The sequence below is a fragment of the Hordeum vulgare genome, chromosome 4H (genome assembly GCF_904849725.1).
Source record: "Hordeum vulgare subsp. vulgare chromosome 4H, MorexV3_pseudomolecules_assembly, whole genome shotgun sequence".
Lineage (NCBI taxonomy): Eukaryota > Viridiplantae > Streptophyta > Magnoliopsida > Poales > Poaceae > Hordeum > Hordeum vulgare.
Window position 1 is genome coordinate 91,247,646 of NC_058521.1, and position 72,089 is coordinate 91,319,734.

A 72,089-nucleotide genomic window follows, 5' to 3' on the forward strand; every position below is an offset into this window, starting at 1 on the left:
TGGTTACTCATAAAATTGTCAAGATAAGCGTGAGTGTCGTGGACGGCATTTCCGTATGGAGACGGAATGATTCCACGATAGTGTATTGTTGTGGTGTTAGTGGACTCGTGTGCGAGAAATCAAGCTGTCAAAATTATTTAAAAATGCAAGTTGTCTAGCCACGAGTCAAATGCTGGCTTTCCGCCTGAAACCCCACAATACCTTTTGATACCTTGCATGAGTAGTTAGTTCTCCTGAAGTCTTGCTAAGTACCTTCGTACTCATGTTTGCTTAATAAATGTTGCAGAGGTTGCTAAGGACCCTAACGGAGGGTTCTTCGTAGACATCGACGACGACGAGTAGCTGGTGTCCCAGCTACGATCTGGCCCTACGTCGGCTCTGTAGTATAGTCAGGCCATGTGCCTTCTAGCTGCACTGTCTGTACCCAGACAGTTTATAACTCTTCCGCTGGCTTGTATTGTATGACTGCTATTATGGGTCGTGAGACCCTTAATGTGTAATATTATGTGTGTGGCTCTTCCGAGCCTCTTAAATAAAGCTTGTATTTTTATGGTTATGTTGTGATGCCATCGATGTATCTATACATATCGGTATGCCATGCGTACGTGTGTCGTACTTGATATGTATGGGGTTCGAATACCTAGTCGTGAACTTTAGTAGCACTCCTTACAAGGAAATGCCCCTTTGTGATCCAATGAGCCTTGGTAGTTCGCTAGTGCTCCGGACACATTGGTTGACCGGCATGTGTCCTTCTTAGCTGTTGTGTCTGTCCCCTTTGGGGAAATGTCACGCGATGTAATGGAGTCCTTGTAGCTTGCTATGACTCGTCTACATTCGTCGATGACCGACACCTGCCTTGTTGGGTCATGTATGCCTGTCCTTGTGTGGTACTGCCACTTTGGTTTATGACTAGACATGTCGATCCGGGTTCTTTGACATTGGATTGCTAGCGACACTATCGCATACGTGAGTCAAAAGACGCAAACGGTCCCGGCTAAGGTAAGGCCGCAGCCGTGGAGTTAACCGTGCATGAGACCACAAAGGGATGCGATGTGTTACAGGCTAGATTCCTATGGCTTAGGATCGGGGTCCCGACAAGGCAATTATTCTTTTTTGGCGTCGCCTATTGTCTTGGGCAAGTCCGACATTGATTTGATCCTTGGTATGGACTGGTTGGCCATGAATAAGTCATCAATTGATTATGAAGCTAAAGAAGTGAAACTTACCCACTCTTCGGAGGATGTGATTATATTCGCGGGGCGCGAGGACACAGTCCGCTTGTTCTCCTTGAATGAAAAGGGTGAGATCAATCCCATTGAGCAAGTTCCAGTAGTCTGCGAATATCAAGATGTGTTTCCTGAAGAGCTGCCAGGCATGCCTCCGCACCGCGAAGTGGAGTTCGTCATTGAGCTTGAGCCAGGCACAGAACCAGTGTGCAAACGGCCGTACAAGCTGGGTCCAGAAGAGTTGAAGGAACTCAAGAAGCAACTCGATGAGCAGGAGCGTTTGGGTTTGATTAGACCAAGCTCGTCTCCGTGGGGATGTGGTGTTCTGTTTGTCAAGAAGAAGGATGGTTCAGACCGGCTGTGTGTCGATTACCGCCCATTGAACAAGAAGACAATCAAGAACAAATATCCACTTCCGAACATAAATGAGTTGTTCGAACAGTTGAAAGGTGCTAAAGTATTCTCCAAGCTTGATCTCAGAATGGGCTATCATCAGATTCGCATTCGCGAGGAAGACATTCCAAAGACGGCATTCAGGACTAGTTTTGGCTCGTATGAGTATACGGTCATGTCTTTTGGTCTGGCTAATGCTCCTCCGACTTGTTGCCGATTGATGAACTATATTTTCTCACCATTCAAGAATGAGTTTGCCTTGCTCTATCTCGACGACATTCTGGTCTTTTCTAAGGATGAGGAAGAACATGAGAAACATCTCAGGTTGGTGCTTGATAAACTAAGAGAATACAAGTTATATGCCAAGTTTTCCAAGTGCGAGTTCTAGCTGAAAGAAGTGGTTTATCTTGGGCATATTATCTCTGTCGAGGGCATTAAGGTTGACCCGTCCAAGGTTCAAGCCATTGTTGAATGGGAACCTCCGCAGAATGTGAAGCAGCTTCGAAGCTTTCTCGGTCTTGCCGGATATTGCAGAAGATTCGTTGAGACTTCTCCAAAATCGCCAAGCCGCTCTCTAGTCTTCTTCAGAAGGGTGTCAAGTATGTTTGGTCTCCAGAGTGTCAACTGGCTTTCGGTACACTCAAAGAGAAGCTTACCTCCACTCCGGTATTGGCCCCTCCGGATGATTCCAAGCCGTACCAGGTCTTTTGCGATGCTTCTCTCCAGGGTTTCGGTGCAGTCTTGATGCAAGATAGGAAGGTGGTTGCTTATACCTCCAGGCAGCTGAAGCCTGTGGAGAAGAACTATCATGTGCACGATCTCGAGCTAGCAGCTGTTGTGCATGCCTTGATGACTTGGAGACATCTCTTGTTGGAACGTAAGGTTGAAGTTTTCACCGATCACAAGAGCCCCAAGTATATCTTCACTCAGCCTAACTTGAATCTTCGGCAAACACGTTGGGTGGAAATGCTCCAGGATTTTAATCCGAGTGTTGAGTACACGCCAGGCAAGGCAAATGTTGTGGCAGATGCTTTGAGCAGGAAGGCATATTGCAACAGTCTGATTCTGCAACCTCTCTAGCCGGGTCTTTCTGAGTCTTTCAGGAAGCTCAATCTTCAGCTGGTTCCTCAGGGTTTTCTTGCGAACCTTCAGATCTCTCCTACCTTGGAAGATCAGGTCAGAGCAGCTCAGCTACTTGACACTATGGTGAAGAAGGTCAAGATTGGTGTGGGAAAGAGTCTTCCCAAGTATAAGTGTTTCACTGTTGATGCCAGGGACACTTTGTTTTTCGAGGACCGCCTTGTCGTCCCGAAAGGTGATCTCAGGAAGGTGATCATGGAAGAAGCTCATAACTCTCTGCTCTCTATTCATCCTGGAAGTTCCAAAATGTACCATGACTTGAAGAAGACTTTCTGGTGGACTCGGATGAAACGTGAAATTGCACAATTCGTAAACGAGTGTGATGTATGTCGAAGGGTGAAAGCAGAACATCAAAGACCAGCAGGCCTCTTGCAGCCTTTGCCGATTCCCGAGTGGAAGTTCGATCACATTGAGATGGACTTCGTCACCGGGTTTCCGAAGTCCAAGAAGGGCAATGATGCTATCTTCGTCGTCATCGACAAATTGAGTAAAGTGGCGCATTTCCTTCCAGTCAAGGAGTCCATTTCAGCAGCTCAGCTGGCAGAATTGTACACCTCCAGGATTGTCTCTCTGCACGGTGTACCTATGATGATCTCATCAGATCGCGGAAGTATCTTCACTTCCAAGTTATGGGACTCCTTTCAGTCTGCTATGGGCACGAAGATCCGCTTCAGCACAGCGTTCCATCCTCAGACTAGTGGTCAAGTGGAGAGAGTGAATCAAGTTCTTGAGGATATGCTGAGAGCCTGTGTTATCTATTTTGGCATGAAGTGGGAAGATTGTCTGCCTTTCGCGGAGTTCTCATATAACAATAGTTATCAAGCTAGTTCTGGCAAGGCTCCGTTTGAAATTCTCTATGGCAGGAAGTGTTGTACTCCGCTCAACTGGTCCCAGACAGGCGAGCATCAGATCCTTGGCAATGATATGATAGAAGAAGCTGAGGAGATGTGTCGGATCATTCGCGACAACCTCAGAGCAGCTCAGTCCCATCAGAAGAGCTATTACGATAGCAAGCACCGTGACATGTCGTATGAGCTTGATGATTTTGTCTATCTCAAGGTGTCACCTATGAAGGGTATGCAGCGTTTTGGCATCAAAGGCAAGCTTGCGCCTCGTTTCGTTGGTCCGTTCAGAGTGGTTGGCAAGAGGGGAGACCTCGCGTACCAGCTTGAGCTTCCGTCAACCTTTGCAAATGTCCATGATGTGTTCCATGTTTCTCAGCTCCGGAGGTGTTTCAAGAACCCCGAGCGCACTTTGCATCTTCAAGATATCGACCTTCAGCCTGACCTTTCTTATCGTGAGCATCCAGTTGCGGTTCTCGAGGCGACTGAGCGCAAGACCCGTAACAAGTCTGTCAAGTTTCTCAAAGTGCAGTGGTCACACCATTCCGATAAAGAGGCTACGTGGGAACGCGAGGATCACCTCTGTTCCGAATTTCCCGATTTCTTTCAGTCTTAGATCTCGAGGGCGAGATCTTCTTTGTAGTGTGGGAGAGTTTGTAATGCCCCAAGTGTAAACCTTCCCTATTTGGAACCTATTGCAAGTGGGTCCACCTTGTCATGGTTATGATGATGTCATTTTGAGCCATGATTTCATGTGTTGTCACCTTATTAATGTCTCTCCCCTGCATGCATGCATACCATGTTGTTTCATGCCATGTGTTCTTGTTGTTGCAATGTGCTCTTATGATTCCATGTGTTGCCTTGTGTTGTGTGCATGTGATATATAGCTTGTGTGAGGTGATGCATGTGATAATATATGCTTAGGTTTCAAAAATCATCATCACCCCTCTCTCTATTTCCCCTATGTCAAGATTCTCTTCTTCCTTTCCTCTTTTGAAAATGCTCATGTGTTAGCTTAGGGTTATGGTGGATGAGATGTGTGATTTTCTGATTTTGATCAGGGGTTTAAAAGGGGTAAGCAACTACAAACAGCCCCTACCATGGGTGTTTTGTTAAATAAATGCTTGCTCCTAAATTCTTGTTCTCATTTTTATTACATAAGTCTCGTTTTTACATGTCCAGAACAAGTGCTATTTTATTTTTAGCACTTGTATTTTTTCCTTGTGCTTTTGTTTTCTCCCTGTCATTTATTTGTTTCATGTAAATGGAAAGAGCTAGGGGAGTTCCTCTCCCCTATCTGGCGCCACCCTGTGGGCTTCTAACCACAGGTCGGCCCACTTCTCTCTTTCCCTCACGCGCTAGGCCCGTGGCTTTTTCTCTTCTACTTCCTAACGTCGTCGCGTCCAGCTCGCCTTTCCGTCAGGATCACAGAGAACTCGGCCGACGCCGTGAGCAGCAGCAACGTCGAGGCCCCCCTTAAATTGCGTTGGCGTCCGTGCCTCCCCTCTCCTAGGGTTCCTCTTCCCCCCAGCCGCCGCCGCCACCTCTCCCCGTCCCCATCTCCATCTCTTCTTCTTCTTCCCTGGTAAGTTTGTAGGTTAGAAGCAGAGAGAGAGAGGAAGAAGCTCGCCGCGTCTACCCTGTCATGGTCCCTGAGATCTGATGGTTTTGGGAAAGTTTGTGGCCTTGTATCTTCTAGAGTTTAATTACTTTTGCTGTGATTCTTGCTGGTGCTTGTAGTGTTCTTGGTTGGCAACAGCCACATATATTATTTGTCATGTTTGAAGACCTGTAGCTATGTTGCATGCAGCTCCCAAATAGCTAAGATGCAGTTTATGGCAGATTATGTAGTTTTGTCATTTTGATCAAAGTGTGTGCTTAATCGACGTTGTGGTGTTCTACCTTGCTCCAATTCATTCATGTTGGGTTGTTACATGCCTTGGAAACCTGGGAATACCAGATTTGTGCCAATTGTGAGTGTGGTGTTGAATCTTTCACGTAGAGCTTCATATCTTGTTTCGTTGATTCCCGTTGATCCGTAGCTCCGTTTGCAATGTTATTTATATGGTTTTGCACCATTTTCACAAGCCGCATCTGTTCATGTCATTCCCATGCATGTCAAAATAGCTTAGTGCACAGTTCTGTCCAGAAACTTGCAGTAGTTTATTTTGCTTGTGCTAGTGATAGAAATAGTGGTGCATGCTCAACTTTCATCTCATGCATCATGTGATTGTTGCATATTGTGGTGCTGCTCTTCATTGGCTGTTATTATTATGTTGGGTAGCACCGGGAGCGGAGAACGAATACGTGGAGTCAGGAGAGTACGTGCAGGACGATCCAGAACCATTCCAAGTTGAGGATATCACACGCAAGATGATATGACCTTGATTCCATCTCTAGACTTGTTATGTTAGTTTCGCTTCCATGTCATATTGCTCGCTGCCTACCACTGAAATTAAATTGCCTCTACTTATGCCATGAGCCCAAACACCGTTCTCCTTCCTAGCAAAACTGGTGTGGCTAAGTAGGCTTGCTTAGCTACTAATGTTAGCATTGCTAGTTGCAGGTGCTTTGCCTCATGTGATAACATGAGCTTGATATCATTATCTTAAATTATGTTATTTATTTAATGCACCTATATACTTGGTAAATGACGGGAGGCCTAGCCTTTTGCCGGGTGCTTTGTTCCGTTATTGTCGCCTTAGTTACCGGCTATCGGTGTTTGATTCCAGAATGATCGCTCCTAACACGTTCGGGGTTGTTATGGGGACCCCCTCGATAAATCGCATAGTGCTAAGGCTTGTCCGGTAGGACCCGACATTGGTGTTAATTTTCTAAACAACTTAATAATAATCTACATAGGGAGTAGCTACCCCGAGGACTAATCAACAACCCGGGCCAGTGCTCCTCATGAGTGTTGGTCCAACCCAGAGCAGCTTATTACGCTCCCCGGGGCAACTCGGTGTTTTGGCGTGGTAACCATCGCTCATCCCGCGTGTCCTGAGACTGAGATACGCGGCTCTTATCAGGGTCGTCGACACGTTGGGAGGTCCTGCTAGTCTTGTCTTACCTTAGCGGTATATCTTGCGTATAGGAATCCCAGTGAAGCTTTGGTTTCCCCCAGAGTTGAGGTTTTCCTCTAAGGAATCCGACGAGGTCACGAGATTCGTGATAGAGGATGCCTTTGCGGCCTGTGTTTGTTTGTGATGGACTAGTTGGAGCACCCCTGCAGGGTTTAATCTTTCGGAAAGCCGTGCCCGCGGTTATGTGGCAACTTGGAATATTTTGTTAACATCCGGTATTAGAGAACTTAAACATAAACTAATAAAACTGCCAACTGTGTGCGTAACCGTGACTGTCCCTTCGAAGATCTCTCTTCGATCGGGAACACGGTGGGGTTATGAATGCCGTAGGTAGGTGTTCAGGATCACTTTCTGATCAAGTAATCCCGACCGTTAGCAGACCACCTTCACTTCTCTTTTGCGTAAGTTAGCCACTTATTCAAACATAGGTTGCAGCAACCTGATACACTTCTCCCTTCCCTACCCAATAACATGACTAGTTCTGGCACCAAGGTCTTAGATTGCTGAGTCCCCGTGGCTCACGGATTCCTTCGAAACTCCCAGCAGGTACAGGTACCTCAGAGACAGATGATCCCGACGGCACCCAGCTGGCGTGGTAGTACGACGAGGAGACAGACCGCCTCTACGTGAACTATCCAGAGGACTGAGTCGTGGTCGTGATCGTGGGCCTGCAGCAGGGTAGCATAGCATTTTCCATGTTTTGTAGTCCGTACCGGAACTACCTTGTTTGTCTCTGTGTTGTACTCTGAGTTTTTAATAAGAAGACAGTTGAATCCCGAATTGTCTACTTGTATTATTATTTTGTGCTATGTTACTTGCTTGCGAAACGCTTAGATGCGCTTCTTTCCTATTCGGGGGCCTCGACTCCCAGATCGGAATGGACCGCATCTTGGTCGTTACAGTAAAGTACTGAAGAACGTGTGCCACTTCATATTTCCTTGAAATCAAATTGCTCCCGAAGTGGTTCCCCATGTTCTGAATCCATATATCAGCCTCCAGCTGGGTCATTGGTCCAGAGATTAGAAGTCCAGCTTCATACTCCATCTGGTAGGGTTGAGGTTTTGGGGATGAGATGGGTAAGAGAGAGAGGGAGATACACACAATACAAACAATATTTTTGATAATAGGTTTTATTTGTGGCTGTCGGAAAACACACACCAATGACGGCTCACAAATCATCGTATCTAACGTGGGTATATAACAGGGGTTTGGACTTCTAATGGTCATATAAATATTCGAATGCTTCAGGGTCTTCGAATTCTTCGAGTCTTGAGAGTCTTCAATTGGTGCAGCTTCAATTCTTCAAATGCATGTCGAAATCCTCTTTACTTTGAAGTAGAACTCAGTTGACCCTTCATGTGGTCGAATGGGAAAGGGTGTTGTCTAACTATTTTGAGGTGAGAAAGAACAATTGGTGAAATCAGAAGAGATGATAAGTAAAGGATGTTCTTGGAAATAAAATTTTAGAGAGATCCTATCCAAAAAAATCCAGTTTCTAGGGTCACGTCCTACAGTCAACATGTGCTCTGATACCATATCTGTAGCGACCCGACTCGAAACGAGTCAAGCCTCTGTGTATCTGTGCCATCCCTGGATCAGTATGCTAGCACACACAGTACATCAATGTATATATCAAAGTGCAATCACATGTAAATAACGTAAAACTGATATATACCTTAAAATCTCAGCGGAAACAGTCAAGGGAGTGGAGTCCCAGTAAACATCAACGACAAGTTGAGTGTAGACCGTAACCCTGAATCGTACTCTTACTCGTCGAAGAAAGTATCTGCAACATAAGACGTTGCAGCCGTGTAGGTCAACATATTGAATATGCCGGCAAGTCACAAAGGAGAGGGGTAAAAAAATATCATTTATACTATATGCATATATGGTAGGTGGGGCTGTAAGTTTTTAGCGGAAAGCAAAGTTTCTCCTACAACAAGAGAGGGGCTAAAAGCAAAATATTACTACGTTGTTGGTTGTTAATGAGATGGTTCCGCCAACCAGTTCTCATACCCAAGTTATCAATATTACCCACATCAAATATATATAATGGTGTTGAGAATTTCTGATGGTTTCAGTTCCTTTGGCTCAAGTTGTCCATGACCGTGGACACGGCTAATCGATTAGATTTGAGTACTCTGTAGAGTTTTGCACACATTCCCCACAAGATTTGATCGCCTCCGTGTATGTCCTCGCACTTCAGGGTGTTTGAAGTCCGGATGATCAAAACATGGTATTTCAACGGGTCCCTCTGATCCCCTGTCGGTGCCCATCCAATCCTACTGTTCTTCTACATCTGCTAGCACCGCCTGTCCAGAGTCGCCACATTATCCAACCAAGCCAGAGCCCATAATGACTTGTGGCTGTGCAGGTAAGCCTCGGGTCTTGAAAATATCCGTCCGTCTCTTTCAGCCTGGGTGAAGCTTTCCGCAAGATGTCATGGCGCTTCCCCATGCATCCCGGGTCGTCCACTGGCTTCTCTAGGGAGCCCATCTAAATCGTCCTTCACACAGAGGTATATTTCATTATGAGGTCTTGCAAGTCTTGGAGTCTTCAGGTCTTGATTATTAAATTCTCACAACTCTCATGGTAAACACTCAACCAAAACCCCGTCTACTAGGAGCATAGCATGATCCCGTCCCGGCCAAGGTAACAAGGGGGTCGGTGCCTACCACATGATACTACATCGAGATCCAAAATTTCCAAGTACCTACTTTGCATGCAATTGGGTGAAGAAAGGTAGAGCTACAATGCATATAAAACATAGGTAATAATATGATCAACGTGACTTGCCTGGTGAGGTTGATGAAGAAGAATTATCGCTCTCGAGAAATACGTGATAGAACTATTCGTCACTCTCCGATGAAATCTATATAATCAAACATAGTATTCACATAAGCACTCACACTAGAAATCATTCTAGCAATCAAATAACAAACAACAATAAAAGTTTATGCAATCAAAAATCAATAAGAGAGAGCGGATAAAAATTCAAAGAAACTTTCAAAGAAAACTAGGGAGTCTTCTACTACATCAATCACTAAATAGTTTTTGTTCTAACTGAAAAATAAAACACGAAAATAGTAAAATAACAGAGAATAAATATAAATTTAATTAAGATAAAATAAAGTATTTTTCATACAACTATTTTGAAAGTATTTTCAAATGAGAGTAAACTAGTAGGGAAATCAATTGCATTTTATTAGAGAAATAGAATTGATTTCATGATAATAAATAAAAATAAAATTTTGTTTTTGTTGAAAACCTACTGTTATCTAACAGAAAACAAAATATAAACTTTCTCAAATATAAAAGAAACTAATTTCAAAACAAATATAGAAAAAGAAATATCCATAATCCTAAAAGAACTAAAACAGAATCTGTTTTGGTAAAAACCCCAAGTAAAAATATTTAAAAAAATTGAAACTTAAACTACTGAAAGATATTATCACTAGGAAATAGTAGCAAAAAGAATTAATTTAAAAGCTATTTTAAACTCCCGGTATAAGGAAAACAAGATTTAAATCAAATCTGATCTAATTCAAATTTTATAAATCCAAACATAGACAAATTATATATTTTCGGAAACTACAAGAAATTTGTGATCTAACGCAAAAAGAATCACCTAATTCGGAGTCATAGACTTATAGATATGAATTTTCTAAGATTGCACTTTTTTGAAAAAAACTGCAATACGGGATTTCGTGGATCTCACCGGAGTTGGAGAAGACGGCGGGAAGGTTGCTCCGGTGGCTGGCCGAGGCGATGGAGGGGTCCACGCGATAGAGGAGGGCTCGGGCCGAAGGTTGGTGGCGTCGGCGGGGCATGGGGGCGACGGGAGGGAGCAGCAAGAGCTCCGGCGAGTTCCTGTTGGAGGCGAACTCCGGCGAGGTAGGGGCTGCGTTCCGACAAGGGGAGAGGCTGGGCTATGGGGAAAATGGGAGAGGAGGTTGAGGGGAGTATTTATAGGGGCTCGGGGTGCTCAAAGAAGGAAGGAGCAAGGAGATCGGCAAGGTGGAGATTCCTCTCACCATGGCTATGGAAGTTCCTCGAAACGTGAGGAAGGAGAAGAAGTTGTCGGGCCAACTTTTGGAAAGGCTTTAATGGGCGAGAGCACAGTTTCCAAATAAATGAGATTTCTTTCCTATTTTCGAAAACCGGAAAGTAAACGATTAAAAAGGAAACCAAATAAATTTGGAATAAATAGTTTTTATATACTAAAATTATCAGAAAAATAAAATCTAAATGATGGACATTTTTTCGTGAACAAAATAAAAAGTTTTAAAAAAATGTTTTTCAGAAAATCCCCTAAATGCTTTATTTATTTTGCAAATAATTACTCAGATAAATCTTGGGTGTCATGGCTCAAATATTTCAAATAATATCCCCAGGTTTGGAGGGTCATGTTTCTCCTCTCTTTTTCTTGCTTGACAAGATATGGTTCCCAGCATTCCGTGAGTGAAGAAGAAACAAAATGCAAAGCAAAATCGAAAGGAATTCCAATGCCACCTTGATTCAAATTCTTTATAGTTGAAGAAGTCATGCTATCTCCTCTCACTGGTTTTAAAAATATGAATTTGAATTCGCAGGAAACAGGGAAAGTCATTTTATTCCCTCTCATTCAAAACTTTTTTTAAAAGTTTCAAACTTCACTCAAGTTTCAATCACTCAAACAAACAAACAATCAATCTAATAATTATATTAACATTCCAAAATTTGGGATGTTACAATTCATGCTTGATCTTTCAGTCTCTTGTGTTCCGAGGCCATGTATGCACATGCTAGGCTTGTCAAGTTTAACTCGAGTGTTCCGCGTGTGCAACTGTTTTGCACCCGTTGTATGTGAACAGTGAGTCTATCACACCCGGTCATCATGTGATGTCTCAAAACGACGAACTGTCACAACGGTGCACAGTCGGGGAGAACAAAATTTTATCTTGAAATTTTATTGAGGGGTCACCTTATAATGCTACCGTCGTTCTAAGCAAGATAAGGTGCATAAAAGGATTAACATCACATGCAATTCATAAGTGACATGATATGGCCATGTTTTTGTGCTTCTTGATCTCCACCACCAAAGCACGAGCATGATCTTCTTGTCATCGGCGCCACACCATGATCTCCATCATCGTGCCTCCATCGAGGTTGTCGTGCTATCTACGCTATTACTACAAAAGCTAGAACCTAGCAATATAGTAAACGCATATGCAAACACAAACGTTAGTTTAAAGACAACCCTATGGCTCCTGCCGGTTGCCGTAGCATCGACGTTCAAGTCGATATTAACTATTACAACATGATCATCTCATACATCCAATATATCACATCATGTCTTTGGCCATATCACATCACTAGCATACCCTGCAAAAACAAGTTAGACATCCTCTAATTTGTTGTTGGATGTTTTACGTGGCTGCTATGGGTATCTAGTATGATCGCATCTTACTTACGCAAAAACCACAACGGAGATGTGCAAATTGCTATTTAACCTCTCTCCAAGGACCGCCTCGGTCAAATCCAACTCAACTAAAGTTGAAGAAACCGACACCCGCCAGTCATCTTTATGCAACGAGTTGCATGTTCGTCGATGAAACCAGTCTCTCGTAAGCGTACCAGTAATGTCGGTCCGGGCCGCTTCAATCCAACAATACCGCCGAATCGAGAAAAGACTAAGGAGGGCAGCAAATGGAACATCAATGCCCACACAAACTTTTGTGTTCTACTCGAGATTACATCTACGCATGAACCTAGCTCTGATGCCACTGATGGGGAACATTGCATGGGAAAAAAATTTCCTACGCACATGAAGACCTATCATGGTGATGTTAATCTACGAGAGGGAGATCAGAACCACATACCCTTGTAGATCGCTAAGCGGGAAGTGTTAAGAAATACGGTTGATGTAGTGGTACAACTTCCTGATTCAAATCACCGTCGTCCCACGATCCGTCCCGATCTATCACCGAACGAACGACACCTCCACGTTCAGCACACGTACAACTCGATGACGATCTCTGCCTTATTGATCGAGCAAGAGAGGCGGGGAAGTAGATGAGTTCTCCGGCAGCGTGACGGTGCGCCGGTGATGGTGATGATCTATTCCTACAGGGCTCCTCCCAAGCTCCGCAGAAATCCGATCTAGAGGACGAACTACGTGGTATAGTTTTGAGTTGCACATGGCAACGTTGTGTCTCAAAAGCCCTAAAACCACCAATATATATATATGAGGAAGGGAGGGGCTGGAGCCCCAAGGGCGCCGTCCAAGAGGAGGAGGTGGACTCCCACCCCAATTCGGTTTGGGGAAAGGAGTCCACTCCTTCCTTCCCACCTCCCTCTTTCCTTTTCTTTTCTTTTCTTTTGGTTTTTCTTCTTGTGGCGCCATAGCCCACTTGGGCTGGCCTCACCAGCCCACTAAGGGCTGGTGCACCACCCTAGTGCTATTGGGCTCACTCCCGGGTGGGTGGGCCCCTCCCGATGAATATCTGGAACCCATTCGTCACTCCTCGTACACTGCGGGTAATGCCCGATATCTTTCCGGTGACCAAATGAAACCATCCTATATATCAATCTTCGTTTCCAGACCATTCCGGAAACCCTTGTGACGTCCGTGATCTCATCCGGGACTCCGAACAACCTTCGGTCACCAACACATATAACTCAACTATACTAAAACGTCATCGGACATTAAGTGTGCAGACCCTGCGGGTTCGAGAACTATGCAGACATGATCCGAGACACTCCTCGGTCAATATCCAATAGCGGGACCTGGATGTCCATATTGGATCCTACATATTCTACAAAGATATTATCGGTCGAACCTCTGTGCCAAGGATTCATATAATCCCGTATAACATTCCCTTTGTCCTTTGGTATGTTACTTGCCCGAGATTTGATTGTCGGTATCTCTATACCTATTTCAATCTCGTTACCGGCAAGTCTCTTTACTCGTTCCGTAATAAAGGATCCCGTGACTTACACTTGAGTCACATTGCTTGCAAGGCTTGTATGTGATGTTGTATTACCAAGTGGGCCCCGAGATACCTCTCTGTCACACGGAGTGACAAATCCCAGTCTTGATCCATGCTAACTCAACGGACACCTTCGGAGATACCTATAGAGCACCATTATAGTCACCTAGTAATGTTGTGACGTTTGATACACACAAGGTATTCCTCTGGTGTCAGTGAGTTACATGATCTGATGGTCATAGGAATGAATACTTGACACGCAGAAAACAATAGCAACAAAATGACACGATCACATGCTACGTTTATAATTTGGGTCTTGTCCATCACATCATTCTCCTAATGATGTGATCCAGTTATCAAGTGACAACACTTACATATGGTCAGAAAACCTTAACCATCCTTGATCAACTGGCTAGCCAACTAGAGGCTTACTAGGGACATTGTTTTGTCTATGTATCCACACATGTATCTATGCTTTCTTTCAATACAATTATAGCATGGATAATAAACTATTATCTTGAAATAGGAAATATAATAATAACTATTTTATCATTGCCTCTACGGCATATTTCCAACATTAGATAGATATCTCAAGGTGGATGATTAGTAAGTAGATGCTGATGAATAAACGGTCTACTTGTCTTGGCGTACTGCCCATTACTATTGAACCTCTAACTATCAAGTAGCATAATTAGCATTGCGGCGCGTTCATAATTCTGTCAATTGCCCAAGTGTGATTTGTTTACCCATACTTGTTTATCGTCTTTTGGGAGAGAGACATCACTAGTGAACATCATGTGACTCCGGTCCATATCACCATCATTGTTTACACCTCCATCATTTACCGTTTTCATTTACTATTCCGTTGCAATCAGTATTACCTTCCCGCTTGTGTTTTGATCCTTTGCAAACTACAAGGCCGGAGAGGTTGACAACCTCTCTGTACTCGTTGGGAGAAAAGTTGCTTGTTGTGTGTGCAGGTCTACGTCTTCTGCGAGCGCCGGGGTGGAAGACACCTACTTGTTCATTGCTACGGCAACAAAAGACCTTCCCTGGCAACGGCGCCAGGAATCCTTCTGCTACGGGCTACGCCTATAGGGACGTCCTTGGCAAATATGCAAAGAATTCCCCTGCGGCCTTGGAGCCTTGCGTTGGTGTTCCCTTGAAGAGGAAAGGGTGATGTAGCACAACGGCGGTAAGTATTTCCCTCAGTCTGAGACCCAAGGTATCAATCCAGTAGGAGGATCGCGTCAAGTCACAAGTACCTGCACAAACACAAAGAGCTTGCACCCAACGCTATGAAGGGGTTGTCAATCCCTTATAGATCGTTTGCAAAGTGAGAACTGAAAGCAAAAAGGAAACAAAGCAAAGTAAAAGTGAAAGTGGAGACGATAGTTGTGAATAGAACTGGGGGTCGTAGTGTTCACTACTGGCTTCTCTCATGAAAGCAAGTAGACGGTGGGTGAACGAATTACTGTCGAGCAATTGATAGAACCGCGCAAAGTCATGACGTTATCTATGGCAATGATCATATCTATAGGCATCACATCCATAACCAGTAGACCGATACTTTATGCATCTACTACTATTACTCCACACGTCGACCGCTATCTAGCATGTATCTAGTGTATTGAGTTCATAAGAACATAGTAACGCCTTAAGCAAGATGACATGATGTAGATGGACAATCTCAAATCTATGATGAAAGCCCATCTTGTTACCCTTGATGGCAACAACATGATGCGTGCCTTGCTTCCCCTTCTGTCACTGGGAAAGGTCACCGCACGGTATGAACCCAAAACCAAGCACTTCTCCCATTGCAAGAATCATAGATCTAGTTGGCCAAACAAAACCCAAGACTAGGAGAGACTTACAAGGATATCAAATCATGCATATAAGAAATCAGCAAAGACTCAAATATAAATCATAGATAATCTGATCACAAATCCACAATTCACCGGATCTCGACAAACACACCGCCAAAGAGGATTACATCGGATAGATCTCCAAGAAGATCATGGAGAACTTTGTATTGAAGATCCAAGAGAGAGAAGAAGCCATCTAGCTACTAACTACGGACCCGTAGGTCTGAAGTGGACTACTCACGAGTCATTGGAGAGGCGATGATGTTGATGTACAAGCCCTCCAGCTCCAAAGTCCCCTCCGGCAGGGCACCGGGAAGGGTCTCCAGATGAGATCTCACGGAAACGTAAGCTTGCGGCAGCGGAAAAGTGGTTTCGTGGACGCCCTTATTTTTTCTGGGATTTTAGGAAATATATAGGCCAAAGAGCTAGGGCAGGGGACCGCCATGGAGGCCACAAGCCTGGTCGCCGCGGGCCCCCGTGGCCGTGGCGTCAGGGCTTGTGCGCTCCCTGTGGGCCTCCTGCCTTGGCCCTCAAGTCCCCCGATCTTCTTCTGTTCTGGAGAAATTTATTTCGGGGATTTTATTCCGTTTGGACTCCGTTCCAAAATCAGATTTGAAAAGAGTCAAAAACACAGAAAAAACAGGAACTGGCACTTGGCACTGAATTAATAAGTTAGTCCCAAAAAAGATATAAAAGGTATATAAAACATCCAAAGTTGACAAGATAACAACATGAAACCATCAAAAATTATAGATACGTTTGAGACGTATCAAGCATCCCCAAGCTTAACTCCTACTCGTCCTCGAGTAGGGAAGTGATAAAGAATGAATTTTTGATGCTTTCATGCTACCTAGCATAGATGTCCTTTGTAACTCCTCTTATTTGACATGAATGTTCAGATCCGTTAGATTCCAAACAATAGTTTGCTATTGACGTGGAGACAATAATACTTCAAGCAAACTAGCATGGTAATCATGAGCTTTCGAAATAACAAGGCCAAAAGAAAGTTATCCCTACAAAATCATATAGTCTGGCTATGCTCTATCATCCTTGCACAACGAATTTAAATCATGCACAACCTCGGTATTGGCCAACTAATTGTTTTCACACCTCTACTTTCTCAAACTTTTTCAACTCTCACGCAATACATGAGCGTGAGCCATGGTTTTAGCACTAAAAGTGGAATGGGGTGTGGTGGAGGTTGCAAGGCAAACAAGGAGAAGATGGTCACATTGACTAGGCATATCAATGATCTATGGAGATGCTCATCAATAGATATCAATGTGAATGAGTAGGGATTGCCATACAAATGATGCACTAGAGCTAAGAGTATGTGAAAGCTCTTAAAGAAAACTAGTGGGTGTGCATCCAACTTGCTTGCTCACGAAGACCTAAGGAAATTTTGAGGAAGCCTATCATTGGAATATACAAGCCAAGTTATATAATGAAAATTTCCCACTAGCTATATGGTGGTGACAAAACGAGAGACTCTCAATCATGAAGATCATGGTGCTTAATAAGCACAAGTGTGGAAAGATAGTAGCATTGTCCCTTCTCTCTTTTTCTCTCATTTTTTGGTGGGCTCTTTGGCCCCTTTTTTATATATTTTTTATTTTTGTGGGCATCTTTGGACTCTTTTATTTCCTCACATGGGACAATGCTCCATAAAAATTAGAGCAATGATGACTCTATATGGAATGCCTTCGGTAGTGTATCGTGACAATGATCTAGCATGGCATAGACATCAATGGAAACATCATGCTAGCTATCTTATGATCATGCAATGGCAATGTAGAAGTGGTGGCACATGTCATGGTGGTAGTTGCATGGCAATATATCTCAGAATGGCTTTGAAAAAGCCATAGTAGGTAGGTATGGTGGTTGTTTTGAGGGAGGCTAATGGTGGGTTTATGCACCGGCGAAAGTTGCACGACACTAAAGAAGATAGTGATGGTGGAAGGTGAAAGTGCACCTAAACCATGGACTCAACATTACTCATGAAGAACTCATATACTTGTTGCAAAAGTTTTAGTAGTAATCGAAACAAAGCATTCAACGCATACTCCTAGGGGAAGGGTTGGTAGGTATAAACCATCGCACGATCCCGACCGCCACATAAAGGATGACAATCAATAGACTAATCATGCTCAGACTTCATCACATAGCGGTTCACCATACGTGCATGCTACGGGAATCACTAACTTCAACACAAGTACTTCTAGATCCACACCACCTTACTAGTATAACTTCAATATTACCACAACCACAACTCAAAACTAATTGAGATGAATCAAATTTCTCTAACTATTCAAGGCACATGAAGGTGGAAGTTTTCATATCCCTTTGGATAACTACCCCTTTTGAGACTACTTTCATAGCGTAAGCCAACTACCAAGCCACGCATCGCTGTGCTCTAAAAGATATAAGTGAAGCACATAGAGCAAAAATCAACTAGCTCTAAAGATATAAGTGAAACACATGTGAGCTGAATTGTCTAACCAAAGGATATAAGTGAAGCTCGACAAAATAACGGTGAGTGCATATCTCTCTCTCTAGGTGTGCAGCGAGGATGATTGTGACAAAACAAAAATAAAAGACTCCTACGATACAAGACGCTCCAAGCAAAACACATAACATGTGGTGAATAAAAATATAGCCCCAAGTAACGTTACCGATGGATTGAAGACGAAAGAGGCGATGCCTTCCCGGGGCATCCCCAAGCTTAGGTTTTTTAGGCATCCTTGAATCAACTTGGGGTGCCTTGGGCATCCCCAATCTTGAGCTCTTGCCACTCTTTATCTCTTTGTCCATAAGAACTTCACCCAAAACTTGAAAACTTCACAACACGAAACTTAAACAGAAACTCGTGATAACATTAGTATAAGAAAGCAAACCACCACTTCCTTAGGTACTGTAGAAAACTTAAATTATACTTATGTTGATGTTGGGTTACTTTATTTTCAATATTCCATGGCTAATACCCCGGATACTATCCATAGTTTCATCAAAGTAGGCAACCAACTCAACAAAAACAGAATCTGTTAACAGCAGACCAGTCTGTAGCAATCTGTATACTTTGTATACTTATGGTACTTCACAAATTCTGAAAACTTACGAGAGTCTGAATAATTTGCGTAGAAATCAGCAGCAAGAAGAATCAACTCAAAATCTCTTACAGAAAAAAAATGAAAATTCTTTTCGTGAGCAGAAAATTTCTGTCTTTTCCAGCATGACCAAACGATCATCCCCAAGACTAATCATAACAGTTTTGCTTGGCACAAACGCAAAAGAAACACAAAAAACAATCATAACAGAATTATGAAAGTGTGGAAAACACAAAACTGAAAGAAAAAGGATAGATTCGTTGGGTTGCCTCCCAACAAGCGCTATTGTTTAACGCCCTTAGCTAGGCATAAGCTGATGGAATCACGTATAGTCATCTTTGGTGCTCAAACCATAAGTAGCCCTCATCACAGATTCATAAGGCAATCTTATTTTCTTTCTAGGAAAATTCTCCATGCCCTTCTTTAGAGGAAATTGAAATCTAATATTCCCTTCCTTCATATCTATGATAGCACCAATAGTCCTTAGGAAAGGTCTACTAAGAATAATGGGACATGAAGGATTGCAATCTATGTCAAGTACAATGAAATACAAGGGTACATAGTTCTTATTTGCAACAATAAGAACATCATTGATCCTTCCCATGGGGTTCTTGATAGTAGAATCCGCAAGATGCAAATTAAGAGAACACTCTTCAATCTCATGAAAACCACGAATATCACATAAAGACGTTGGAATTGCGGAAACACTAGCACCCAAATCACACAAAGCATTGCATTCATAGTTTTTGATTTTGATTTTGATAGTAGGTTCCCACTCATCATGAAGTTTTCTAGGTATAGAGACTTCTAATTCGAGTTTCTCTTCAAGAGATTTCATCATAGCATCTACGATATGTGCGGTAAAGGCTTTGCTTTGGCTATAAACATGTGGAGAGTTTGCAATGGATTGCATCAAGGAAATGCATTCAAACAAGGAGCAACTATCATAATTGAATTCCTTGAAATACAAAGTGGGAGTTTCATTACTACCCAATATTTTGATTTATTCTACTCCACTCTCCACACCTTTATCATCAAGATAGGTGGACTCCGAATCATTGGGGCGATTTTCAACCAAAGTGGATTCATATCCAGCCCCTTCATCAATAGGTTTGACACACGAAAACAAAGATTCAAGAGGAGTCACACCAATCACTTTAAGATCTTCGTGATTTGCATCACTAGAACGCACCCTTTTAAACCATTCATGCCTAGCGCGAATTTGGGCGGTTCTTTCTTTGCTCTCATTCATGGAGACACGCATAGCTTTTAAAGTTTCATCCAAGTTGACCTTGGGAGGAGCACATCTAACTTTCAAAGCATCAATATCACAAGACATCCTATCAACGCTCTTAGCCAAATCGTCTATTTTGAGTAGGTTTTCCTCTATGGACGCATTGAAAATCTTCTGAGAGTTGATGAACTCTTTGATATTACTCTCTAAATCAGAGGGTAATTTGTTGTGATTTCCATAAGTGTTGTTCTAGGAATTGCCATAATTGTTAGAGGAGTTACTAGGAAAAGGCCTAGGAACATAGTTTCCTCTAAAAGCATTGTTGTTGCCAAAATTGTTCCTACCAACAAAATTAACGTCCAAACTAGCGTTGCTACTCTCAATCAAGGAAGATAGTGGCATGTCATTAGGATCTAAAGGAGCACTTCTACTAGCAACCAAATTCATCAACTCGTCCATCTTAGCACTAAGCAAGTTAATTTCTTCTATAGTGTGTACCTTTTTGCTAGCAGGTGACCTTTCAGTGTGCCACTGAGAGTAGTTGGTCATGATATTGTCTAGGAGTTTTGTAGCTTCTCCTAACGTGATTTCCATGAATGTTCCACCTGGGGCGGAGTCCAAGATATTGTGAGAAGAAAAATTCAAACCAGCATAAAAGATTTGTATAATCATCCACAAACTCAAGCCATGAGCGGGACAAATTCTAATCATTAACTTCATCCTCTCCCAAGATTGTGCAACGTGTTCATGATCAAGTTTCTTGAAATTCATGATATCGTTATGGAGAGAAATGATCTTAGCCGGTGAAAAATACTTGGATATGTAAGCATCTTTGCACTTATTTCAAGAATCGATACTATTTTTAGGCAAAGAAGAAAACCAAGTTTTCGCACGATCTCGCAAAGAGAACGGAAAAAGCTTCAATTTAACAACATCATTATCCACATCTTTCTTCTTTTGCATATCGCAAAGTTCAATGAAAGTATTGAGATGGGATGCGGCATCTTCACTAGGAAGGCTAGAAAATTGCTCTTTCATAACAAGATTCAGCAAGGCAGCGTTGATTTCATAAGATTCCGCACTAGTGGCGGGAGCAATCGGAGTACTAATAAAATCATTATTATTAGTATTCGAGAAGTTGCAAAGTTTGGTGTTTTCAGCCATGATGACTTCAACAAACAAACAAGAACACAAGCAAGCAAGAAAACTGGCAAAGGAAAACGACAAAAGGCAAATGAAAACGGCAAAGGAGAAAGGCAAATGAAAACGGCAAATGTGAAGTGGGGGAGAGGAAAACGAGAGGCAACTGGCAAAAAAGGTAAATGCAAGAGATGAGTTCGTGACACTTACTTGGATAGATCTTGACTTGATCTCTCCCCGGCAACGGCGCCAGAAATACTTCTGCTACGGCAACAAAAGGCCTTTCCTGGAAACGGCGCCAGGAATCCTTCTGCTACGGGCTACACCTATAGGGACTTCCTTGGCAAATATGCAAAGGATTCCCCCACGGCCTTGGAGCCTTGTGTTGGTGTTCCCTTGAAGAGGAAAGGGTGACGTAGCACAGCGGCATTAAGTATTTCCCTCAGTTTGAGAACCAAGGTATCAATCCAGTAGGAGGATCGCGTCAAGTCACAAGTACCTGCACAAACACAAAGAGCTTGCACCCAACGCTATGAAGGGGTTGTCAATCCCTTATAGATTGTTTGCAAAGTGAGAACTGAAAGCAAAAAGGAAACAAAGCAAAGTAAAACTGAAACTGGAGACGATAGTTGTGAATAGACCCGGGGGCTGTAGTGTTCACTAGTGGCTTCTCTCATGAAAGCAAGTAGATGGTGGGTGAACGAACTACTGTCGAGCAATTGATAGAACCGCACAAAGTCATGACGTTATCTATGGCAATGATCATATCTATAGGCATCACGTCCAAAACAAGTAGACCGATACTTCGTGCATCTACTACTATTACTCCACACGTCGACCGCTATCTAGCATGCATCTAGTGCATTGAGTTCATAAGAACAGAGTAACGCCTTAAGCAAGATGACATGATGTAGATGGACAATCTCAAATCTATGATGAAAGCCCATCTTGTTACCCTTGATGGCAACAACACGATGCGTGCCTTGCTGCCCCTTCTGTCACTGGGTAAGGTCACCACACGGTATGAACCCAAAACCAAGCACTTCTCCCATTGCAAGAATCATAGATCTAGTTGGCCAAACAAAACCCAAGACTCGGAGAGACTTACAAGGATATCAAATGATGCATATAAGAAATCAGCAAAAACTCAAATATAAATCATAGATAAGTTGATCACAAATCCACAATTCATCGGATCTCGACAAACACACCGCCAAAGAGGATTACATCGGATAGATCTCCATGAAGATCATGGAGAACTTTGTATTGCAGATCCAAGAGAGAGAAGAAGCCATCTAGCTACTAACTACGGACCCGTAGGACTAAAGTGGACTACTCACGAGTCATTGAAGAGGCGATGATGTTGATGTAGAAGCCCTCTAGCTCCAAAGTCCCCTCCGGCAGGGCACCGGGAAGGGTCTCCATATGAGATCTCGCGGAAACGGAAGCTTGCGGCAGCGGAAAAGTGGTTTCGTGTACGCCTTGATTTTTTCTGGGATTTTAGGGAATATATAGGCCAAAGAGCTAGGGAAGGGGAGTGCCAGGGAGGCCACAAGCCCCCTGGCCGCGGCGTCAGGGCTTGTGGGCTCCCTGTGGGCCTCGTGCCTTGGCCCTCAAGTCCCCCGATCTTCTTCTGTTCTGTAAAAAATTATTTCGGGGATTTTATTCCGTTTGGACTCCGTTCCAAAATCAGATCTGAAAAGAGTCAAAAACACAGAAAAAATAGGAACTATCACTTGGCACTGAATTAATAAGTTAGTCCCAAAAAGGATATAAAAGGTATATAAAACATCCAAATTTGACAAGATAACATCATGAAACCATCAAAAATTATAGATACGTTTGAGACGTATCATTGATCCTAGGAGTCCTCCTGGTTCGACATACCTCACAGTTCCTGTGTGAGGGAAAACTTGCCGCTGACTACATCTCAACCTTCCACTTGGGGTAACCAATGAGGTGCGATAAGTATATACATCATCTCGGCATCAATGACATGCAGTCAATATCGCCCCCCCCCCCACCATGCCTTGGATATACCCAATGTGTCTAACATGGCGTTAACCAAATCAGTTAGAGTATGATTTTTTCTTTCGGCTACCCCATTTGAATGAGGTGAATACGGAGGCGTCCTATCAACGACTATACCATGTTCCGCACAGAAGGAATCAAGTTCATTTGAGAAATACTCTCCACCACGATCAGACCTAAGCCTCTTGATCTTTCGATCAAGTTGGTTTTCCTCTTCAACTTTATAGATCTTTAAATAGTTCAAAGCCTCAACCTTAGATTTCATAAGATACATTTGACATTATCTAGTGGAGTCATCAATTAACATCATGAAATATTTCTTTCCACCTTTTGTCAAAATACCATTCATTTCACATAGATCCGAATGTATGAGCTCTAGTGGTGCAAGATTTCTCATTTCGGCAGTCGTGTGAGACTTACGAGGTTGCTTGGCTTGCACACAAACTTGACACTTAGATCCCTTGACGGTGGTGAAACTAGGGATTAAGTTCAATTTGGCTAGTCGCGACATGCAACCAAAATTAACATGACAGAGACGCGAATGCCACACATTTGATTCACTATTGTTGCAAACATGATTAATAACTTTATTGCAAACATCTACCAAGGATAAATGGAACAGGCCTCCTGACTCATAGCCTTTACCAACAAAAGTTCTATACTTGGATATTACAAATTTATTCGACTCAAAGGCAAGCTTGTAGCCATCTCTACACAAAATAGATCCACTAACAAGATTTTTATTGATGGAGGGGACATAATGCACGTTCTTCAGCCGCAGGACCTTCCCCGAAGTAAACTTCAGATCGACCGTGCCAACACCATGAACAGAGGCACTTGAACCGTTGCCCATCAGCACGGTGGAATTCCCTGTGGTCTAAAAAGATGAAAACATGGAAATATCACCGCATACATGCACATTAGCACCCGTATCAATCAACCAATTGGGGAATGACATACTGAAAGGATAGTGGGAAATATACCATACCCAACATCCTCCACGTCAGTGTCACCAATGACAATATTAGCGGTCTTTTTGCCTTTCCCATGTTGACGCTTCTCATAACGGTTAGGGCAGCTAGGTGCCCAATGACCAGGATCTCTGCACACATGAAAACCATCTTTTTTCTTGTCATTCTTCTTCTTGAAGTTGGTGTGTTGTACAACCTTGTTCTTCCCATCGAACTTTGCTTTACCATCAAACTTGCCCTTGTTCTTGAAATTGTGGGGCTGGAAGTTTTTCTTATGTACCAGATTGGCACTAGATCGTCCCTCAATACCTCGAGCACGTGTGTCCTTTGCTCTCTCCTTTTTTTCTACATCAAGAGTACCAATGAGATCCAGAACAGAAAACTCCTGACTCTTATGCTTCAGTAAGGTAGCAAAGTTCCTCCATGATGGAGGAAGCTTAGTGATGATGCCTCCGGCAACAAACTTGTCCGGTAGCATACCACTGAAGTGCTCAAGTTCTCTAGAAAATAACTGTATCTCGTGAGCTTGCGCAACCATGGAGCGCTCTTCAGTCATCCTGTAGCCATATAATTGTTCCATGATGTACAGCTCAGTGCCAGCATCCGAGACCCCAAACTTGGCCTCGAGTCCATCCCACATATCTTTTCCATTATCAATTGATGCATAAGAATCAACTATGTTCTCACCAAGAACACTCAAGAGAGCAACCTTAAACAAGGTATCCATTTTCTGAAAAAGCTAGTTCCTGTTGAGCATCATGATCTCCTTCAGGTTTGCCAAGAGTGTCGTCATAGCAGCTCATGGTTTGGAACCATAGAACGACTCTCAGTGCCACCTCTTATAGTGGATACCCTCAAACATAGGAGGTCTCATGGAAGCAGCAAAACCACTCGGGGTAAATTGCATATAATAAGGTTTTTGGATTGTTGGAAATATGAGTGATTTATCAATTGATTTTACTAGCAGAAATAATAGATAAAACACGACTACCATAGCAAACATATGATAAGTCATGCAATTATAGAGAAAATATGGAAGTTGCATATGAAAAGGTGAACAGGAACGAAACATATCTAAAAAAGAAAGTACAACAAGAATTTGAGGCATGAACTCAAACAAGAAGAATATGAGAACGTACTGAGTTGCAGCTGCAGTAGCGGTGGTGTTGGTGTTATCGTTGGACATGTTGTCGAAGAGGTGGTCCATGTGAGGGAAGAAGTCGTCGTCTGGGAAGAGGTCGTCGGTGTCCGTGATGAAAGCCAGCAGTCGCGCGGAGCGCTCCCCAAAAACCTTATCGTCCTTCTCCCGTACATGACCCAAAGAGACATAGTTTCGGAGGCCTACTATCCCGACCTACGGTGCACGCCGCAGGCTGGGATGGGGAAGAACGTAGCAGCAGCACATAGTTTGGAACCGGTGGTGAGAGGAAGTTCTGATGCGTATCTCTGGAGAGGAGCGACCTCTCTTTTATAGGCGCAAGAAGAGAACGAGGGAGACGAAACGAACAGATAGCAACCGAAGGATGCAGCGTTCGTGTTCAATATCCACTACAGCAAAATGTTCATCTTCCGAGTGACCTTCGTATACCAGTCGTGCATGACAAAAATTGAGTTAGGCTCGGCTCATTCCCGCAACCCGCATCGAGGCGGAGGAGGAGGAGCGCGCGTGTATGTCTCTGTTGTTCTCAAGCTCATACATGTATGGAAACATCCTCCCTTATAAGGAGGTCCAATCTCACTAAACTAGCAATGTGGGACTAAATTTTTCCACCTCTTGCCTTACATAAATGGGCTGCGTGGGCCTCTAGGATTTATTACTAATTTCTGAAATTATATATTGGGCTGGCCCAAAACTAGATAAAATTTCAGCAAGAAATTGTCATTCAATACCAAACTCAGAGCATATTTTTATCTTTATATCATTCATTCCAAATCCATCCAATATTTTTAAGGTACTAACTACATGATATTCCTTTCAATATACGCAATGAAAACATTAGTCCATAAAAATTGTCATTAATTACCAAAAGAACGCTTAGAGGCTACATGAAATTCCAAACACAATGAATGATTCTTATGGTGTCGTAAGATTATGGAAGATTGGTTTTGGAGAACCATTAAATCATTAATGCAATTTATAAGCTCATGTGTGAAGTGAAGCATGTAACTTCTCTATGAAACAAGCGACAATGCTTTAGTGTGAATAATCTGCATTAATGAGATATAAATCATCATTCTAACATCTAACCACCGGTAGGTTCTTTTACTTTGCAATATGTTAACCTACTTGGTAGCTGCCTCGTTAAATTCTTTTTGAAAATGTCATATTGGTGCAATTTCTATATCAAACTGAAATATATTTGGTCCAACAAAAACAATATTTTTCGTTCATATTTGCATACTCAATTTTCATAAATTTGTATACAAGGAAACATTTATGTTGTGGGAATTAACAGATTAATTTTACAAAACATTAATATTATTTCTTCATTGCAAAGTACGGCCCTCAGTCAACACACGCCTTCATGTTTCAATACAACTTAGTAAAGCACAAATAGCGGCTGATTCCACTCCGCAAGAAACCGGGGACAATAGAAATCCTCTTTCAACCTATGACATATTAATTTCAGTCATCTTGCACAAAGAGATAATCGTTCAATATTTTTGATCAAAATACAGGTACACTCACACCACTACCACTACTTATTAGGGCTTAATTAACCTCGGTTTTGTTAGGGAATATGTACAAGCACAAGTAGCAAAACTTTCTTGGGATCAGTGCTAAATATGTAGAGTAGATTCAGCTGGATACTACTGGACGGTAGTAGCATGCTGCATGCATGTCAAGGGGAGTACAGGCTTGAATCACTAGTTCATTATATTGCTTCGCCCAAAGTGACCATTGTTCTTAATCCTCTGGATGGCTGTTTAGTAGGCATTCGTTCTGCTCTGCATAAGGGGACAAAACCTGTATTGATATTGGTCTTGTTAGATCATGAAAGCAGGCGCAGAGAACTGCTTGGAGCCTAGTGCATGACATTACTCACCTTGTCCTTAAACTTTTTTTTTGAAAAAGAGGATGAACCCCTGCCTATGCATCTCGATTATTCATGCATCTATTTTACTAATTATTTACAAAGCACTTACAAGGTAATGCATCAGTAAACCCGAAGCCGCCATCTTGATAACACCGGTCGCTACTCCTATCCCCGTAATGAATTGGCGCCGAATGTCCGAGCCTAATACCAAACAGACATCATATCAACACCTAACATCTAATGTCGGATACCCCATCCAAGCCACAATACCTGGACTGGGTTACACACCGATCCGGCGCATTTTCCGTGGACACCACATGCACACGCTGCAAGGGTCCTTACCTCCTTCATCCATCAATCCATCCTCAGATCAGATACTGACGCATCAACCTTACCAGACATCTCTGCCATCGATGCCACCACAACGTCAGACAACCTCGTTCTCCTGCATGAGTCCATCGCCACCCATAGGCACGAGTCTTCACTACGCCACGCCGCCGAGATCCGCCGATGTCGATGTGTAGGATGAAGCACCGCTCCACCACCTACCAATGCCCAACCACCAAGCCGTCCACATGTTCGTCCAGCCAATGAATATCTCGAAAGATGATGCCCCCACGGAGGTGACGATAAAGACGTCGCCATCATCCGATCGAGGAAGCCCCTCAACGCCTCCAACGAGGGCTACGACGCCCACGTGTGCCGCCATCAATGAAAGTCTCCTCCAGATCTGAGGTTTCCCCCGGAAACAATTGAGCAGGGGACGCCTCCACCATCTCCTCCAACAAGGAAAACGACACCCACGGACGCCGCCGACGATGATGGTATCCTCACCCACTTCAGCAGCTAGGCCACCATCTCCGCCTCCACTTATTCAACCGGCCGGAAGCCACCGCGAGGCAACACCCATTACCAGATCCCTTTGGACCGACGATGAAGACATCCAAAGGTAGAGGAGGTCACATCGCTGCATGACCGGCGCCATGGCCACACACACGTCGTTCTGAGATGCCCGCTCAAAATCTACCGTCACAGCCACGCCTCCAAACCGCGGTGGAGGGACGTCCGGCCGCCCGCCATCATGCCCCCCCACTTAAGAGATTTTCTTCCATATATTAAAATATTTATGGAAAACTGTGTGCCTCATTTTACCCTTTTAAAAAATTAGCCTGTTCTGTCAAGCGGGTCCTAACTATCAGGGTACCCTAACCAATTACCTCATGAGGAATCTTGAGATTGGTAGGTTACAAGATATAAAAAATAATGCTCCCATGTTTGTTTTGAAGCTGTATCTTGATCCAACCCACACAGCGACGTCTGAAGAAGGTAGCCGGAAGAATCCAAATCCAATAAAACAAGCAACTTGAGGACACCGATCTTCTTTTCAAGCTGTGCCATTGACATTCTTTGCTGTAACTGTCTCTTCCAATTTGTCGTTCTCCATGTACAGAGCAGGTCACAGGCATTGCTAAATTAACAATGATCCATGACCAAATCTTGGACCCATGACCTGTTTGTTCTGGAATCAGCTTGTGGTACCCCTGTCTATGCCCCTCCTTTTCAATTAAAATACAGGTACAGATGACAACCATTAAATACTTCTATCTACTTGCTACGGCTTAATTAACCTAGGTTTTCTAGAGGATTGTGTGTACAGCAGCGCTAGCTAGGTTGGTTTTAGTACTGATTAAACATGTGTTTAGTGGAGTAGATTTAGCTGGATGCAGCTAGGTGGTAGCATCTCAAGGGGAATTAACAAGAGATTGAGTAATCAGTACAGTTCATTGCTTCTCCCAAAGTGACTGTTTGTTCTTAATCCTTTGTCTGGCTGTTCCGCGGAAGAACCCAAAACATACGCTTATGGGTGTAAGCGTCTGATCTGCCCAGCACAAAGGGACAAAGGACTTGCATTGATATTGATTTTGGTAGATCTTGGAAGCTGGCGCATGTAACATGTTTGGAGCCTATTGCATGGCCTTATTCTCATCATGTACTCGCTCCGTTCCTAAATATAAGTCTTTTAAGCGATTTCACTATGTGTCTACATACGGAGCAAAATGATTGAATGTACACTCTAAAGTATGTCTATATACATCCGTATGTAGTCCACTAGTGAAATTTCTATAAAGACTTATATTTAGGAACGGAGGGAGTACCTTCTTTTGTTTATTTAGTGTAAAAAATACAGATTTTGATGATCAACAGTTGTGGTATGAGATGCTTTCATGGTCTCAATCCTGTGAAATTTTCAAACGTGACATCAAAGGATTTGCAACAGGAAAATTTGAATCATAAACTGATGATCAACAGGAAACAGAGATGCTACAAAGAGAAGCGAATTAAGGGAGCAAAAGTAGCAGCAAAGTTATGTTACACACCACACCAGACAATGTGGTTATGTCGCAGTAGCCACTGTGTACATCACTACAAAGCAAGGCAGTATAGCCGTTGGGTTGAAGACGGATAGTTCATCCAAATCTGAGCAGGAACTGACGCTGTCACAGCCAGACTTCTCTGAAGAATTGCTGTTGTTGACGAGCTTCTTCACTCTTCCTGCCACCACCCTGCACACCAGCATCGCCCTCTTCTCGCCGCCGCCGCCGCCGCCGCCCGACAGAGGTGTTTGCGCCTTGTCGTGAGCCCGTCCGCTCGTCGCCATCGTCGCAATTTTCCCATCGCCGTCGACCCTGACGATAACAAACGCAAGATTTGTCAAGCTGAAGGCCCTGCAAGACTTTAGCTCTGAACTTCTGAACATTTGCACCGGTGGTTCAGTACCTGAAGCCGTCTCTGATAATGCTGCACAGTTTGCAGTGCTGCGGAGACGACCGGCAGAGGGAGGTGGCGCCGGCGAGACCGAGGGAGCACGTGAAGGTGGTGCAGTGGAACCGCAGGATCTCGTTGCCGTCGGCGGCGCACCGTGGGAAACTCCTCCTGGCCAGCTCATCGGTGCTGCTCGCCGCAGTCGCCTTGACGCGCTCCCTGTACTGCTCGAACCTCTCCACGGTCTTGCCGGAGCTGTGCACCTTCAGAATCATCTCGATCCTGCAAATCGGCGCCGCCCGCGGCTTCCCGACGAGCCAGCTCGACTGGAAGATAATCTCCACCACGTTCCTGCTCGTGTCCTCGGCGCCAAGCTCGGAAACTGCAATCATTCATGCATCCATGGATTTACATCAAAATTATGTTTGAAGAATGTTAATTGTTAACCTTTAATCAACTGCAGGCTGCAGCATCTGCATTTTTGTTTATACCTGCATGGTGGGTTGATCTGTGGAGCTCGAGGGACTCGGCTTTGACGAAGACCTCGTCGCAGTCGGAGCAGGGGAGCATGCCGGCGCCGCCGACGAGGCTTGTCCTGGGGTCGAGCACCGAGTGGCACTCGTAGTAGCAGCCAGAGAGCTTCCTGAATGACCTGGAGCCGGCGACAATGGACGAAAGCGGCGACGACGACGACGATGACGAGCTGGCGGTGGTCGCCGTCGTAGCAACCGAGGTCTCCGAGTTGAACGACGACGACGCTGACACGACCGCCCCGGGAGCCACCACGGGCACGGACAAGACGTCATTGTCCGGAGCCTTGAGAGACCCACTGCTGGAGACATTGCGGCCGCTACTCCGGCAGCTTTCCCTGCTCAGCACAGCGCTCTCCTTGGTGCCGCAGATTGACCCTGGGCAGGTCATGCTCCTGCCGATGCCGACACTTCTTCTCGTCGTCGTCGTCGTCGTCGTCTCCCTCTCGCTCCTGTTGTTCTTGCTGTCTCCTGCTCCTGCTGGCCGGCTTCTGCTCTTCCACCCCATGGCTCCCCACAAGGAAGTACCAGATTTCCTCTGCTGCTTTTTCTCTCCTGCTATACTCATCTTCTCGCCAGCTGCAGTTGCATCCATTGGGGCTGGAGGGTAAGGAGAAGTGGCTAGAAGGCAGACCTATCTTAAACCTTGTTGGGAGGGAGGAGGGAGGGAGGGTGGGAGAAAGGGGTGCTGAGATTAGGGGGCGGTGTCTGAAGCTTTGAGCAGTAAACTAGCTTTAGGCTCCATTGCTCCATGATTAGTTTAGAGTATTGCCCTTAATGGCTCCCTTTTGGTGTGGTGTGTGCACTGTAATAATCTGGTAATGGTGGGTGGTGGGAGTGAATGGAAAGGCACGCACACAGGGTTGCAGATGCCAAGGAGATAAAAGCATGGCATGGGCAGCTAGCAATCATGCTTCCAATCCTGACCATGTGGTAAGATGTCCATCCCCTGTTTGTGTTCGTGTCTTTGTTTGAGATGGCGAATAAACCAGAGGGAATAGTCATGTGATCTCGATCTCACGATTTTAACAAAAAAGGATAAATGTACATGGTAGTATAAAGATGAATATTTCTTAGTCTCTGTCTTTTTTTTTTTTTGAGGGTACCCTAGTCTCTGTCTTTACCTAATGCTTCCTCCGTTACAGAATATAGGGTGCATAAATTTTCGTAAAAGTCAAATGTATGCGTCTTTGACGAGGATTCTATAATAAAATTTCAACATCCACAATATAGAATAAATAGAATATATTTTGTGATGGATCTAATTATATTAATCTGTTTCTCAAAAAAAATATTATATAAATCTGGTACAATATATTAGTACCTTTTTTTTGTAACCTTTAGTCAAATTTGCAAGTTTGACTTTTGAGAAAACTAATGCACTTTATATTGTGAAATGTCGGGAGTATTAGCAAATTTCTTCCTTCGTTTCATCCTCCAAGACCCTATCCATCCGCTCATCCTTGTCTCCGCCCGTCCAGAATCCCAACCCAACACCTATCCACATGGCCCCATCCATCCCGACCTTCTTGAACACCTTGGGTTATCTCCCCCTACCGCCTCACACCCTCCTACCATCTCCATGTTGCCTTCCGCTGCTCGATGTTGTCCTACGACGGCTTCCATCCACATACTCTCATCCCTCTCCAACACAATCGACGTAGTGTTGGTCGCATATCCTCCCTCCGTCTCCACGCCGCCTTCCGTTGCTCGGTGTTCGATCATAGGTGGACCGATGTTGTCGCGACCATCACATCTCTCAACTCTGTGCCTTCGGTTTGGCAACATTATCGGCGAGGATAAGGGTGACATGTACATGAGAGATTAGGAGGGGCACGAGGTGACAGGATCTAGGGAGGCATTTCAAGGACGACGAAGAGCTTATGATTTACATGATTGATCTATCCGACCAGCTCGTCGCCACACTCATCAAACGTGGAATCATGGGCAGGTGACACACCAGGATGTCCTCCCAAAGCCCACCTTGCTCAATCCATTGCTCAATCCACTAACACCTGAAACCGACACACAAGGAGGAGAACTTGGGGCCCGGACACGCTATGGAGCTCGAATGATGAGCGGTGGACGGACCTGTTCTTACGACTCTTGATAACAGTGACAACAATGATGAAGAGTACTCTAGTTTTATCTACATTAGTTTTATCTAGTTTTTAAGTTTTATCTAGTTTTAGTTTTAAGTATTTTTTAATATATTTGCATCGTAATATCGTTTACTTGTATCATATGGACTATATTATGGTAAGAAATGTTGTTTGGCCTTGACATGGACGCTGTAAATATAGTGCGCCTATCGAAACTGCATCGCCACGTCCTTTTTTTCCAGCGCGTGTTGATGCTGATGCCACGCCGCGGGCCAAAAAAACTAATTTGGCGCCCTAAAAACTTATAGCACGTCGCGCGGTTGCGTGCCTATTGGAGTTGTTCTAATTAGGCCATCACGATCTCAACAAACATGATTGAGAGTTTGACATCCCTCCTGATCTCGACGGATATAAAAGACATGTTCTGCTTGGTGTTGTTGTTACTCGATGTTGGCTGTTGTTAGTCTGGATATGTAGATGATGTTATTTCTTCGTGTTCAACTTTTAAATTTCAACATGAACTAATTATATGGGATTAGATTTATTCACCCAGATTAATTGACTTGGGATTATGTGGCATCTCCTGAAATAACGTCTGAAGAACCATGTCCTCAATCGATCCATCTTTTTGTTATATCATGACACATGTCCAGCAATCCAGTTTCTAGACCCGGGCTAACCACGACTCACGGCAACTGCTCCGTAGCGAAGCACAGACATTATGCTAATGTTATAAGGCTACTCCCAATGCTTCACCTTATACAGGTGCTAAGGTAATAGGAGAGAGATGAGTGTGGTGACCCCAGTAAGAAACAATGCTAAGCACGTGAACCTAAGTAAAACAATTAAATGAAAGAAATGCATCAATGCATGCACAACTTTAATTACAGAAACATTAAATAAGGAGACTTAGCTACAATAAGTAAGCAACTATGCATTGGAGACTTTAGTTGCTAAACTATTTAATGTGCTTAGCACCTCATCTTAAGAGCATGGTTAATAGTATAGCCAACTGCTGGCTATAAGTTATCTTATAGTCCATCTTATAGCTAGCTTCTACAATAGTTAGATATAAAAAATATATTATTTTTATCATATATGACCCATCTTTCATTCTCACAAAGCACCCAGGAGCACGTGCTAGAGCTAGCTCTTCACGAAGAGCCCGCTTCCCTTCTCCCTTCTCTTCTCTCTCATCCAACTCCGCAAAAATATAGTATTTTAATCTTAGAGCCTGCTGATTATACCTTATTGTACTTGCTCTGACACAAATGCATTAAAAGTGGCCTAATCATACAGAGTTTGGAGGTTAAAACCAACCACATTTTTTTCCAGGGTAAAACCAATCACATTTCGAAGATAAGAAACATAGCAAAACTAGTTGAACGATGCTAAAGCATTGCTAGCAGCGTTCAAAAAAGAAATCGGTTAACTTTTAGAACTTCTACACGTGATCTGCACAGACTTTAGATGGGCATTGGCGTTTCCACCCGGCAGTTCAAATGCCAAGTCCGACATGATTTCTTTATGAACTGAAGATTGTCTGCTTTAGGTGAGAAATATATTATATTCTAGAAAAATGAAAGGATCGTGCATACTTGTATTAGGCATCTTTGATGGACCCGTAAATCGCCCGCATCCATTCGGACCGCAGAAGTTATCTAATGTGAACCTGTATCGATCCGTAACACGATCCAGGCTCTATTTTTTCCGTAAATTAGAGACAAAAGTGAAGAGCTTTGAGTCCGGTCACGAGAAACATCGCTATATCCGAACCTTTGGCCCACACAATCCCCCTACCGGTCCCATTTCCTTGCACGCCGTCCGTCCTATCCCTTGCTTTCCATCCTTCACCTTTGCCGCCGCTGCTCCTTGCACGTCTCCGCCCACCAGAAAGGCATTGACAGACGTTCGTGACCAGCACCAACACGCCCGCTCGTCGTTTACGACGGAGCTTTTCATCCCACCTTCGCCACCGCCGCTCCTTGCACGTCTCCGGCCACTAGAAAGGTATTGACGGACGTCCGCAACCAGCACCAACACGCCTGCTCGCCGTTTACGACGAAGCTTTTCATCTTGAAGCCGTTTGTATCCAGGTAAACTTTGCCCCTATCGACAACCTCCATGACGGACATTGCGCCTGACAAGTGTTCGGTCAAATACCATTAAGCTTAATTTTCAAATGCTATGCCGTTTTTTTAGAATTCGGAGGATGGTGAGCTACTCGACTACGAAGGAAAAGTTGTTGTGTGATGCATGGTTGGCCGTATTCGAGGATTTTGTTAGCAGGACCAGAGGGAAGCCCTTCTGACAACAAGTCCACGAAACGTTTCACGCACGAAACCACGTTGCGTCCTACGACATATACATCATTCAACCATGCGAGATGAAGTTGGTGTCGCACTCCTAATACACTATCCAAATTAGCGTCATCAAGTTTTGATCACGTTAGCTCGAGGCAATGTGGTCACTGCAGGCGACAGAAGACGTGATCGTAAGTTTTTTTACTTCATCTTGCTCAACTTGTTAATTGATTCATTCATTCAATGTTGGTCTACACATTATATAATGTATCCCGCGCACATTGTCATATTGTATGATAGGAAAAAGGGACGACCATTTATATGCATATATTGTTGGATGAGGCTGAAAGGACAGTATGTATGCAACGATATGATCCGTTGATTAAAACTTGTTGGACATCTGCTTAGTTTAAGACCTTGTTGTACTAGACTTAATTTACATGATACGTATGAATGATTTATGCTATTTGCTATCCGAACTTTGATGAATATCGTCCTGTTTACATGAATTGCGTTCGATTTATTAAAATACAGGCTAAAATATATACGGATAGCGATGTCATCTCCCCGCATCCGTGTCCGTATACTGCTTCCATGTCAGGAGACCGATGCGAGAAAAGATTTGCAGGTTGCGTTAGAAGTGCCCTTATCATGCGGTACACGAAACCACTGCAATACACGAAAGAACTAAATTGTAAAAGAAATCATCCTCTGAAAATGCACCACCGCATCAGAATGCTTTGTGTGATCTCGAACTGGAGAATAGCATGATTGGGTGCGTCCCATATCCCAGCACTCGATGGAAATCTAGCTCCAGGCCACGGGGTACCGCGCTCAAATAAACAGGCAGCCGATTCAGAAATCGAAGGCAATGCGACGGGTAGGCTTTTCCTGTAAAGTGTTCCTTCGCGGGTGCGTCCCATCATTAGCCGACTGGAATCAAACGGCTAGCTATCTGGTTTGGTCTTCTACGCATGTATGCGTGGTTGGTTGGTTGGTCCTGGTCCTGGCCTGGCTTAGCTTGTCTCTCTATCATTTCATTTTGTTTTGTTTTGGAATGGCGCAAAATATGGTCGTTGATTCGGTCGCAAATGTTACCCTGATGTACCACTTTAACATGGTGTAAAATTTTCAAGCAAGATGTATTGAATAAAGAGGTGTCTCATGGCCTCTAGGATGGATTTCGAACATAATAGAAGGTAATACATAAAAACAAAATTTAGGTCCTCAAATTCTTCCTATAATGATAAAACAAAAGACAAATTTATTTGAAAAGGGTACCTTGCATTCTCAAATTTCAAAATACATCATCAAATATCATGGTTAAGTAACCCACAAGATAAAATAATAGAATAAACTTTCAAGTAGAGAATTATAAAATGCGTATTTAAATGAAATTTTTTTGAGAATAGCCATTAGTACATTCCTGGGAGCGATGAAATACTCAACCACTTGTCCATAGTATGTGTATTTTACAAATATTGATTACAAATGAGAAATGGAAACTTGTATAAAAAAATGAAGTGTACCCTGATTACAAGTTATAACCCTAGAAAATGCTCATGTTTTGCAAAATATAGGGATTTAATCTATTGGCTACAAATTTATGAAAAATGATGCAATTTGTAATTTGGAAAAAGTCTGACAAGGACGCTAACAGAATTGAAGTTGTTTGTAATCTATGGCCCTGTTTGGATCCTAGGGTTAGAGTTAGATTGGGTTAGAGTTGAGTTATCTAACCCTCAAATATCCAAACAGGTAGGGTTAGATTGGGTTAGATGCATCTAACCCACCCAAAAACTCTAACCCACCCAAGAGGTGCTTTTTTGGGTTAGACTTAGGTGGGGACCCAAAAAAAAGAAAAAAAAATCACATCCTACCGCATCCTACCACACCAGATCCGTGCCACCAACCCCCCGTCCCTCCCGTCGCCCCTCCCTCCTCACCGTCCCAGCCGCCGGCCGCCGCGGCCCGCCCCGCCCCGCCCCAGCCGGCTGCAACCCCGCCCGGCCCCGCCGGCTGCAGCCTCGCCCCGCCCCGCCGGCTGCAACCCCGCCCTGCCCCGCCGTCTGCCGCACGCCCAGCTGCCGGCTGCGGCGCCCCGCCCCGCCGGCTGCAGCACCCGCAGGTATGTATGTGTGCGTGTGTGTGTGTGTGTCTCTTTTGACGTTTTTTTGCTGAATTGTTTTGCCTCTCATAGTGTTCGTGTGACCCAGTTCCAATGGACGGAGAAGACTTCGATTTGTGGAGTTCGCAGCCGTCCGCAAGCGGCCCAGCTACCCATGCCGGTCTCGACCTCAACTCTCAAGCTTCGGCGTCGGAGGGGTTCCCGGGGCTTGGGATGTACGGAGCTTTTCTCCAGAGCGACGATGAGCTCCTCCCTGGACGAGGCAGGGCCACCGGACTCCCTCCCTATCGGCCACCGCGTACCGGAGACGGATTTGTGAGCAAGAGAAGGCCACACAACGATCGGCCACACCAAATCCGACAGTGAATATGGACAAAAGTAACCAAATGATTGAGAAAGGGCATTTATTGCCAATCTAACCCTCTTATCCAAACACCTCTTGGGTTAGAGTTAGTTCAGGGTTAGTTGAGGGTTAGAATCTAACTTTAACCTCTAACCCAGTTAGAGTATCCAAACATGGCCTATGGATGGAACGAAAGCTTGAACAGGCTGTCCGAATTGCCGAGAACGGACCGTCGGGAGACGAAAATGCGCCGTGCAACGTCGTCACATGGGCGGCATCTTGTTAGGATTCAGGCATGTGCGTGCTGGTGGGCGCTGCGGCCTCCGGCGCCCGACATCTCTATCGGCCGCCGCTGCCACGTGTGACATGTGTGCAAGGCGTATGGAAGGGCTGGAGACTAATCGATTAACATTTTTTTAAGAAAAAACTAACCAATCGATCGAGTGTAGAACGTGGGTAGAGAACGTGATGTGGGCTGGGAAGCAAACTGCATAGTGCGATTGGCAGTAAGTGAGCAATGCGTGCGTATGCAGGCTACTTCAGCCCATTTTAGAGGCACACGCACGTAAAGTTGGAACCCTGATGCACTGGTCTTGGGCCAACCTGATGCACAGGACCTTTTTAGGTGATAGTTATAACTAAATTTTTTTCTAAATCCGTATTCATGTGCATCCCGGTCAGCCCAATGGGCTCCGCCCTTGCCCCTCTCCTCCCCCTCCCCCCCCACACCCATATGTCATGTTGGCCGATTGCATGCAATTGGGAAAGGTCCAACCATGTTCATGCGGGGGAAAACAGACTAATTGGTTGACATGATACACTATTGGGCATGTGTGACACGAACTATAAAACACCTTTGGGTCTGTCTCGCGAGGCACGCTCGAATCAACAATTTCTCGCTAGCAAGGACCACGCAAGGCACTTGGGCGACGGGGGGTGCTCGCAAGGAGCCATCCTTGAGAAGCCACATTGCTTTCTGAAGCACCAGCAATTATTACCCTCACCTTCCCTCACTTCCCTCTCCCCCCTCTCCCCTCTCTCCACTCACCCGCGGCGACGATGGCCTGCAGTAGATCGGAGAACATCAAGTCGACCTCCGGCCACCTTCATTGTCATCCGCGACGCAACATTTCAGCAATGGCGAAAGCATTTCGCCCCTTCTCACCTACTACTTCGCATTCGATTCGAGTTTAGATTCGATCCGCGATAGGGGAATGGGGAATCGGGGTAAACACCATAGGAGTGATCATAACATCGTTATGACTACTCGTAGATATGAGGTTCCTGATCCGAATTGAGTACAATAGGACTGGGGATTAGGGTTCATCTTACACAATACACACAGATCTAAGCCCCAGGGACCCTGGAGGCGATTGGAGTGGCGGGTGGCCTTGGCCTTGGTCTTGGTCTTCTCCTCGACCTGCACCATTGTCTCTACTTCCTCGCCAGAGTCCAACTCAATTGGCATGCTTCGGTGTCCTCGCTCCGGCGCCCTCACAATCATTGTCACCACATCTTCTTCTTCCACCTCCATACCACTGCTTCTTGATCCTCCTCCAGCGGCACCACCATAGTCTTTGTGGTGAAGTACACTACGACAAGATAGTCATGAGGACACCAGTATTGTTTGTACTTGGTCCACCTTGCCCTCTGTCCAGCATCACCAGAGTTGACCTGATTCATGGTCATGCTCTACTAACATAGCACCCTTCAATGGGTGAGGCATCAGTCTCTTTAACTCTTGTGGCGTCGCCTTCCTCACCATGGTGTCTGACTCTTTATGCAACTCTTTCATGCTGCTGAAGTTTGAGAACACTTCCATGGTGTTCTCAAACTTGGTGCGGTCACCGAGCAAGCACCCAAGGGAATGGGTTGGGGATGGGGTTGGGTTGGGGTTGTGGTTAACCTTGTTATTGGAGTTCATGGCGTTGGGTTGGAGGAAGAGTGAGAGACATAGAGGTGGTGGGTAAGTGGTGAACAAGTGGGTAAATAAAAGAGCACACAAACATAGTTTTAATTGCGATGTTGCAAGGTTCAAAATGCAGATCCTGACCTAGCCTTTGACCCTCTTCATAATGTAGATTGACATGGAGAACAAGGAACAGAGGAGGTGACATTGAAGGAGCAGGACAAGGGAAAGGACTTGGTGCCGCCCTTAGAGGGGACGCCCGTCTAGATCCTATCCACGGACGACGACGTGCCAGAGGAGCCCTCCAACCGCAAGCATCGGAACTACGACCACTACCATGAGGTGGGAGGGCCGACCAACTTCTGCAAGATGATCATGGCCCCCCAGCTTTAGGCCATACCTATGCCACTTGACTTCATGAAGCACTACCCATCCATGCCACAGGAGTTCAAGCTGAAGACGAATACCGGTTGGTCCTTGAGGGTCACTGTCCAGCTATTGAATGGTAGGGTCACCCTCGATCAGGGTTGGGCCACCTTTGCTGCCGCCCATCAGACCAAGATAGGCTTCATGCTGATCTTCAAGTTGCTGACTCCCGATATGCTCAAGGTCATCGTCTTTAATGATGATGGCATTGAAGTGGTGATCAGGTGCAGGAGGCACAACAACGCCTTCGCCGTGAATGCCTAGGAGAGCCCCTCGTATGCTCCAGCTGCTTTAGTTTAATATCGAACTGCTATGCCTTTGAACTGATATGTTTATGTGTGGCACAATATTTATATTTGCTTAGTACTATGTTTTGTTGCGTGTGTTCTTCCTTACGCCGATGTGTGCTGGTAACGTCACCACCGTGCCAAAGAGGTTGTCAAACAACAATCATTGCACGCAACCAAACATCATGCCTTGCTTTTGCACGTACACAAGCGGGCAACCAAACACCGTGGAGTAAGCTAACCCCTAATTGTGAGAACTAAATGTAGGCAACCGAATAGGTTGAAGATGTTGGTTTATAGGCTGCATTTTCTCAACCAGGCTCATGTGAGCCAGGCTTGAGCGAGCCAGGCCCGACTACTACGACTGTGAAACACGCCCTTGGTGGTCTGACGATGTGGCACATGTGTGTATCATCGTATTCTATAGTTATTTGTTGTTGCGATAGAGCAATGGGACATGGCTATGGACGCGTTTGACAAGTTTGCAACCTTTTTAACACAGTACATTTGAAGTCAGTCACGTGCACGAGCATACATTCACCTATATGATCACACGCTTGCACATCCCACCCCTATGAGCACCTCTGAAAGACCGAGCCGACGCATCATCTTATGATTGACAAAGTCGCACAGACGCTTTTGTAGTAAACGAGAACGTCTTCTCCCACTGAACGCAAATCTCCAGAAGTCTAAAATAAATCAAGGAAAATGCAATGCAAGCACCAATGTCAATTGTGGGACTTAAACTATGGTGGTCAGGGGATACCGGAGTGCTCCTGACCATCCAACCACAGGTTGATTTGCGTCTCACCTTTTTATTTGTAAACAAAATTTGCACAATTTTTAGTATTTTTTTGTCTAAGGTTGTACTGTTACCCCCATCCACGCTCGCATTTCTCTAAGGGGGCGGCCAAGGAGGAACCCTAGTCGTTGCCTACCCCTCCCATGTATTCTCCTCCCTCGCCGTCGTTGAAGAATATCGGTGGGCTAAGCTCGATCGACTAATGGCGGCAATAGGGTGTCTCTACGCGTGCCTTTGTGTGTGTTTATGGTGAGGGAGGCTCGGCCTCCCTGCTGTCTAGCGGCGTGACTCAAACGGATCGACGGCTGGTGCACCCCGATGACCTATCTGACAAGTTTATCCAAAGGGGCGGCGGCTCGGGCGGTTATTTGGCGGACCGCTCCGTCTGACCCTGGTGGTGGCCGCTCTAGGAGGATCTAGGGCTGGATCTCATGATAGCAACTTCGGGTGGATCTGATGGTGGCAGCTTCATGATGCTGAATCTAGAGCTTCAGGGTGGTAGCCTGTGCAACTCACATGGTGGTTCTGTTTTGGTGGTGTGTGTCATGCTGGTTACGTCTCTTCGTTGGTGGCTTCACTTGGTAGGTTGTCATATCTGGACGAGCTCGGGCGGATTTGGCTCGCCGGTTCTTCTGGGCGGCAATGATGTTTGTGGTGTCTTCTTGGTCTTGGCGCAATGGCTTCGTGAGAGGTGTGCGGACGTACGGGCTAGTAGAGGTGCAATGGGGGTGTGGTGTTGGGCCCGGGTTCTTGCAGGATGATGGCATCAGTGTTTGCAGATGTCGTCTCACCTCGTTGGAAGCATCGCGGTGGAGTTAACTCCCTCCACACCCTCGAATACAACTCTTTGGCTGAAAGCCTAAGAATTGGTTGGGTTAGGCGACGATGTCAGTTTCCTCTTTGGGGTGTCACCTTGATGAGTTTTGGATCCCGTTTGCGTTCTTTATGGATGGAGCTCACGAGATTGCAGCCGGCACGTGTCCGTACAACAATACAGATGTTTTGCACGACTTCTTGTGTGGGAACAATAGCGGCTTCTAGTGGAGTCAGGTTTGCAGATGTGTTCTCGGTGTCATCTCGTGTGTTCGAGGGGCCGTCGTGCCTCGCTTGCCTTTCTGAAGTCATAGCTTCTGCGGAGGAGCCATGCGGTTGTTGGAATTATGCCCTAGAGGCAATAATAAATATAGTTATTATTATAATTACTGTATCAAGATAATCGTTTATTATCCATGCTATAATTGTATTGAATGAAGACTCATTTACATGTGTGGATACATAGACAAAACACTGTCCCTAGCAAGCCTCTAGTTGGCTAGCCAGTTGATCAAAGATAGTCAGTGTCTTCTGATTATGAACAAGGTGTTGTTGCTTGATAACTGGATCACGTCATTAGGAGAATCACGTGATGGACTAGACCCAAACTAATAGACGTAGCATGTTGATCGTGTCATTTTGTTGCTACTGTTTTCTGCGTGTCAAGTATTTGTTCCTATGACCATGAGATCATATAACTCACTAACACCGGAGGAATACTTTGTGTGTATCAAACGTCGCAACGTAACTGGGTGACTATAAAGATGCTCTACAGGTATCTCTGAAGGTGTTCGTTGAGTTAGTATGGATCAAGACTGGGATTTGTCACTCCGTGTGACGGAGAGGTATCTCGGGGCCCACTCGGTAATACAACATCACACACAAGCCTTGCAAGCAATGTAACTTAGTGTAAGTTGCGAGATCTTGTATTACGGAACGAGTAAAGAGACTTGCGGGTAAACGAGATTGAAATAGGTATGCGGATACTGACGATCGAATCTCGGGCAAGTAACATACCGAAGGACAAAGGGAATGACATACGGGATTATATGAATCCTTGGCACTGAGGTTCAAACGATAAGATCTTCGTAGAATATGTAGGATCCAATATGGGCATCCAGGTCCCGCTGTTGGATATTGACCGAGGAGTCTCTCGGGTCATGTCTGCATAGTTCTCGAACCCGCAGGGTCTGAACACTTAAGGTTCGACGTTGTTTTATGCGTATTTGAGTTATATGGTTGGTTACCGATTGTTGTTCGGAGTCCCGGATGAGATCACTGACGTCACGAGGGTTTCCGGAATGGTCCGGAAACGAAGATTGATATATAGGATGACCTCATTTGATTACCGAAAGGTTTTCGGAGTTACCGGGAATGTACCGGGAATGACGAATGGGTTCTGGGAGTTCACCGGGGGGGGGGGGGGCAACCCACCTCGGGGAAGCCCATAGGCCTTGAGGGTGGCGCACCAGCCCTTGGTGGGCTGGTGGGACAGCCCAAAAGGGCCCTAAGCGCATTGGAAGAAAAATCAAAGAGAAAAGAAAAAAAAGGAGGAGGTGGGAAAGGAAAGAAGGACTCCACCCACCAAACCAAGTAGGACTCGGTTTGGGGGGGAGTCCTTCCCCCCTTTGGCTCGGCCGACCCCTTGGGACTCCTCCCACCAAACCAAGTCCAACTCGGTTTGGGGGGGGAGTCCTCCCCCCCTTGGCTCGGCCGACCCCTTGAGGGTCCCTTGGACCCCAAGGCAAGGTCCCCCTCCCTCCTCCTATATATATGGAGCAATTAGGGCTGATTTGAGACGACTTTCTCACGGCTGCCCGACCACATACCTCCATAGTTTTTCCTCTAGATCGCGTTTCTGTGGAGCTCGGGCGGAGCCCTGCTGAGACAAGATCATCACCAACCTCCGGAGCGCCGTCACGCTGCCGGAGAACTCTTCTACCTCCCCGTCTCTCTTGCTGGATCAAGAAGGCCGAGATCATCATCGAGCTGTACGTGTGCTGAACGCGGAGGTGCCGTCCGTTCGGTACTAGATTGTGGGACTGATCGCGGGATTGTTCGCGGGGCGGATCGAGGGACGTGAGGACGTTCCACTACATCAACCGCGTTCACTAACGCTTTTGCTGTACGGTCTACAAGCGTACATAGATCACTCATCCCCTCTCGTAGATGGACATCACCATGATAGGTCTTCGTGCGCGTAGGAAATTTTTTGTTTCCCATGCGATGTTCCCCAACAGTGGTATCAGAGCTAGGTTCATGCGTAGATGTCTTCTCGAGTAGAACACAAAAGTTTTTGTGGGCGGTGATGTGCGTTTTGCTGCCCTCCTTAGTCTTTTCTTGATTCCGCGGTATTGTTGGATTGAAGCGGCTTGGACCGACATTACTCGTACGCTTACGAGAGACTGGTTTCATCGCTACGAGTAACCCCGTTGCTCAAAGATGACTGGCAAGTGTCGGTTTCTCCAACTTTAGTTGAATCGGATTTGACCGAGGAGGTCCTTGGATGAGGTTAAATAGCAACTCATATATCTCCGTTGTGGTGTTTGCGTAAGTAAGATGCGATCCTACTAGATACCCATGGTCACCACATAAAACATGCAACAACAAAATTAGAGGGCGTCTAACTTGTTTTTGCAGGGTATGCTTGTGATGTGATATGGCCAACGATGTGATGTGATATATTGGATGTATGAGATGATCATGTTGTAATAGATAATATCGACTTGCACGTCGATGGTACGGCAACCGGCAGGAGCCATAGGGTTGTCTTTATACTAATGTTTGTGCTTGCAGATGCGTTTACTATTTTGCTAGGATGTAGCTTTAGTAGTGATAGCATGAGTAGCATGACAACCCCGATGGCGACACGTTGATGGAGATCATGGTGTGGCGCCGGTGACAAAGAAGATCGTGCCGGTCCTTTGATGATGGAGATCAAGGAGCACGTGATGATGGCCATATCATGTCACTTATGAATTGCATGTGATGTTAATCCTTTTATGCACCTTATTTTGCTTAGAACGACGGTAGCATTATGAGGTGATCTCTCACTAAAATTTCAAGACGAAATTGTGTTCTCCCCGACTGTGCACCGTTGCTACAGTTCGTCGTTTCGAGACACCACGTGATGATCGGGTGTGATAGACTCAACGTTCACATACAACGGGTGCAAAACAGTTGCGCACGCGGAACACTCGGATTAAGCTTGACGACCCTAGCATGTGCAGACATGGCCTCGGAACACATGAGACCGAAAGGTCGATCATGAATCATATAGATGATATGATTAGCATAGGGATGCTTACCACTGAAACTATACTCAACTCACGTGATGATCGGACTTGAGCTAGTGTAAGTGGATCATGTACCACTCAAATGACTAGAGAGATGTACTTTTTGAGTGGGAGTTTAGCGAATAATTTGATTAAGTTAAACTCTAATTATCTTGAACATAGTCTAAGTCGACTTTGAATATATTTGTGTTGTAGATCATGGCTCACGCGACAGTCACCCTGAATTTTAATACGTTCCTAGAGAAAGCTAAGTTGAAAGATGATGGAAGCAACTTTGTAGACTGGGCTCGTAATCTTAAGCTAATCTTACAAGCTGGGAAGAAGGATTATGTCCTTAATGCTGCGCTAGGAGATGAACCACCCGCTATGGCTGATCAGGATGTTAAGAACGCTTGGTTAGCACGTAAGGAGGACTACTCAGTAGTTCAATGTGCAGTCTTGTATGGCTTAGAACCGGGACTTCAACGTCGCTTTGAGCGTCATGGAGCGTTTCAGATGTTCCAGGAGTTGAAGTTTATCTTTCAGAAGAACGCCCAGATCGAGAGGTATGAGACCTCCGATAAATTCTATGCTTGCAAGATGGAGGAGAACTCGTCTGTAAGTGAACATGTGTTCAAAATGTGTGGGTACTCAAACCGTCTAGCTGAGCTGGGGATTGAACTCCCGCAAGAAGCTATCACTGACAGAATCCTTCAATCACTGCCGCCAAGCTATAAAGGCTTTGTGTTGAACTACAACATGCAAGGGATGAACAAGTCTCCCGGCGAGTTGTTTGCGATGCTGAATGTCGCAGAGTCTGAACTCCGTAAAGAACATCAAGTGTTGATGGTGAATAAGACCACTAGTTTCAAGAGAAACGGCAAACCCAAGAAGGGTAATTCAAAGAAGAGCGGCAAGCATGTTGCCAATCCGACGAAGAAACCCAAAGCTGGACCTAAGCCTGAAACATAGTGTTACTATTGCAAGGGTATGGGTCACTGGAAGCGCAATTGCCCCAAGTATCTGGCAGATAAGAAGGCGGCCAAAGAAAAATCAGGTATATTTGATATACATGTTATTTATGTGTACTTAACCGTCTCTCGTAGTAGTGCCTGGGTATTCGATACCGGTTCTGTTGCTCATATTTGCAACTTGAAACAGGAACTGCGGAATAGACGAAGGCTGGCGAAAGATGAAGTGACGATGCGCGTAGGAAATGGTTCCAAGGTTGATGCAATCGCCGTTGACACAGTTTCACTTCAGGTACCATCAGGATTAGTTATGAACTTGAATCATTGTTATTTAGTGCCTGCGTTGAGCATGAACATTATATCTGGATCTTGTTTATTGCGAGACGGTTACTCTTTTAAGTCAGAGAATAATGGTTGTTCTATTTCTATGAGTAACATCTTTTATGGTCATGCACCCAATGTGAGAGGATTGTTCATATTGAATCTTGATAGCGATACACACATACATAACATTGAGACCAAAAGAGTTAGAGTTAACAATGATAGCGCCATGTTTTTGTGGCACTGCCGCTTAGGTCATATTGGTGTAAAGCGCATGAAGAAACTCCATGCCGATGGACTTTCGGAGTCACTTGACTTTGATTCACTTGACATGTGCGAACCATGCCTCATGGGCAAGATGACTAAAACTCCGTTCTCCGGAACAATGGAGCGTGCAAATGACTTGTTGGAAATCATACATACCGATGTGTGTGGTCCGATGAGCGTAGAGGCACGCGGTGAATATCGTTATTTTCTCACCTTCACTGACGATTTGAGTAGATATGGTTATGTCTACTTAATGAAGCACAAGTCTGAAACATTTGAAAAGTTCAAGCAATTTCGGAGTGAAGTTGAAAATCATCGTAACAAGAAGATCAAGTTCCTACGGTCTGATAGTGGGGGTGAATATCTGAGTTTCGAGTTTGGTGCTCACTTAAGACAATGTGGAATTGTTTCACAGTTAACACCGCCTGGAACACCACAGTGTAATGGTGTGTCCGAACGTCGTAATCATACTTTATTAGAGATGGTGCGATCTATGATGTCTCTTACCGATTTGCCGTTATTGTTTCGGGGTTATGCATTAGAAACAGCTGCATTCACTTTAAATAGGGCACCATCAAAATCCGTTGAGATGACACCATACGAACTATGGTATGGAAAAAGGCCAAAGTTGTCGTTTCCTAAAGTTTGGGGATGTGATGCTTATGTCAAAAAGCTTCAGCCTGAAAAGCTGGAACCCAAAGAGGAAAAGTGCGTCTTCATAGGTTACCCAAAAGAGACAGTTGGGTACACCTTCTATCTCAAATCCGAGGGCAAAGTGTTTGTTGCTAAAAACAGAGCTTTTCTCGAGAAGGAGTTTCTCTCGAGAGAATTGAGTGGGAGGAAGATAGAACTTGACGAGGTTGTCGAACCTCTCATCCCTCTGGATGGTGGCGCAGGGCAAGGGGAAACCTCTGTCATTGCGACGCCGGTTGAGGAGGAAGTTAATGATAATGATCATGAAACTCCGGTTCAAGTTTCTGTCGAACCACGCAGGTCGACGAGACCACGTGCTGCTCCAGAGTGGTACGGTAATCCCGTCTTGTCAATCATGTTGTTGGACAACAATGAACCTGCAAATTATGAAGAAGCAATGGTGGGCCCAGATTCCAACAAATGGCTAGAAGCCATGAAGTCCGAGATAGGATCCATGTATGAGAACAAAGTGTGGACTTTGGAGGTACTGCCTCAGGGCCGCAAGGCTATTTAGAACAAATGGATTTTTAAGAGGAAGACGGACGCTGACAGGAATGTGACCATTTATAAAGCTCGACTTCTGGCAAAGGGTTTTTCACAAGTTCAAGGAGTTGACTACGATGAGACATTCTCACCCGTAGCAATGCTTAAGTCCGTCATAATCATGTTAGCAATAGCTGCATTTTTCGATTATGAAATCTGGCAGATGGATGTCAAAATGGTGTTCCTTAACGATTTCCTTAAGGAAGAATTGTATATGATGCAACCCGAAGGTTTTCACGATCCTAAGAATGCTAACAAGGTGTGCAAGCTCCAGCGATCCATTTATGGACTGGTGCAAGCATCTCGGAGTTGGAACAAACGCTTTGATGAGGTGATCAAAGCATTTGGGTTTATACAAGTGGTTGGAGAATCTTGTATTTACAAGAAAGTGAGTGGGAGCTCTGTGGCGTTTCTAATATTATATGTGGATGACATATTGTTGATTGGAAACAACGTAGAGTTTTTGGGGAGCATAAAGGATTACTTGAATAAAATTTTCTCTATGAAGGACCTAGGAGAAGCTGCTTACATTCTAGGCATTAAGATCTATAGGGATAGATCAAAACGCCTGATAGAACTTTCACAAAGCACATACCTTGATAAAGTTTTGAAGAGGTTCAAAATGGAACAGTCCAAGAAGGGGTTCTTGCCAGTTTTACAAGGTACGAGATTGAGTAAGACTCAGTGCCCAGCAACTGATGAGGATAGAGAGCATATGCGCTCCGTCCCCTATGCTTCAGCGATAGGCTCTATCATGTATGCAATGCTGTGCACTAGACCGGACGTTAGCCTGGCCATAAGTATGGCAGGTAGGTTCCAGAGTAATCCAGGAGTGGATCACTGTACAGCGGTCAAGAATATCCTGAAGTACCTGAAAAGGACTAAGGAGATGTTTCTCGTGTATGGAGGTGACGAAGAGCTCGCCGTAAAAGGTTACGTCGATGCAAGCTTTGACACAGATCCGGACGACTCTAAGTCGCAAACCGGATACGTATTTATTCTTAATGAGGGTGCGGTAAGCTGGTGCAGTTCCAAGCAAAGCGTCGTAGCAGATTCTACATGTGAAGCGGAGTACATGGCTGCCTCGGAGGCGGCTAAGGAGGGTGTCTGGATGAAGTAGTTCATGATGGATCTTGGAGTGGTGCCAAGCGCACTGAATCCAATAACCTTGTTCTGTGACAACACAGGTGCCATTGCCTTAGCAAAGGAACCACGGTTTCACAAGAAGTCCAGACACATCAAACGACGCTTCAACCTCATCCGCGACTACGTCGAAGGGGAGGACGTAAATATATGCAAAGTGCACACGGATCTGAATGTAGCAGACCCGCTGACTAAACCTCTTCCACGGCCAAAGCATGATCAACACCAGAACTGTATGGGTGTTAGATTTATTACAATGTAATTCACATGATAATGTGAGGGCTAGATTATTGACTCTAGTGCAAGTGGGAGACTGTTGGAATTATGCCCTAGAGGCAATAATAAATACAGTTATTATTATAATTCCTGTATCAAGATAATCGTTTATTATCCATGCTATAATTGTATTGAATGAAGACTCATTTACATGTGTGGATACATAGACAAAACACTGTCCCTAGCAAGCCTCTAGTTGGCTAGCCAGTTGATCAAAGATAGTCAGTGTCTTCTGATTATGAACAAGGTGTTGTTGCTTGATAACTGGATCACGTCATTAGGAGAATCACGTGATGGACTAGACCCAAACTAATAGACGTAGCATGTTGATCGTGTCATTTTGTTGCTACTGTTTTCTGCGTGTCAAGTATTTGTTCCTATGACCATGAGATCATATAACTCACTAACACCGGAGGAATACTTTGTGTGTATCAAACGTCGCAACGTAACTGGGTGACTATAAAGATGCTCTACAGGTATCTCCGAAGGTGTTCGTTGAGTTAGTATGGATCAAGACTGGGATTTGTCACTCCGTGTGACGGAGAGGTATCTCGGGGCCCACTCGGTAATACAACATCACACACAAGCCTTGCAAGCAATGTAACTTAGTCTAAGTTGTGGGATCTTGTATTACGGAACGAGTAAAGAGACTTGCGGGTAAACGAGATTGAAATAGGTATGCGGATACTGACGATCGAATCTCGGGCAAGTAACATACCGAAGGACAAAGGGAATGACATACGGGATTATATGAATCCTTGGCACTGAGGTTCAAACGATAAGATCTTCGTAGAATATGTAGGATCCAATATGGGCATCCAGGTCTCGCTGTTGGATATTGATCGAGGAGTCTCTCGGGTCATGTCTACATACTTCTCGAACCCGCAGGGTCTGCACACTTAAGGTTCGACGTTGTTTTGTGCGTATTTGAGTTATATGGTTGGTTACCGAATGTTGTTCGGAGTCCCGAATGAGATCACGGACGTCACGAGAGTTTCCGAAATGGTCCGGAAACGAAGATTGATATATAGGATGACCTCATTTGATTACCGTAAGGTTTTCGGAGTTACCGGGAATGTACCGGGAATGACGAATGGGTTCCGGGAGTTCACCGGGGGGGGGGGGGGGGCAACCCACCTCGGGGAAGCCCATAGGCCTTGAGGGTGGCACACCAGCCCTTGGTGGGCTGGTGGGACAGCCCAAAAGGTCCCTATGCGCATTGGAAGAAAAATCAAAGAGAAAAGAAAAAAAAAGGAGGAGGTGGGAAAGGAAAGAAGGACTCCACCCACCAAACCAAGTAGGACTCGGTTTGGGGGGGGGGGGAGTCCTTCCCCCCTTTGGCTCGGCCGACCCCCTTGGGGCTCCTTGAGCCCCAAGGCAAGGTCCCCCCTCTTCTACCTATATATACGGAGGTTTTAGGGCTGATTTGAGATGACTTTTCCACGGCAGCCCGACCACATACCTCCACGGTTTTTCCTCTAGATCGCGTTTCTGCGGAGCTCGGGCGGAGCCCTGCTGAGACAAGGTCATCACCAACCTCTGGAGCGCCGTCACGCTGCCGGAGAACTCTTCTACCTCTCCGTCTCTCTTGCTGGATCAAGAAGGCCGAGATCATCGTCGAGCTGTATGTGTGCTGAACGCGGAGGTGCCGTCCGTTCGGTACTAGATCGTGGGACTGATCGCGGGATTGTTCGCGAGGCGGATCGAGGGACGTGAGGTCGTTCCACTACATCAACCGCGTTCACTAACGCTTCTGCTGTACGGTCTACAAGGGTACGTAGATCACTCATCCCCTCTCGTAGATGGACATCACCATGATAGGTCTTCGTGTGCGTAGGAAATTTTTTGTTTCCCATGCGACGTTCCCCAACAGCGGTGACATTAACACAAGATGGATGGTTGGATCTATCGCTAACTCTGCGTCATCCCAACACTTTTTATCATGCCATGCTCATTGACAAAGTCGGTGCTGACTGGTTGCCGGCACGTGCGTTGTACTGTTTGGCATTGGTCAGCACATGCCTTGGCGCTTGTCCACGGTGACCGCTACATCGGTGGTCATCAATGGTCGAGTCAAAGTCGCTCTCGTCGAGGTGAGATGATGATGACGCTAGATTGCAACCTTGACGACACTTTTCTCCTCGATAGTGTGTGTCCGTTCTTGTGGGGGTTGCAAGGTCGCCTCGGTTGCCTTGTTTTTGCGGGCGTGATATGATGATTTTCACCCGGTTTTCTGTTACTTAACTAGGCAACTCTTTTATTCTTAATTAATGCGGGAATCCTTTCATTTCATAAAAAAACACTAAGGTTGTTCACACGCACCTCTGAAATTCCTTTGTAATCTTCCTACATGATTAAATACGATCGAAATGTTTGTGAGAGTATATCACAACCTCCCTTTTATACGTGAAAAACAACCAAAATCAACTCTTCTTAAGCATAAGGAGGGGCTTTGAAATTTTCAAGATTATTCAATTCAGCATAATGACCGTGAATTATCCTCCTTTTGTAAAAGAATTGTGGGTTACTGCGGTAAATAGTTGTGCCATTAGGCATAGTGCCATGTAGCACCACCATTCTAGATAGTCGTCCAACACTGCTATCTTCCCTTCTATTAGCAAAACATGCCCAAAAATGACTCGAAGATGGAAAAAGACGCATGAGAGCATCTACAACCGTATCCCTTACTCTTCCTCCATTTATCTAGGAGAACAGTCGAGCGCTGTCTAGATCGAAAAGCCGCATCCAACCAAACCCCTCACCCTGGCCCAAATGTGTGGGTTTTCTGGCAGCCCCTTGAACCCAACACATATGTACGGTGGGTATTAGGAGGTCTGGACAGGCTCGAAGTAGCCACCACGTCAGACACGACCCTATAATAAAGAGACTATGAGTTATCCCATTTCTAGAAAAAGTATGTTATTATGGTAAATAGTTGCGCTATTAGGCATTGTGCCATCGTAGATATAACACCACCATTTTTCGGTAGCCAGCCATGACGGAAACCTATATTCCCTTTATATCAGTATAATGGGCCCAAAAAATGGGCAAAAGACACACGAGGGTTCTAAAATGTCCCACACAGACAAGTGTATCATTGATGATCCTCTTTAGATTTTCTTGAAAAAATCTTTTATTTTAATATTGGATCCTACAAAAAACATTGTGTATTCTTAAGTAATCTACTTACTAGTTCCTCATGTGTTAGAATTAATTGTTCGTCCATACATGAAAAAAAATACTTTCTTTGTTTCTCTTTAATTCACATATTATCTTTGTCTTAAGTCAAACTTTGTAATGTTTGACCAAACTGGTATTAAAATCAACAACTATGGACTCACTAACCTTTGATGACAACCCCTTGATCATGGGACTAAAGTTTTCTAGGGGGGGGGTCCAAGAATGTGTATCTAGATTTTTAGTTGAATCATGGAAAGCTTAGTGAAACCATTATACTCTACCAACAGGACGGGATTGCCCCTGAATGTCCATGGACCGCTCTCCATAATGTTTTCCTAGTCAACAAGGCATTAGAATTGTATCATGTAGAGGTTTTCATATAGAGTTAGATCTTTACTTCTTATGTGTGATCCCAGGTTAGAACCAAAATTAGTTGTAATTTTTGTTGGTGTGGGTGATCAAGGTCCACTCGTTTGCTTCTCGCAACAGTTGCAGTTCATCTAGAAAACTACGTCATCCCGGTCTTCTCCCCTGAGACAGAGGTTCTTCATCATGGCCTCCAAATTATCTTAACAATATGCGTTTGAACCGTACACATATGCAACAGTCTAGAAAAACCCTTGTCTGAGTCGCTTTGGTCACAAAAGCCTTTGATCCCAAACCCTAAATAGTGAGAGTATGGTGAGGAACAATGTGCACTACTAGGAGATAGCTTATAGGTAGAATATTACGAGTAGCGTCTCTTAGGTACTAGACACTACTTTTAAATACCATTAGCACGGGGTCTAACACACGCTATGGGTAGTAAACATAGGAGTAGCGTTGGTAAGCTATGAAGATCTACTGCTAAGTGGGCCACACGGCACTTGTTATGGGCCCATGTTAGTAGCAGCGATTGTTATGGAATGGTGCTACAACTAATGTAACTAGTAGTAGCACTCGTTCTAGAACCGCGCTGCTGCAAAACCCTAAATTATCAACTTGGTATCTCCCACGTGCCCTCACTCTCCTCACTCTTTCCCTCTCCACTCGATCACTCCCTCGTGCCTGCCGTTCCCCATCCTGGCTGGCCCTCCCCCGTGCGACCGTCGTCTCCATCCCATCTCAAAGGACCACGATGTCGCCTAGAGGGGGGGGGGGGTGAATAGGCGTTTAATTTATTTTTTTCACGGATTTGGCTACATCCTAATGCGGAAATAAACTAAGAGGATATCTTTCAAGCACAAATCCTAAATATAGTAGGCTCAACTAAGTGCACCAACAACTTGTTTTAATAATATGAGCACAACAAGGATACTAAACAAGCACAAGTAAGTTACACAAACTTACTTGAGCAATATCACAAGATATGGAAGTGTATGACACAAGTTAGCAATTCACACTAAATACAAGATATATCAATAGTAGCAAGTATGAACTGCGAGATACAAAGTGTAGGCCTAAGTAATTAATCTTTACAAGGAAATAGCCAACACAATATGATGAGGACAACAATATATATAGTGAATGTACGCTCAAGTAGCAAAAGTAAACCACAAGTAAGGAGTTAGGATTAGGGATAACCAAAGTCACGGAGACAAGGATGTATACCAATGTTCACTTCCTTGGAGGGAAGCTAGTCACCATTAGAGAGGTGGATGTTACCACAAAGGCACACCAACACCACGAAGGCTCACCCTATTCTCCTTGAGGTATCACCACGAAGTAGATTCCCATCCACTAGTGGTAGACCTTGAGGCGGCCTCCAAACCTTCACAAACTTTTCGGGGGACAAATCACAAGTTGATTCCTCACCGAAGCACTCCTACCGCCTAGGAGTCTCCAACCTCCAAGAGTAACAATATGAAAGGGGAAATGCTCAAGACTTTCTCAAATCACAAATTTCTTTGGTCAAAAGAAAGAGGAGGAATGGATGTATGCTTGGATGAAATCTCTCTGAAGAACTCTCACAAATCTCTTTGGGGTTTACCAGAAGAATGTTCAAATCCCTCTCTCTCAAATCCCACCAAAAGAAACTAATGCTATGGGGGGATGGAAGAGGGGAGTAACGATGGAGGAGGTCAACAAATGAACCCTAGATCCATGGGATAGTTTTCCCCCACATGGATTGGAGTTTTGAGGCTTGGGAGAGGAGGAGAGAGCTCAAAACGATGGGAAAATCTTAGATCCAAAAGCTCTAAATCGTTGGGGGATGAAGGATACCTTATATAGCACCCCACCAAAATAAGCCCTTTATGTACAGAAAAACATAGCCCGGAACTTCTAGGCTTGCCCGGAACTTCTGGGCTCCCTACTGGGGTGCACGATGTAAACTTTTTGGTTAGTCTAGAACTTGCCCCGGAACGTTCTCGAAACTTCTAGCCCCCGGAACTTCGAGGAGGGCCCGGAACTTCCGGGATCCCTTTGGGCCAGGATTTCACAAACTTTTTGTTTAGCCCAGAACTTGCCTAGGAACCTGCCTGAAACTTCCGCCCCCAATAAACACCGAGTATGCCAATAGTAAAACATGCATAACTTTTACATACAAACTCCGATTTTGATGATCTTGGGCTCATTTTGTAGCTATTGAAAATTTCCAGGTCCTCACATAGAGAACCACCCAATATCAAACAAAATGGATGATGCAGTTAATGCAAAGGTTTGAGTATAGAATTTGGGGAACCCTTTTTGGCTTACAATTTTACTTTGGGATATATGATAGGAGTGGAATTGTGTCTAGAAGATGTTGACTTGAGAAAGTACATTACAAAACCCTTTGATACCCTCTTAATAGTGAAGGATACCCATAACTCAAGAATCATAAAATATCTATACTAGATAGCTTCCAAAAATCCATGCTTGGGCATATATACTTTTTGATGGTCGTTGACCCATGCAACTACAACCAAAGGAACTAATATCTTTGACTTAAGCATTCCATTTGAGCTTGATGTTGACATTTATTATTGGATCAAGATGGAAGCATAACCTTGAGCACACCATTTATTGAAGACTTCAGATAGCTCCCCCATACGCTAGGTGGGGATTATTTCATTTCATTTCATCTTCACATGTACATCATGTGATCATCCACAATCTTCAAGCATGTAATCCTTCAGGATGCTTATCTTGAGCTTGCCCTTGTCAACCATGATCACCATATCTTGATGTAATCCTCTCATGGACACTTGGAATCTTTCTATTGATGCAAGTCTATGAGAATCACCTAATCAACATAGATACAGAAAACACATAGTTTGGGTTAGTACACAAAGTGCAATTGACAATTACTTACCATACCACAAGATCCCATCTGGTACATCATTTGCACTTGTGTGATGGTCATATTTGAGTTAATTCTTTGATCTCCATCTTGTTCAATTTTTTTATCTTGATCAATGATTAAACTTGATGTCTTGAAGGCCCTTTCGATTTCTTCACTATGCCTCGTTGCTTCAAGACATGATTAATATCTCGATTCACCATGACCATAGCAAGTTTCTCCATGAATCTAAGATTGGATATAACTTTCCCGTCTTCATGATACAACATAGTGTCTGGAGAGGCACAATGAATTCTTCACTTGAATTACTTGCTTGAAGACATAATCATCCATTACTCAACGTATCATCATGATTCTATTTTCAAGACATATGTAGAATTCTTCTCTTTAACTATTCTCTCAAGATCTTGATCCATCATGGTTTAAACCATAAGAAAAAGCATGAGAATGTCTGAGATCCTCAATGAATTCCACATAGATCACATCTTATTCATCCCATGAAATTCATCTTGATAGTATCATATTTGATTCAATCGTTAAGTTCATCTTTGATGCAGCACAACATTATGTATATGACATTCATTTAGAATTCATTCAATCTCCTTTATGCATGTTCATGGAACAAACATCCTTCAATTCATATAATATTGTTAATGCATTCCAAATAGAACATTCCTTCAAATGTACAAATCAAAGCAAACTTTAGTCCATTAGGATAGTCATCAATTACCAAAACCACACATGGGGACTACATGCACTTTCAATCTCCCCCATTTTGGTAGTTGATGACAATCTCAACAAGAGGAATTATATATATAATTTTGACACAAGTATGCAATTTACCCAAGGATACATTGAATACTTGGGATGGTTTTGATAGCATCAAGTGTCACAAATATACTTGAGTTTATCACACTCGGTGTACAAACATCAAAATACTACACAAGGATTTTATGTTGGTAGAACCACAATATATAGAGAAAGCTCCCCCACAATATATGCATGTGTAAACGAACTATGAATTTCCTTGCATATATTGGTTGACATGCACTAGGTGGAGTTTTCTCTGTATATATTCATTCATGTAATAAACAATAAGCCATAGGCACTTTTAGATTATCTGAAATCCACTAAGCTTCTCCCCTTTGGCAACAATGCCAAAATGGGACAAATTTCAAAGATAATGAGTTCCTCCTTAGAATATGCATATTACAAATTTCAAAACTAACCATGTAGAAGAAATATACCCTACCTAAGTAATTAATCTTTACAAGGAAATAGCCAACACAATATAATGAGGACAACAATATATATAGTGAATGTACGCTCAAGTAGCCAAAGTAAACCACATGTAAGGAGTTAGGGTTAGGGATAACCAAAGCCACGGAGACAAGAATGTATCCCAATGTTCACTTCCTTGGAGGTAAGCTAGTCACCATTAGAGAGGTGTATGTTACCATGAAGGCACACCAACGCCATGAAGGCTCACCCTGTTCCCCTTGAGGTATCACCACGAAGAAGATTCCCAACCACTAGTGGTAGACCTTGAGGTGGCCTAGAAACCTTCACAAACTTTTCAGGGGACAAATCACAAGTTGATTCATCACCGAAGCACTCCTACCACCTAGGAATATCCAACCTCCGAGAGTAACAAGATGAAAGGGGAAATGCTCAAGACTTGCTCAAATCACAAATTGCTTTGCTCAAAAGAGAGAGGAGGAGTGGATATATGCTTGGATGAAATCACTATGAAGAACTCTCAGAAATCTCTTTGTGGTTTACCACAAGAATGCTAAAATACATCACTATCAAATCCCACCAAAAGCAACTAATGCTATCAAGGGATGGAAGAGGAGACGGAAAATGGAGGAGGTTAACAGATGAACCCTAAATCCACGGTATAGTTTTCCCACCACATGGATTGGAATTTTGAGGCTTGGGAGAGGAGGAGAGAGCTCAAAGCGATGGGGAAATCTTAGATCCAAAAGCACTAAATCATTGGGAAAGAAGGGTACCTTATATTGTGCCCCACCAAATCTGTGTGTTATGTACAGAAAAACGTAGCTCGGAACTTCTGGGTTTCTGTGGAACATCTGGGCTCCCTATTAGGGCAGATGATGTAAACTTCCTGGTTAGGCCGGAACTTGCCCTGGAAATAGCCCAGAACTTCTACCCCCCAGAACTTCCGGGAGGGTGACAGTGTCTAAACTGGCGGATTTGGGGTAGGGGTGCCGAGTTGTAGACCTTGGATCGATGGGTTACATGGGATGAAGCACACATTGTTTACCCAGGTTAGGGCCCTCTTGAGGAGGTAAAACCCTATGTCTTGCTTGATTATATTGATGTGTATGAGGATTACAGAGTTGATCTACCTCGAGACCGTATGAGCTAAAACCCTAGATGAGTCAACTTGGCTACACGGATGAAACCCTCTATTTTATATAGACACTAGGGGCTCCTAGGGTTACACATAACCCACCTCCAGTTGGGGACATATGCGTCGACCTGGAGTACTTAAATTGGACAACACGCGAGTCTTCAGAGCTTTCCCTCTAGAATACGAGGTCGTTACCCAATCCGATCTTCAACGGTGCAGCCCATTAGTTTGGCCCATAAGATAAAAGCCGACCACTTGAGGACCCCCATAATTCTAGACTCCCTTAGTAGCTCCTGAAATGGCCTCCAATGCCGATGTATATTATCTTCGGTAGGTCATCGCACGCAAAGTGCTCGGCTTGCGAGGAGAGTTCCTCTATCTCTTCTAATTCATAGAATGACGATTTAGTAAACGTCCAGTTCTCGATTATTGAAGCATCATGGGGCCCACGGCCTTTAACATTTCCGCTCAAATATTGATAGCATCACTCGATTCCTGTGCGTATTAATAAAGACGAGCAATCCAACATTCCTCCACGGAACCGCTCCTTGTAACCGAGGCAGAAAACACCCTTTATAAGTAGATCAAATCCGTCCTTGGGTAACAATCACCTTCCAAGCACCACCATGAAACCCTAAAGCTTCAGCGTCCAAAGCCATGGAAGGTTCCTCCTCGTGACCCTTTGGCCCCCTCCAAGGAGACTGGGCAAGCTACTTTGTTTCCCTGCTCCAGTTGCGCAACCTCGAAGTACAAGGGTATCTTCCCATGTCGGATCTCGCGCCCTCTCTCATGGGTTGACCTCCGCAAATGGCAAGCCCTTCGTAGAGAATTTCCCTACCCCTCAAAAGGGTGAAAGGATCTGCTTCGTCTCTTTCGTGCCGCGAGGTCTGGGCTTTCAGGTCCACCCCTTCCTGAGGGGCTTACTGGAATTCTACAGGCTACAGTTTCACAACTTCACCCCTGGGTCAATCCTTCACATCTCAGGCTTAGTAGCCCTATGCAAGATGTGCTTGGGATGCAAGCCCCACTTGGACTTATGGAGAAAATACTTCTGCCTCGTTCCCCGAACCAGGGGAACATAAATTCGGGAAGTGGGTGGAGCCGAAGAGTGGAATATAGCCAGTACCACATACCCGTTTGGGACCCCAAAGAAGGAAACCAACGAGTGTTCTTTGGAATGGTATTATATTGAGGACAATACCTTATTCGACCCAGTTCGGAGGGGTCTTCCCGAATATTCCGAGGTCCCATTAAAGAAGCGGTTCACCTGGCGGCCGGTGAGTTCCTCCCAAGAAGAGAGATCTAAAGTAAAATGCCTAGCCGCCAAGGTGAGGTTCCTTGCTCACAACGGGCTGACCACCATTGCTGTCATGGCTACGGTAATTACCCGGTGTGTCGAACCACTTCAACACCGCATGCACCCCTTGTGGAGCTATAACGGGACAAGCGACACTACCTGTTCCAGACGACAGAGACCGAATAATCAAGAACACTTAGCAGTTATTCTGGTCAACCTCTTCAAGGGTAAAAAGAAGTTTTTCCCACCTCACCATCACGGACGGCTTCTCGGCATATAATCCCATTGAATGGGTAAGTGTGATCATGTTCTCGTAGCTCGGATGCTTATGCTTGATTTTATCAATCAATAATCCCTTGACCTCCTTAGCAGACTTGGAGGCGTTGGATTGAGACGGTCACCTATCTCGCCCCCAGCCCAAGAATTACTCCCGTGACGATGACCCATCATTCCATGAGGATCCGGAGATTTCAATCAGCTTTGAGGACGGAGTATTCTATCAAGAAAGCGTTGACGAACTCAAGGTGGTCCTTGAGGACCCTGGGTCTCTCACATTTTTTGTAGCGAACAAAAGGAAAGCCAACACTCGAAGAGGTGCGGTACCTCCCGTCATCCCGAATGTCCCTGTCTCCAACCCCAAGGGTCATCGATCCACGCGCCGCACTCCATCTCGAGCTATACCGACTGGGGCTACATCGAACGAGAACATGATTCCCGGACAAGGGGCAACGGTGGAAAATATGGCGGTCGTCCATTTGACCAAGAGGTATACATACCAATCACGGACCATTACGGTAATGATTGACTTCAATGTTCACGACCCTTAGCCGATATATTCAGGAGACGTGTGCATCCTTCTTCGTTCGAAGACGCTGCCGAAGTGTCAGGCAATCATCAAAACTCGAGGTCTTCGGCTAACGCAAGGGTCCCAAATACGGACCCACTCCAAAACAACCCCAAGGAGTTTTTGGCAACTAATTCCAAATTTGAAAGCGCGATGAATCATCGGCGGCGAAAAAAGTCATTGTGTCACCTATTTTTTTGAAGAAGAGTTTAACGCTCTTAGTTTAGCAAATGCGTGCATTGGGGTTGCAGAAGCCGGGCGTGAGGAAGCGGCGAGGCTGTTGTCTTCCAATCTGCAGGTAAGTGATCGGTTTTTGATAACCAAACATAAGTTCAAACCCAGTAGCCCCCGAGCCTTAATTTGGTCAGATGACACAACTAACGGTCGAGATAATGATTTGCCACCATGCAGGCTCTAAAGCAAGAGAACAAAAAAATTGGCCAAGGATTTCGAGTTAAGCTAGACAAGGCCGAACTGGAGGAGGTGAAGAAATTCACCGGAGAAGCACATAGTGAGTAAAATTATTTGAAATGTGTCGAATTTTAATGGGGTTTCCTTTATAACAAAGAACTTTGTGATAGCAGCCGAATCTATAGGCCAATTTCAAAAATATTTAGATGCATCCCGAGATTCTCAGAGGTATGTTGAATCCCATCTTAAAGCTGGTCATCGCGTATTGAAGCGATGTCGTGAGGAAAATAACCAACTCAAGGAGGAGTATAACCGACAAGCCGAAGAAATTGAGAATTTGAAAGCTCAACTAGTGCAATACCATGAAGAGAATCAAGAATTAAAGGGGGACATATTCTGTAAGCAAAATACCAACCTGGAATGTGATAAATCACTTTTTATTGCACTGATCATAAAACGTGCAATTCTCTTTGATCAGGTCTCTTGACTACACGTCCTAAGGAAGAAGTTAACTCTTTCGGGGGGGGGGGCACTGTTGAAGGAGTTATCCATTGTGCATGAGTGAGCATGAAAGGCTATGAAGAGCATGATCATAGCGTTATGGCCAAATGAAAATCCTCCGCAAGGAATGGCCAAGCTTGCCGAGCGGTTCAAAGGATCCTGGAGTCGCTTCGAGCTATGGAAGACTTCAGTCTGCCAAAAAGGAGCTCGGGAGGCCTGGGCTATGGTCAGGAGCCGTTTTACCCAACTTAATCCAGAGCATATGGCCCGGGTTGTGCCGACAGGGCCGGATGGTAAAGAGATTCCTCTTCGCCTGGTTTATGACCAAGTGATGCCCGCCGCCCGCCTTTCACAAGAAGACTGCACCCTAGATGTCATAATAGATCATCTCGACCAATCGCCGAACGCGTGATTATATGTAATTTTGTATTCGTGTATCAAGACATTTCCTTCCATGTTTCAAAACTCTGTCTTTAACTGGACATCGGCTTCTACCTCCCCTAATAATAACTGGGCAGTGTTTCATACTGTGTATCATGTGGTACCAGAAGCTAATTTCCGAGATATAGGCAATCCGGCCATGTGGTGCGAACAGACAAAGAGTGCACAGAGGGATTATGTTATGTTATGATGCAACGTAAGAAACATCTTCCAAAGAAAATAGTTCCTTGATGGGTTCCTTTCTTTGGGCTACTACATAAAACATGGATGTTATAGCTATGTATCCTTGTAGTGTGGATAGATGCTATTTTGGGATGAATGGTCCCCTTTTGTGGTGAAGATTGCCAATTATGTGAACCTCATTCACAGTCGACCAAGTTGTCTCTTAAGAAATACTAGCTTTTGTTTTCACCCGTCTGAGGTACGTATCTGGGTGAACCGATCGTAACAATCGCAGAGGTGCTCCCTTTACCCCCTAGCCGAACATTCGGGAACGTAGGGGGTAAGCATAGGAGCAAGGCAACCCAGCATTGGAAGAATCTTAAGTCCAATTGATGCATATAGTGGCATAAATCGATGTTCAGTCGAGGCATATAGTACATAAAGATGTAGGAGAAATAAATACATCGAATGGCTTCCCTATAGAAGCCCCTCGGTGCTATTAGGTTTGGACATTCTATTTATCATGAATGTGTTCCAATAAATGCTTGAAGCAGTTCAGTTGATCCAAACATATCCTGAGAAAATATAAGTAATCCTACAAAAGTAAACAAGAAAAACTGAAAAACGAAGAAAATGCAAGGATATAAAGAAGGTAACAACATCGGTCTAGCCATAGAAATGTCGAAGGGGAGCTGCGTTCCATGGGTTTGGCTCGAGGCGGTTGTCCTCGGGGTTGCGGAGGAGATAAGCCCCTCCTATTAAGACTTCATCAATTATGAAAAGGCCTTCCCATTTAGGGTTAAGTTTATACTTTTGCTTCTCTGGGAGGCGTAGAATTAGTTCGCCCATGTTGTATGCCTTTTCCCGAACTCCTCTACTCTGATAGCGCGAGCTTGCTGTTGATAAAAACTAGATCGGGCTTGAGCCATATCACGCTCGCGTTCCAATGCGTCTAAGTCGTGTTGTCGATCTAACTCGGCCTCTCTTTCCTCGTACATGCGCACCCGAGGCGCGTCATGGATGATATCGCAAGGGAGGACCACTTCGGCCCCATACACCATGAAAAAGGATGTGTACCCTGTTGAACGATTCGGGGTGGTTGTTGGATCGAAAGTATGTTTAGAGGGGGGGGGTGATTAGACTACTTGACAATATTTGTTTTTTGCCTTTTCCTAAGTATATGCATTTTCATTTTATGCTTCAAACTAGCAAAATTAGTGCCATCGAAGTAAGGACCTATACGATGATAATTTCCCTCACTAGATGCCATACTCTCCTAGGTTGCTAAACAAATGAAATGGAGACCAAGGCTCTGATACCACTTGTAGGATCAAAAGTATGTCTAGAGTGGGTGTGATTAGACTACTTGACAAGATAATTTTTTTGCCTTTTCCCAATTTTACCTGAGAGTCAGCTATGAAAGTTATGACAAGTCAAGCACACCCTACACATGCAGTTCTAAGAGTATAGCAGTAGAAAGTAAAACATGCAACTGTAATGTACATGAGTAAGGTAGTGAGATCAAATGCATGAGGTTGACACGACAATTTTTGGCATGGTTCCGATATGTGGCGCTATCGTACGTCCATGTAAGTGTTGACTTCAACCCACGGAGGGTAAAGGTTGCGAGAGTCCACACAGGGCTCCACCCACAAGGGGTTCATAAAGAAGAGGCCTTGTCTATTCCACCACAACTTACATCCACACAGGACTAGCCTCACTCATGTTAGATCTTCGCGAAGTAGGCAATCTCCTTGCCCTTACAAACATCTTCGTTCAACTCCACCACACACAGTAGGAGGCTCCCAAGCGACATCTAACCAATCTAGGAGGCACCACACTCCAAAAGGTAATAGATGTGGTAGATCAATGAACCCCTTGCTCTTGTGCTTCTAAAGATAGTCTCCTCAATACATATCACTCTCTCATAGAATATGAATGGGTAGGAGAGGTTGATTTGGTGGAAAGAAGTTTGGGGAGGCTAGAGATCAAGTTTCAAAGGATTAGATTGGAATATATTCGTCTCAACACATGAGTAGGTGGTTCTCTCTCAGAAAATGGATCTGGAAATGAAGTGTGTGTTCTGAGTGCTTCTCCCACAAATGAGAGGTGAGTGAAGGGGTATATATAGGCAGCAGCCAAAACCCAACCGTTACACAAAAAAGTGCAAACTCAGTGACACCGAAGTGGACAACTCGGTAGTACTAAAGGTGTGAACTTTGAATCTCGGTGAGACCGATATATAGAATTCGGTGGCACCGAAAAGGTGACTAACGGTCAGATGACCAAACTCGGTGGCACCGATACTCAAACTCGGAAATTCTGATTTTGTGTTTCTTGGCAACATAATGTTGGTGACATTGAACTCGGTAGCACCGATGCAGTTTCAGTTGCACCGATTTGGTGGAAATGGCTAGGGTTATGTCCGAGGTTCAAACTCGGTGGGTCCGAAGTGGCAATGTTGGTTACACCGAATTTGTGTATCTGGAACTTGATAGAGTGGATATGTGGGGAAAATGAATGAATGTTTTGGTGGCTAACTTTGAGCATTTGAGCAGTCAGTTCATTTTACTACCTCACCCCTTTTAATAGTATTGGATTTCCTACGGACTCAAAAGTGATTTCTCACAAATATAAAATGAAGAGTCTTCTAGCTTGAAGCTTGAGCCAATATTATTCCTTTCTTGTATCCAGGGGTATCTCCACATAAACCTTAAGCCATAGCATCTTTTGAACTTTTCTGAAATATACTTGGAAAACACATTAGTCCAATGATGCATATGTTGTGATCAATTATAAAAACCACCCTAGGGAGCAATTGTGCTTTAAATCTCCCCCTTTTTGGTCATTGATGAAAACATATTGATCAAAGCTTCGACAAAAGATATAATCAATGATTAGCATCGATGCTTTGAGAAGTATGTGAAAAGCAAGAGCTCCCCCTAAATTTGTGCATTAATTAAAATTTGCATTTGAATGCAAATGCACAATCGATTAGGATCATGGGTTACTCTTCCATGTCACATACATCTTGGTGGTGCATAAAAGTAAAAGTAATGCACATGACACCAACAAGATAAGTGAGTGATCATCACAAGGATATCTAAAAGATGATATAGTAGCATTACACAAGATAAAGCGTATGATCACACACAGAGATAGGATAAAGTCATCCAAAAACCAAAGTTTCTGAAACCAAATGAGAGAAAATAAAGTCAAAAGCTCTCTCTCCAACGAAGTCTATGATCTATACATTCCCCCCTTTGGCAACAAGTTACCAAAAAGTTCAAAAGTATAGAACTACTCGTCTCTCTGGGAAGCTAATGATGGAGTCGATAAAACAGCGCCGGCGAAGGCTTCTGGTGACGCACCTGGAGCTAAAGAGTTGATACTGAAGGAGCTTGAGTTGGAGCTAGTGTTGAAGCTTGTGCTGAAGATGTCTGTGTTGTCCCTAGAGCAGGAACAACAACTGACCGAGGCTGGGTGCTGAACCTTGTGGTAGTGGGAGGAGGAGACTCATCTTTGTCATCATCATCATCATCATCTCCATCTTCATCCTGTGAGCGTGGAATCTCCACAGAATCAACTTCATGCTGAAGCTGTCTGACAATGGTGGTCAACTCAGTTACCTTCATATCCATGTTGTGAAATTTAGTCTCCAAAAATCTATCAAGACTCTTCTGATTTTGCATAATCTCCTCAATGTTCTTCTCCATGACTTGGAGAGTGCTCACTAGAAATGCTATTTTCTTAGCTTGAGTTCTGAGCTGTGGAACTGGAGGTGGCCTGTTTTTAGCAGCTTTAGCCTCTGCTGCCATTCTTGCTGCACCTGAGTTGGGTTCATTGTCATCTATCACAACCTCATTGTCTTCAAATTTAAGCTGAAGATGTATATGTGGGCGATCAAGTTGATATGCATGCTTGCCTAGCTTGGCATTGATGAGCATCTCAATATAAGGTGCATATCCACATGATCTCTTCTGATCTGTAGTAGTCCTTCGGATAGTCCCAACTGTCAAGTCCATCACTCTAAATCTGGTATGGGTATCAAGTAGGTGCAGCAGGTTGATTGAATATCCTTTGATCATCTTCTCATCTCCTGACTTAGGCATGAGAGTGTATCGCAGTATAGTGTTTGTCGTGGGAATACCAGCTTGCAGAAAATATACTGACCCATACTTGTGACTGGCCAAGTACTGATGTGGAGTATTCTTGTACATGTTGGCCATGGAGTTTTGATTCCGCTTAGCATCTACATACACGTCTACATCTGCTTCTTCCTGCTTGGGAACACCAATGATAGCAGCTGATACGTCTCCAACGTATCTATAATTTTTTATGGTTCCATGCTATTATCTTGTCAACTTTGGATGTTTTATATGCATGAATATGCCATTTTATATCATTTTTGGGACTAACCTATTAACTCAGTGCCTAGTGCCAGTTTCTGTTTTTTCTTAGTTTTTGACCTTTTTCAGAACGGAGTCCAAATGGAGTAAAACTTTCGCGATGATTTTTTTGGGACCAAAAGAGACCCCTAAAGCTTTGGAAGAAGGCCAGAAGATCCACAAGGGAGTCACAAGCCCAAGAGGCGCGCCCCCCTAGGCCTCACCTACCAGGCTTGTGACCTCCTCATGGGCCCAACCGACGTAATTCCACCGCCATAAATTCCTATAAATACAGAAACCCCCCAAAGGGGGAATCCATCTCCGGTGGCCATCTTCATCATCCCGGCGATCTCCATGACGAGGAGGGAGTAGTTCTCCCTCGGGGCTGAGGGTATGTACCAGTAGCTATGTGTTTGATCTCTCTCTCTCTGATGTTCTTGAGATGTCATGATCTCGATGTACCACGGGCTTTGCTACTATAGTTGGATCTTATGATGTTATTCCCCCTCTCCCTTCTTGTAATGAATTGAGTTTCCCCTTTGGAGTTATCTTATCGGATTGAGTCTTTAAGAACACTTGATGTATGTCTTGCACGTGTCTATCTGTGGTGATAATGGGATATTCATGTGAGTACTTGATGTATGTTTTGGTGATCAACTTGCAGGTTTCGTGACATTGGGAACCTATGCATATGGGTTGGCACACGTTTTGACTCTCCGGTAGAAACTTCGGGGCACTCTTTGAAGTTCTATGTGTTGGTTGAATAGATGATTTTGAGATTGTGTGATGCATATCGTATAATCATGCCCATGGATACTTGAGGTGACAATGGAGTATCTAGGAGACATTAGGTTCTTGGTTGATATGTGTCTTAAGGTGTTATTCTAGTACAAACTCTATGATGGATCGCACGGAAAGAATAGCTTCGTGTTATTTTACTACGAACTCTTGAATAGATTGATCAGAAAGAATAACTTTGTGGTGGTTTCATACCCGACAATAATCTCTTCGTTTGTTCTCCACTATTAGTGACTTTGGAGTGACTCTTTGTTGCACGTTGAGGGCTAGTTATATGATCCAATTATGTTATCATTGTTGAGAGAACTTCACTAGTGAAAGTATGAACCCTAGGCCTTGTTTCCACACATTGCAATATCGTTCGTGCTTGCTTTTACTAATAGTTACCTTGCTGTTTTTGTAATTCAAGATTACAAAAACCTATATCTACCATCCATATTGCACTTGTATCACCATCTCTTCGCCGAACTAGTGCACCTATACAATTTACCATTGTATTGGGTGTGTTGGGGACACAAGAGACTCTTTGTTATTTGGTTGCAGGGTTGCCTGAGAGAGACCATCTTCATCCTACGCCTCCCATGGATTGATAAACCTTAGGTCACCCACTTGAGGGAAAATTGCTACTGTCCTACAAACCTCTGCACTTGGAGGCCCAACAACGTCTACAAAGAGAAGGTTGCGTAGTCGACATCAAGCTCTTTTCTGGCGCCGTTGTCGGGGAGGTTAGCGCTTGAAGGTATTTCTTTAGATCTTGCAATCGAATCTTTTAGTTTCTTGTTTTATCACTAGTTTAGTCTATAAAATAAAACTACAAAAAAATGGAATTGAGGTTGCCTCATATGCTTCATCTTTTCAATGTCTTTCGTGAAAATGATGGGAAGGAAAATTGTGCTCAAGTGCTAGAAGAAGAATTACATAGAATGCTTGGCATAAAATATGTGAATGATGAGAATGATTGCAATGTTGTTAGTATGAATTCTTTGAATATCCATGATGCCAATGATGATTGCACCATTCATGATGAAAATGTTTCCTATAAGAAAGTTTATTTCTATGGAGTGCCTAGAGTTTGCAAATATTTACCAAAAAGGGAAAATAGATTTTGCAAGAGGCATAAATATTTAGAAACTAAATGGTTGCATGAAAGGCTAGCTTATTGTGCTGAAGAATTTTATTTTCTTCGCATTACTTGTGATCTTTGCAATGAAAGAGGTCATTTTAATTTCCAATGCAAATTATTTCATGATCAAGTGGTGTCCAAAAATTGTGATAACTTCACTACCCTCGAGCATCATAATGAACTTAGTCTACTTTTGGGGTATGAAGACATGAAACATAAAACTAAGAGCCTTCCAGATTGGGCTATGATGAAAGTGCTTGATTTTGATCTAGAAGAATTTTTTTTATTGTGCGGAGAATTGCATTGAGAATCCCTACATTGTCGATTACTTAAAGACAAGGAAACAAATAGAAGGTAAATATGATACTAACGAAGGGGAAGAGGTTTCCCAATACCCTCCTATTATTTCTTATGATGAATCAGGTAACGAGGAGGAGCTTTCTATTCAACCAACCTCTCCAAAAAAGAAGCTTGGAAGAATTAAGTAAATCTTCACATGGGGTGAAGAAGAAGAAAATAAGAAAAAGTAAAGGTATAGAGGTATCTCTTCCAAATAATGTTGCTCCTATTATTGATATGCCTCATGAGAATGAATTAAAAATAAATGTGGAGGATGACAATAATTGCTATACTCTTGGTGTTATTCATACTATTAATGATGAGAGTGATTATGTCTATGATATGAAAAACCACAAGCTTGGGGATGCTATGTTTGACGAGAATGACATGTTTGAGAATATATTTGCTACAATTAAAGTTTCTCCCAAGCTTGGGGATGTGATACGTCTCCGTCGTATCTACTTTTCCGAACTCTTTTGCCCTTGTTTTGGACTCTAATTTGCATGATTTGAATGGAACTAACCCGGACTAACGCTGTTTTCAGCAGAATTGCCATGGTGTTGTTTTTGTGCAGAAATAAAAGTTCTCGGAATGACCTGAAAAATTTACGGAGAATTTTTCTGGAATTAATGAAAAATACCTGCGCAAAGATCCACCGGAGGGGGTGAGCCAATGGGCCACAAGCCCAGGGGCCGCGACCACCCCCCTGGCCGCGCCGTGAGGGCTTGTGGGGCCCACGAGCCTCCACCGCCTCCAAACTCAGCTCTATATATTCTTTTTCGCCCGAAAAAAAATAGAGAAGGATTCTTCGCGTTTTATGATACGGAGGCGCCGCCACCTCCTGTTCTTCTTCTGGAGGGCAGATCTGGAGTCCGTTTTGGGCTCCGGAGAGGGGAAATCGTCGCCATCGTCATCATCAACCTTCCTCCATCGACAATTCCATGATGCTCTTCACCGTTCGTGAGTAATCTGATCGTAGGCTTGCTGGATGGTGATGAGTTGGCTGAGATCTATCATGTAATCGAGTTAGTTTTGACGGGGATTGATCCCTAGTATCCACTATGTTCTGAGATTAACGTTGCTACTACTTTGCCATGCTTAATGCTTGTCACTAGGGCCTGAGTGCCATGATTTCAGATCTGACCCTATTATGTTGTCGCCAATATATGTGTGTTTTAGATCCTATCTTGCAAGTTGTAGTCACCTACTATGTGTTATGACTCGGCAACCCCGGAGTGACAATAGCCGGAACCACTCCCGGAGATGACCATAGTATGAGGAGTTCATGTATTCACCAAGTGTTAATGCGTTGGTCCGGTTGTTTACTAAAAGGAGAACCTTAATATCCCATAGTTTCCATTAGGACCCCGCTGCCACGGGAGGGATGGGCAATAGATGTCATGCAATTTCTTTTCCCTAAGCACGTATGACTACATACAGAATACATGCCTGCATTAGATTGACGAACGGGAGCTAGTTACTTATCTCTCCGTGTTATAGCTATTACATGATGAATCACATCCGACATACTCATCCATCACCGATCCACTGCCTACGAGTCTTTTACTACTAGTCCTTGCTACGTTACTTTGCTGCCACTGCTGTCACTACTGTTGTTACTTGCTGCTGCTGTCATTACTGCTGTTACTTGCTGCTGCTGTCAGTACTGCTGTTCCTTGCTACTGCTATCACTACTGCTGTTACTTGCTACTTTGATGTTACATGTTGCAAGACTTTTCTGGAGCCGTTGCCGGGGAAGCATTATTCTCAAGAATAGTTCCCCGTCAACATGCTATTTACTGGCGCCATTGATACAACAAGTTAGGAATAGTCTGCCGTCACCAGATCCTTTTCTGACACCGTTGGTATCATACCAATTTGCTACTAATACTTTGCTTGCAGACACTAATCTTTCAGGTGTGGTTGAAATTGACAAACTCAGCTGCTAATACTTGAGAATATTCTTTCGCTTCCCCTTGTGTCGAATCAATAAATTTGGGTTGAATACTCTACCCTCGAAAACTATTGCGATCCCCTACACTTGTGGGTTATCAAGACATTTTTCTGGCACCGTTGCCGGGGAAGCACAACTATATTCTCTGAGTCACTTGGGATTGATGTCTGCTGGTCACTATGAGGAATCCGAAAGATCCAAGAACTGAAATCTTGCCTTCCACTACGAGGACAGGTAAGGAACTGCCTTCCAGCTCTGCACTTGATTCACCTTCAGTTTTGAGTAAGTTTGCGACATCGCGTCGTGCTAGAAATCTTGATATGTCGCATGTGCTTGATGATGCTACTTCTGCTACCCATGATGCTTATGATGATGCTATGCTTGATACTAGTGTGCTTGATGATGCTACTTTTGCTGCCCATGATGCTTATGATGATGCTATGCTTGATACTACTATGCTTGATGATGCTACTTCTGCTGCCCATGATGTTATGCTTGATACTATGCTGATACTGCTTTGCCACTAGGTGCATTCCTTGATGCACAAATTGCTAGAGTTGCTGCTAGATGTGATGATACTTTTGAAACTGCTGATACTATTGAAGTAGAACCTGCTACTATGCCTGAATTGTCTGTTATGCCTGAACATTATGTTATGGAGGGAGAGATAGCTGATGACTTTCTTGCGTGTAAAGATAGCTATGATGTTGAGAAATTACTGCGCAAGTGGAAAGAAAAATATCTGAACGCTAGGATGAAATATGACCCAAAGCTTGCTACTTCGCCTATCTTTGTGACTGATAAGGATTATGAATTCTCTGTCGACCCTGAGCTAATCACTCTGGTCGAATCTGATCCTTTTCACGGTTATGAGTCTGAAACGGTTGTAGCCCATCTTACCAAACTGCACGATATAGCCACCCTATTCACTAGTGAGGAAAAGATCCGCCACTACTATATCCTCAAGCTGTTTCCTTTCTCGCTAAAGGATGATGCTAAGACTTGGTTCACTTCTCTTGCTCCTGTTTATGTGCGTAGCCCCGATGATATGGTCTACTACTTCTCTGAAAAATATTTCCCTGCCCATAAGAAGCAAGCTACCTTGCAGGAAATATACAACTTTGCTCAAGCTGAAGAAGAGAGTCTCCCACAAGCTTAGGGGAGGCTCATCCAGCTACTGAATGCTTTGCCTGATCACCCTCTTGAGAAGAATGAAATACTTGATATCTTCTATAATGGACTTACCGATGCTTCCAAAGACCACCTAGATAGTTGTGCCGATTGTGTTTTTAGGGAACGAACCGTAGAACAAGCTGAGATTCTACTGAATAACATCTTGTGCAATGAGAATGCTTGGACTATTCCCGAATCACCTCCTAAGCCAACTCCGAAGAAAAGAGGTATTCTATTCCCTAGTCCTGAAGATATGCAAGAAGCTAAGAAATCTATGCGAGAGAAAGGCATTAAATCTGAAGATGTCAAAAAACTACCACCTATCGAAGAGATCCATGGCCTCGATAACCCGATACAGGTAGTAGAAGTAAATTCTCTGCGTAGGTTTGATGAGAGTGATATTCCTTTTGATAAACCTGCTAGATTATGCCTGGATGAATTTGATAACTTTGTTGCCAAAGAACAGAGTTTCAACGATTATGTTAGCAGACAATTGGAACAGAATGCTCGTATGCTTAGTCATTTAAGTGCTTGTGTGGACAGAAATGTCAATGATCTTAAGCTTCTAAGTAAACATGCCTCTATGGTTACCACTCAGGTAGAACAAGTGCTTAAAGCTCAGAATGACTTGCTCGATGAGTTGGATGACAATTCCGTTAGAGTCGTCACTAGAGGCGGCAGAATGACTCAGGAACCATTGTATCCTTAGGGTCATCCAAAGAGAATTGAACAAGATTCTCAAGGAGTTAGCACTGATGCACCTAGTCATCCTAGAAAGAAGAAGAAAGATGATAGGAACCTGCACGCTAGCAACCCTGTTGCTTCTACACCTAAGAGTCCAAACGATGCCTCTGTCTGTGATGCTAAAACACAATCTGGTGATGAACATGAGCCTAATGATAATAT

The 72,089-nt window shown here is 44.1% G+C and overlaps 1 protein-coding gene across 1 annotated transcript; it reads right to left on the reverse strand.

Annotated features, from left to right (window-relative positions):
• Positions 1 to 29,306: 29,306 nt before the first annotated feature.
• LOC123446181 lies at positions 29,307 to 31,000 on the reverse strand. The gene is made up of 3 exons (XM_045122863.1): positions 30,293 to 31,000; positions 29,817 to 30,183; positions 29,307 to 29,725 (listed from the first exon to the last, which is right to left on the reverse strand). Exons 1-3 carry the CDS (start codon positions 30,924 to 30,926, stop codon positions 29,434 to 29,436), a joined length of 1,293 nt encoding a protein of 430 aa, XP_044978798.1. The 5' UTR covers positions 30,927 to 31,000; the 3' UTR covers positions 29,307 to 29,433.
• Positions 31,001 to 72,089: the final 41,089 nt, after the last annotated feature.

Coding starts and splice junctions, on each gene's coding strand:
- LOC123446181 (XM_045122863.1), bottom strand. CDS start 30,926: ATGGATGCAACTGCAGCTGGCGAGAAGATGAGTATAGCAGGAGAGAAA. Junction 30,184..30,292: donor CAGATCAACCCACCATGCAG/GTATAAACAAAA, acceptor GAATGATTGCAG/TTTCCGAGCTTGGCGCCGAG. Junction 29,726..29,816: donor ATTATCAGAGACGGCTTCAG/GTACTGAACCAC, acceptor TGTTATCGTCAG/GGTCGACGGCGATGGGAAAA.